This window comes from Rhineura floridana, chromosome 7, assembly GCF_030035675.1.
Source record: "Rhineura floridana isolate rRhiFlo1 chromosome 7, rRhiFlo1.hap2, whole genome shotgun sequence".
Taxonomy (NCBI): Eukaryota; Metazoa; Chordata; class Lepidosauria; order Squamata; family Rhineuridae; genus Rhineura; species Rhineura floridana.
The window spans coordinates 20652442-20724530 of record NC_084486.1 but is presented as its reverse complement, the minus strand read 5'-3'; the positions used below and the strand labels follow the sequence as shown (position 1 = coordinate 20724530).

Genomic DNA, 72089 nt, shown 5'->3' with positions numbered 1-72089 from the left:
GCAGGATAGCCTTGGAGGCGAACAGCACCCCGATCTTGATGTCGTTGTTCTCGACCGGATAGCGGGGGCTCATGGCATTACTGATCCAACCCCCGCCGCCGCTGCCGTTGGCGGCGGCGGACCCGGCCTGTTGCTGCTGCTCCCCCTGCTGGTGTCCCGCGGTGCTGTTCATGGCGCCGATGATGTACGGGATGATGGGCACGATCACCATGTACAGCATGTTGTCCAGCAGCAGCGCCACGCACACGATCACCATCAGGAGGCGCCGCTGGCGGTGAGCCTCCTGCAGGGCGCTGCTCAGGGCTTTCGTGCGCTGGCCCACCGCCTCCGACAGCTTCTCCACCGCCGAGCGGGGACCCGCCGAGCCGGCTGCCTCCGCCTCCATTCCTGCCAAGTCGCTCGAAGCCCCGAAAGTAGCAGCAGAGGGCGTTAGCTGGGCATGGGGCGGGAGGGTAGCAGGCAAGCCCAGGGGGGGGGCAAGAGCAGGCTCGCCTGCCCCCACCAATCTCTTTGCCTTTCTTTCTTTCTTTCTTTCTTTCTTTCTTTCTTTCTTTCTTTCTTTCTTTCTTTCTTTCTTTCTTTTTCACTTCTCTGCTCTTTTCCCGCCCCCCTCTCTCCAGACCAGACTTCCCAGGGTCTAACTCAATCTCATCTCCGGCTTATTCACAGCCAGCGGGATGCTCTGCCACCTCCTTTGCCGCCTCGCCTTTCCCCCGCCTTAAACCTCCTCCAACTCTCCTTTCCACCGGAGGCGGTGCTCGGCCCTCCTCCCTCTCGGCCTCTCCGTCGCCCCCTCCCTTCCGAGGCACCCTAACCCTACCCAGCCGTTCCGACAGACTCCTCTCCGTCGGGTCTTCCCCGCTGCCCTTCCAAGCGAGAGACGCGCCTCCGTCGCCCTGGTCCAACTCCCCCTCTCCTCTCCTCTCCTCTCGTCTCTCCTCTCCCCTCTCCTCCTCGCCTTCTCCTCGCCTGGCTCCCGGTCTTCCCTCGCTCCCAGCCTCTCGCCTTTCTGGCTCTCGGGGCTGCTTGCTCTCCGCCTCACAAGCCGCGCTCGGAGACCTGCTCCTTGGCCCTGGGCAGGCTTCTTCTTCTTCCTCAGGAGGGCTCGGAGGGCGGGTCCTCCTCCTCCGCCTCCGCCTCCGCCTCCTGCCTTCCCCTTTCCCCCCAAGGCTCGGTGAGGCGGCAGGCACCGAGGGCTGCCCATCAATCAGTCCCAGCAGGAGGGCCGGGATCTCTCTCTCTCGTCCCACCCCTTTGCCTCTCCTTCCAGCTCAGAGGATCTTGGAGCGCTCACATCCTCGCTTCCTCAGCTTCATCCTTGGCTGCCTCCAAGCTTGGCTTGACGGAGAAGCCTGCCTCTTTGGTGCCATTGAGGCTGATGGACTTGCACCCGCTTACTTTTTCTTCCCCCTCCGCCCCCCCTCCAAAAAGCTCTTTCTGTCTCTCTTTCACGCGCCCCCCCCCCACAGTCGTGACGCACAGTTAAGCTTCTGTACCCAAGTGGTTCCTTTGCCAGCTGCGTCTCTTTATGCGAATTTTACACATGGAGGAGTCTTAGCCAATTGCGAAGAGGGGACTCTGCACCTCGGAGTAGCCCCCTCGGACGGAAGGAGGGAGAGAATGGACTGATTCTCTCTTTGTGTTGATGCAAGAGCTGCTGCTGTGCGCATCAGAGAGCGCAAAGGCACCCGCTGCTGAAGCTGGAAAGGATTTTTAAGAAGAGGCAGAAGCCGCTCAGCCTGCCTCCGAAGTGTACGGGCAAGCATAGGGCCGAAAGAAGACCCCACCAGTCACCCTCGTGAAGTGGATCCTCCATGGTCAGAAGCAGTATACCACTGAGTACTGGTGGGGATTAACCAAAGGAGAGGGGGGCTGCAGTTTTACTTTGAGTACATTGGACCGGGTGCTGTTGGGAAGGAATGCAGGGCGAGGTGAAGCCCTGGTCTGAGCCACCAAGACATCTCTGTCCTTATCTCTGTGTCCTTTAACATAAACAGGACTGTCTGAAAAGGACTGTATAACGTGAGAATCTTATAATTCCCTTTTACGCAGCGTGATGTGAGCATGGTGCCCTGGGCACCTACTGGGAGGAAAAGCAGGATATAAATAAATAAATAAATGTGCAGAGAGCTTTTCCACTTACCACCGGGTACAATTCCCAGCTCATGCCTGTGAATAATGAAAGGCCTTCCTGGGTGGTGGATGTCATTTACAGGCAGGCTTAAGTTCAAACTCTGGGACTCCTAGTTTTAGATACCAAGCCTTGCAAAGCATCCAGATAAAACAACCTGCATTCTCTTCTATTCCACCCCCCCCACAACATTTACTTTAGAATTCAAATGCTGTGGTTGCATAAAATGCCTTTTCATTGTGATGGAAATAAACGGGACTTATTTCTGGCTAAATTTAGGATTGTGTTGGAAAAGTGCTATATGAACAATGACCAGTGCCCCCACTGACTTCTGTCCCACTTACTAGCCCAAAACGAGTCTCCTGGCTAACAAGACAATAAAATTGCAATAGTGATTTCCACAGGTGGACGGCTGCTTCAGAGATGGACTTGATTTCTTTCACCTGTATGAAGGTTGGGCATGGCAGGGAACACCACTTCCTCTGATGATCTCAGGGGAGCAACAGGGTGGAGTATATTTATTAGGAGGTTTTATATTTAATACCTTGGATCCAAGCTATTAAAAGCATGAGTGGTCAATAATAAATATGGAATAAAGGGCTAATAACTGTTGGAATTTACGAGGTTCAACTCCAACTTGGTGGGTTGAGGCTGCATGGGGTTAATAAGGGTAGCTAGAGAGCTAGACCTCTTGCTGGTTGAGGCTATACTTATCCCCTTGATCCTCTGCCGTCTCTCCCCTTCCTGTTAGGCTGATAAGCAAAGGAATGTTGATCCCAGTTCCTTCCCGCCTTTCTCAGTGTTCTCTTTCTCTCGAGAGGGGAGCAGACATCTTCTCTTTGTCTCTCCCTCTCAACCAGCATGAGAGCTACACTGGGACCAGTGCAGACTGCTCCAACATAGTTAGTTAGCTAGATGTAAGGACTGTTTCCTATCAAGCATGTACTTCCAGAATAAAGTAGTTGTTTCTTATTTTACAGCTTAAAGTCTCTGTCTGACTAATTTGCAGGGAAGGTAAAATCTTAGCAAAGATTCAAACACACACATGTAAGCTCGCTCAATACTTTGCTACGCATCTCAATAGAGAGAAATTCCGACAATAACATTGCAAACTAAGGATCAAGTATCCAAATGCTTGTCAAATCACCCCAGTATCTTTGCACTCATTGGATAGAACGCCCTAATGCAGGGCCAATTTTTACTGAGCATTTAGGCAGAATAATGACAGTATGTTTTCCTTTATATTTCTATAAGTAAAAGGCTTATATTCATTTATTTTCTTTTAAAAAATTTTTTCTTTTTAAAACCGAAAGCTGAAAATCCAGGGAAAGGCCCTGAAAGGTGCTTTCAAAGATGGGATTGTTCTGTGCCAAGGCTAAGACAGGCAGAACTGCTGCTGACATCAGCAAGGGAAGAGGGCAACTCTGGCAAGCCCCCTCCTGTGAGGATGTTCAATTGCTATCGAGTTAGATGTCTGAGGGAAAAACTGTGATAGGAGCAGCCCACGGAGAATGACCTCTCCTGGCTACCCTCCCAGCCTCTGAGGATGACAGAACTACCAAGAGGGCCTCCCTCTGCTGTCGTTAGCATCTGAGAAGGTCTGTAGGGAAGGACGTGATCTTTCTGATATTTGGGGCCTAAGCCATTTAGGGCTTTAAACGCTAATGTGAACACCTTGAACTGGGCCTGGAAATGAACTGGCAACCAGGACAACTGTTTGAGAATGGGGATTGGGCGAGTTCTAAATGGAACCCCAGCCAGTAATCTGGATGCTGCATTTTGGACCTGCTGAAGCTTCTGAGTCATCTTCAAGGGCAGCCCCACGTGCAGCGCATGGAGTACCATGTCCAAGTCACCTCTACCCCAAAAGGGGCTATAGCTGGAAATATTAGCTCAACAGGTATCATTTTCATTTTTGTAAGGTTTACAATGGCAGAAGTTCACTATACCCACTATAACAAACAGGGCACCCCCATGCCCCTGTAATAACTACATTCTAAGAATGATAACCTGAAGAACTGATGCCTGAGCTCACTTTCCCTCCCTCCTCCCTCTCCCTCCCCTTTTCCTCACGTGTCCTGTCTTTTTGATTGCGAGTCTGAAGACAGGGACTCCCAAGGAGCCATTTTGGCTAATGTGCTGGACTTATTGAAGCCCCAGAGGTCCCGTCACAAATGATTATCTTCCTCTTTGATGTGCTGACTATTGGATCCCATTATTGGATCCCATTAGAAGTGCCTTTGGGGTGACGAGTAATTTCACATTGGAAACCCAGTAGTAGCATTGCTGCTGTTTCCCTAGACAGGGCTGGGGTGGGAAAGTGGCGAGGTTGGGGATGTGCAGGTGCACCAGTGGGAGTACTGGATTGGTAGTGGCAGCCCTGCTGGTGCGCCCACACAGCCTCAATCTTGCTACTGCCATCCCCCCATCATCCAGACAAGCACCCCCGGTGTTGGGAAGGAAGCTGCATGGCACTGCCACACCACACATGCTGCTGCTGTGGAGATCTCCTTGCCCCCATTATTTGGAGCTTACCACTGGGCCATGGACTTAGAAGGGTCACCATGTGTACGGAAGGGATAGCTGAGCACATGGTACCCTAGGGATGGACAGAGAATTGCTCGACAGAAAAAGAGCTGAACGATTTGTCGGAATTCTATTGAGTTGCATAGCAGAATGGAGAGTATTGAGCGAGCTTACGTGAGTGTATTTGAATCTTTGCTAAGATTCTACCTTCCCTGCAAATTAGTCAGACAGAGACTTTAAACTGTAAAATAAGAAACAACTACTTTATTCTGGAAGTACATGCTTGATAGGAAAGAGTCCTATATCTAGCTAACTAACTATGTTGGAGCAGTCTGCACTGGTCCCAGAGTAGCTCTCATGCTGGTTGAGAGGAAGAGACAAAGAGAAGATGTCTGCTCCCCTCTCGAGAGAAAGAGAACACTGAGAAAGGCAGGAAGGAACTGGGATCAACACTCCTTTGCTTATCAGCCTAACAGGAAGGGGAGAGACGGCAGAGGATCAAAGGGATAGGGATAGCCTCAAACAGCAAGAGGTCTAGCTCTCTAGCTACCCTTATTAACCCCATGCAGCCTCAACCCACCAAGTTGGAGCTGAACCTCATACATTCCAACATGATTTGTACTTCTTGTCCCTATTTGAGCTGGCTGTGTATCAACATAAGCACAAAAACAATGAACAGGACGACATTCGTGAACACTTTTCTTAACACTTATGCTGAGTAATCATCGGTTTAGTGAATAGTTTGTTCTTCCGTTTGATGTGCCTGAAATTCCACAACCCACCTCCTTTTCCATCCTTCCCTCCCTTGCATTGTTTCTTCCCTTTTTTGAATATTTTATTTGTAAACAACTCTTTCCCCTTTTCTTTATTTGTGATTAATTGAAAAACCGCAATTAAACCCTCCCTCCCCTCAATAGGAACATTATTTTGCAATGGAGTAGTCCTGATAAAAATGTTATTTTATTACTTCTGCTGGGAGTTTTTCTGATGGACCCAAAGAATTACTTGTGCTTTATTTCACCTCCCAGCTGTTTCTTGTGTGTTTTCCCATCATAACTGGGTCATAAAGGTTTTGCACTGAGCCTATATGAATATGTACCAAAAGTAAAACCTCTTTTGAAGGAAAATGGTAATTATAACATTATGATCTGAAAAAAACAGCAGCCTCCTCTTCGACTGTGTGTATGATGGGATGTTTTTAACATACTGTGGATTTTTAGAAATTATATACTTAGAGAATAAGTTTTAGGATCTTAGGTTTTAAGGACACCTGAACTAATGGAAATGCTTCAGAAATCTCCGAGGTGTGTGTGTGTTTAAAAAATTGGCTATGTATAAAAAATATTGTTAAGCTACTGTCAAGTATTTAAAGTTATGGTTTCCAGATTATATTTTGTGGACCTCCAGAGTTCCTCAGAAGCAGATCAGGGGTTCTTTGACTAAAACTTAGCAATGACGGATGGAGACAAAATATTTAGACTCAAGTTAGTTGTGCCTATGAATGCCCCCCCCCATACCTTGGGCTCAATAAAATTACTTCTGAGCACCTCGATGATTCTTCCGTCCCCCAAATTTGGTGCAGTACCATTTTTTCCCTATTTCTGGAATATTTTATCACAATACAAAACGGACAATATTTGACACTCATCCCAACCCACCATGCTATCAAGAGGCCGAACGCTGTTTCATTGGAAAGTGCTTCAATTTAATCCCTGGCAAAGCATTATGCTTGACACCTGAGCATAAATGGATATTGGCAAATATTTGCCAAAATTCCACTTTTCATCTTTCCATAGTTTGACTATGAAAGTCCATATCTGAAATTTGAATCCAAACTTTGCATTGAACAGTTTGCCGTACATTTTTTAGTGCATTAGACTTATTTGCATCTTTGACTGCTTTGATCTTGGGTAGGTATCAAATGCAAAATCTCAGTCACCAGTCAAATGCTTTTGATTACTTTTGAATGTTTTTTTAATTAGATAGCTAGCCAGTTCTATTAGGCTCCATGATATTGAAAAATATAAGATCTTAACAATGTAATTCTATATATAAATAGTCAGATGTAAGTCTCACTGAATTCAGTAGGACCTACTCCCAAGTAACTATGCATAGGATTGGAGCCTTACACAGCAACTCTATACATGTCTATGCAAAAGTAAGCACTGTCTATGCAAAAGTAAGTGCTAGGGCTTACTACCAGGTAAATGGATATGACTACAGACTTAATCTGTAAAATCTGGGGGGAAATCTCCCATTTATTGTTCAGTGCAAATATTTGTCAATGGATTGGTAGATGAGAATACAAAATGCAATCTATTGCTACCATAATTTATTAGAGCAACTTCTGTTAGCATTGGAGTATGAAGCTTTCAAGTTACACAAAATGCTTAATTAATTAGAATGGAAACAAGATTAATTTTCAGCAGCGGAGTGTGCAAGCTTTTGAGTTACACAAAACTCTTCATCAAGCAGAATGCAAATGTGATTCTCTATAATAATAAAGCAAAATTGGGCTAAGGACAATATTTTTTAAAAAAACTGAAAGGCAGCAGAATACAATTATCACTTCTCATACAAAGTCAAACTTTCATTCATTTTTTCTTTACTCCACAGTGGTCTCCTGCCAAAAATGATTTTGCAGGTTTCTGAAGTGCTACAAACCCCTGTGAGATCTATTCCAACAGAGACTACCAGTGCTAACCAAAGCATGTTTACTCAGAAGCAAGTCCCACTGAAGTAGATCAGATTAGTTTATTTGTATCTGTTGTCATCAGACCAGCACAAAGCAAACTTTTAACAAGGTAACATCAACAGAAGTTAACTCACACTCAAATGAAACTGCATACAAGTTTCTCTGTGTTCCTTGGAACTTGCTCCCAGGAAAGTGGGCATGGAACTTGCAGCCTAAGGATCTTACACTGAGAAGAAATGTAAGACTAAGGATCCCGTGCTCTAAAGTAAGGCCACCGAAGTTGCCATCTGTATGCTAACAACAGTAAATACTGTAATAATGCCTTGATGATGCAGATTTATGACTAGGCTAATTGAAGGAAATACTTTGACAAATGCTGTTGAAACTAATTAGCCCTACCATTGAATGATACATATTTGTTTCGTTAGCATGGTGTCCAGACCATCTTTATTTACTTGCATTGACAGTTTGCTGAGGCCAACAGGAAAGTAATTGGTTCAGTTGGCAGGAGTAGCTTGCTACATTAGAAATAAAACTGTCTCCAGCTAGGGTGGCCAATGTTTGCCTTCCCAGCAAGCTGCTGGTATATTTCAATGGCAGAATATACATTTTGTCAGAAGACCTGATCTTCTTTTGGACAATTGGATTTGAGTTGTGTAGCACATGTGCGTAGCCCGGCCTGGAATGTCACATACACAATCCAAAAGGAGACCCCTGATTGAACCCCTGTTGAAAATTTGATAAGGTTGCTGTGGGCCAAATAAAACTACTGGCTTACAAGTCACTAATTTATCATGGCCTAGCCATGTGGTGCAGTTCCTGCTGGATGGTATCACATCCGATTGTAGGCAAGAGATTGCAAGGCTGAATGGTTTCCTCATATCAAGAGCTTCTTGAAGACCAGACATCAGGAAGAAGCAAGTATTCTAGCTTGGCAAGCTAGTTCTCTGTCAGCAAAGACTGTGTTGTGTGAGCATTCAAATATGTGCTCCCTGTAGTTGAAGTGGAACAATCTAGGAACATTTCCATTATGTGATCAGACTATTACTATGACATAAGTGCATGAAGGAATGTCTGATCCAATATGAACTTGCCCACTAAGAGTTCCTGTCCTTTAGAGGTTCTGTCCAGAGGTTACATGGGAGGTGGTCGTTGAAGGGAGCCTTTTCTCTAGTGGCACCCCAGGTACAGAATAGAGATGTCTGCTTGATGCCTACTTTGCTGAGTTTTAGACTCCAGGTTAAAAACAGTTTTATTTCATAGTTTTAATGAACAAGAAGGTTGTTTTTATTGCTACTATTGTCATTTTGTTGCTGTTTCTATCTGCCATTTTACTGTTATTTTAATATAATTATGCCTTTATCTTTGTTTTATGATTGGCAGCTGCCTTATGAATTCTTTGAAATGAAAGTCAAAGTATAAATAAATGCATATCAAAAAAAGAACTCATTAGATCCATCCTCCATGAATTTGTCTAACACAAAATAAACAAGTTAATGCCCATCACTGCATCTTGTGAATTCCATCCGTTTTTTATTTCTTTACAAACGCGGTTAGTGCTCATGATGACAAAGAAGGAGCTCTGGTTGTCATATATCTTATTTATTTATTACATTTATATACTGCCGAAGCTCTAAACTAGGGATGGGGAACCTGTGGCCCTCTGGATGCTATTGGATTCCAACTCCGATAAGCCACAGACAGCTTGGCCAATGGGCAGGGATGACGGGAGCTATAATCCAGCAACATTTGGAGGGCCACAGGTTCCCCATCCATCAATAGACCAATACTTATAGGTCTTAGAGGGATGCATTAAGTTACCATGGGGTTTTTAAAAAGAGGTCCTCTGGAGGCTCTTCTGAGGAAGAAACCAAGTGTGTTTTACAAAGAAACATAGCTGAAGGGCACCCTCCTTTATTTAAGATGCAGGTCATATCTACCATGTGTGGTAATGGGTTTTGCAGCTGCAGCAGGAAGGGGAACATTGACTTTGTCTTATTGCTCTTCCACAGAGTATTGGAATCTTGGCCCTTGCTTGACGATGCACTCTATTTGATTAGTCTCTCTTTTAATCAAAGATAAAGCCATTTCCCATCACGAAAATGGAATCTGTCCGAGCTGGGAGGCAGGGTGGAAGAGGACGGGGTCATCTCTGGAAAATGCAGAGGCTTCTTCTCTTGTCTCAAGGGAACCAAAATGACATTTATTATTATTATTATTAGCATGGAGAAGCTGGGATTACATCTGCTAAGAGGTGCATAATAAATTTAGCCTTACTAAATCAAATCAGCCGAATTGGTTATAGCTACAATGTATGAGTCATTCTTATGTGGACTTCAATGAGTGGGCAGAACAAAGGGTACCTTTGCAGTGTGACTGTCCTTGAAGGCACCATTGCAGTACTTGGTGAAGTTGGCATATGGCTAAAATTCTCATTTTAACCAGGGCAGCTAGCTAACTGGAGGAAAAAAGCATTCCCAATATGACGTTGTGGAACTCAGCAACTGAGAATAGGGGAATAGGAAACAGAGAATTTGGATCTTTGTTAATTTTAAAAAAATATTATCATTTTTGCAAGTAAAACTGTAAAAATGACTGGCCAATATTTTAAAAAAACCTAGCCTTTACATTCTGCATTTTTCATTTGAAGTGTAAAGACAAAAAATAAAACCAGGGGTGCTTCCATTCCAGACATGGATGATTTAGCAGCACCATATCATGGCTGTTGCTGATGAGGGCTGGAATTGGAATAGCAACTCTGTTTCCCCATTTCTATCACTCAGTAGCCAAGTGGGCAGTTCCCTTTTCCCCACCCCAAATGTTGAGAGGGGGTGATTTGATTGGGATCATTATGTATGTAAAAGGGTTAAATCTCACTAAACTCCTGATTATAACAATTCCCCCCACTTGAAATTGGGGAGATATAAAGGCAATGCCATTTGGATAGGGAAGGGATAAAGTGATAAAGTAGATTTCTAAAGGAGAGATGGACCATACAGAAGGAAATGGCTAGAGCGCAATCTGAGGGGAATGGCAATTCTTGGGAGATTGTACTGCTATTCCTATGAACAAAGTTGATGATTCTGAGCTCGGAGGGGGAAGGAAGCTGAACAGGGAAAAAGTGAGAGGAGGATATCTTGTTCATGACATTGCGCAGTTGCTCTGTAAAACTTGGCTAAAGAAAGTGTGGTGGTTCCACAGAAAATTGCAAGTGTGACAGCAAAAGAACTTAAGAGGAATAGCACTGGTAGATCAGGCCAAATACCCATCTAGTCCAGTATCCTGTTCTCAGGCTGTGAGCACACTTGTCGCCTACACTAGAGTATTCCCATTGGCCACACCTGGAGGGGAAACAGGTAGATCATGCAGATCAGTTGAGAAATCTCTTTAAAGCGAATTAAAAAAAACATGCTCTTGAGCTGATCCCACCAGGTTTTAAGTAAAAAGGAGCAGGGTTTGACTAGTGTCGTGGGCTCCCATTTTCCAAAAAGAGAGGTGGAACTAGCAGAACAGTAAGTGTGTCTCTACCCTCACCACGGCCAACCAGATGCCGGTAGGGAGTCTGCAAGCAGGATTTGAGTACAACTGTGCTCTCCCCACTCTGCAGGCAAAGGTTTTAAAAAATGAGCCAACTTTTATGAATCCTCCTTGCCTGTGACTCCTAGCTGCCAGCCACAGGAATGGCTGTTCGCAAGTATCTGTTACAGATCTGAGTCAAAATTTTGTGAACGTCAGTTTTTGCAAACTTCATTTTTTTGTGCCAAAATCTGCATGTTTTCTAGAAGGTCGACATTTGTCACGAGTTTCTTTACTTTATCTCCAAGTCCTGGGAACTAATCTCAACTCAAAATTGTAAAAAAAAAAGCCTCCCCCCCTTTCCTGCCCCACATGCACAGGTTATTACATAGTCTCTGAGCTGGTTCTCTCCCTAGCCCTTGTGCCTAGTTGGAGGTGGATGCAGGCCAGAGCAAGTGCTGAGGTTGTCTGATGTAAAAGTAGACAGGAACTCCTGCAGCTTTAATAACTGCATAGAAAAAGGAATTTCAGCAGGCGTGCCTTCCATAACAAGCTGAAATGTCCTCTTCTACACAACTGTGAAAGGTGCAGGATCCCAGTCCTCTTTTTACTTGACTGCCCTAGCTATGGTAGATATCATTCAAGGCATATAGACTGGGGGAAGGTTGCACCACAGCGTAGCTAAGCCTGGGCTTGGATTTGCATTTGATACCAGCAAAGCCATTAAAGACATCAGCTTGATTTAGGTCTAACAAAATATTTATTAAAGGCAGGTTTAAGAAACACCAGATATTTACAGGCCTCGGTCACTGTTAGGACATCTGTTAACAGTGGTGCCAGTCTCCTGTGGGTCTAGTTGACCATGCTCTCTAGGCCCTCCTGGACCGATGTCTAAATGCCCTGTGTTCTGTATCGGGCTTTTATAGTAAAGAAATGACTGGCCAATAAGAAGATAATGCCTGTACTCAGGCTTACAGTCTAAAAATCACAATGCAAAGGGGGAAAGGATGGACAGGGAGCAAGAAAAAAAAGCAAACTTATAGAATCATGGAATCACAGAGCTGGAAGGGGCCTATAAGGCCAAGGGTCCAACCCCTTGCTCAATGCAGAAATCCAGACTTGGGATGGAACCCCCCCTTCCCTTTCAGACATTTCAGAAGGACAGCAACAATGAAAGTGAATATGAAATTAAAAAGACTTTTGGCTCATTGCTAATATTGGTAATAGAAGAATGCTACAGAAATAATTAAATAGATAGGGCAATCGTATGACTCCATCATGGCAGCAGCCAGCCACTAATTGTAGGAGTAAAGTAATCAGGATCTGATGTACTCCCATCAGCAAAATGTCCCTATTGTAAATCACAGATAATGTAGCAACACCAACAGACATCCCTTCAATGTCCAGAACACCAACACCAAAACACATCAATCACAGCATGCTGGGATAACCTCGCCCCTGTAGGAAGCAAGCATGGAATATATAATAGAAGCACAGAGTTGGAATGACCTGAAAGGTCACCTAGATCAAGCCTTTTTCAATGGTGGAGCAGGTCATCATGATAGCCCCCGTAGCCATGTCCTCAGGCAGGCTCCATAGCCACATCCCCACAGACAGTCCAAAAATATTGATAGTCATGAAAACCCTATTCATAGAGTAGCCACAAGTCGGGATCGACTTGAAGGCAGTCCATTTCCATGTATATACACAACATACACACTATGAGCATGTGCAAACTACAAGATTTGACTTGTATCTGTGGGTTTGGAAAGCAGCCTATTTTGTTTTGGAGCACTCTGCCTTTCCAGTTACCCCTTATATACTCAGCTGAGCACTATGCTCTGCTGGTGAGAGCCTCCTTCAGATACCATCTTATCAGGAGGTCTGTTCCCCACAACATGTTGTGGCATTGACCCTTTGGAATTCCCTCCCCTTAAATATTAGACAGGCACCATCTCTGCTATCTTTTTGGCTCCTGCTGAAGACCTTTCTCTTTCAACAAGCCTTTTAAGTAGAGACCTTATGCCAGTCTGCGTCTGTGCTAGACTTGCTTGTTAAGATGTTTTTAAAGCTGTTTTTTAAAAATATGTTTTAAGATGTTTTCTTTTAATATGTTTTAAAAATGTTTTGTTTTAATATGTTTTAAAGTCTTATGCTTTAAATATGTTTTAGAGTGCTTTTAGTGATTTGTTTGCCACCTTGGGCTCCTTCTGGGAGGAAGGGTGGGATATAAATCTAATAAATAATTCAACTTGATATTTGGGACTGAATTAGATCTGTTGAAAGTGAAGCTCTGTTTTCTCCTTATTTGCGATGTGTCTTTTCTTCTTGGTTATCAAAGTAACCAGTGACAGAATAACTTTTCTAGTGATTGCCATTAACATGAGGACCATGATAAGAACAACATGTGAAGAGCCTGCTGGATCAGGCCAGTGGCCCATCTAGTCCAGCATCCTGTTCTCACATTCTGTGGCCATCAATGCTGCTGCTGTCTGAGTATGTAATTGTATACTTTTAAATATTTAACTTAGTTTGCAAATTTATCTGCTTAGTTGTGTTTACATATGTTTGTACTTCGGGCACAAATTGCAATAGCTGGTGTTTTTAATTTAGTTTGGTAATTTTATCTGTTCACTTGTGTTTGTTTGTTCTTTTGTATGCAAATTGCAACAACTAGTGCATGATACAAATATCGCTTCCCCCCACCCCCTGGAAATCTAAAAATATACATTTTCCCCCCTTTTCACAGAAGTGATGACATTTGCAGGCACAGTATCCCCTCTAGAGTAGATAAAGCTTGAAAATTATAGGCAGATATATCCAGGGTTTTTTGTGCAGGATACCTTTAAAGTTTGGGTGTTTTTTTTAAAAAAAAGAAAGGCTCTTTTCCCCCCAGAAGTTGGATGCACTTTTCAGGCATCATCACCTTTTTTAAGGCAACAAAGCCTGCCAAATTTCAGAATGACAGCTGCAGCGGTTCTCCTGGGAAAAAAGAGCATGAGTCCCCAGGAAAGTCTCAGGTGGGGTTGTAGGAATTTTAGTTTATATTTTAGTTTATAATGTTTAATTGAAATACATAGATAAACAGAAAACAAGCTTATGCAAATACATTTCTCAATCATGTGTCAGTTGCGTTCATACTGAAGTACAAAAAGGAAAAAGCAATAGCTACATCACTACAAAGTCCATAAATGATGAGATTTTTTTATGATGGAACCCCAACACTCTTCAATAGGATCCTACTACCCTGCTTGAAGATGGAAACCTAGAGCTCATTGGAGTCTGCTCACCTTCTGAACCAAGCAGTCACAGATCAGTGCAGCTTGCCCAGGAGCCAGTTGCAAATTTGCTAAGGCTTTTTCTTGCACAGTAGAAGGGAAAAAAGTTTTGGTGTAAGGACACTTAATGTTTCTTCAGGTTAAGGTCACAGAGATCTTTCAAAATGCTCATTTTCTTAATGGCTCCTGTAAATGCCTTTAATAAAGATTTCATCCTTTTAAGTATCTGGCAATACATTTTGGCATTCATCTCTGAGCTCACTTGTTCTTTCTCACTGGGATCTGAATCTCTTTTTCTTTACACAGGGGAGGAGGAGGAAGGTCATCGTCAGCAGCAGCAGCAGCAGTAGGAGCACCAGCACCTCCTCTCTTATTTAAATGATTGTACCAGATCCTCTTGGACAGGTGAATGGGAAAACTGCAGAAGTAAGGCAGAGATGTGCGGTACCGTGTAATTCTGGGCATGTTTGTTTGTTTGCTTGTTTGTTTTATTAAATTTATATCTTGCCCTTCTTCCCCAAAAAAGAGCCCAGGGTGGCAAACAGGCGATAAAACCCTTAAAAAAATCTATAAAACATCTTTAAAAATACTCTCCTAAAGTGCTGGCATCATTCACAGTAGTTTTATGAAACTCACCTCCTGTGTCCCATCTCGAGGCAAAATATTGCTAAGTGGCTGGTTCACACATACATATTCAGCACTTGATGACTTTAGCAGTCATCACTTTGAAGAAATCCCCCACCCAATGGCACATCACTTGATGTGACCTCAAAACACTGTTTTGAAAAGCAGTCAGTTCCCACATTCAGCTGCCGTGTGCTGAGCAATCCAACCATGAACAAGAAAGTGACATCCAGGTGTGTATGAACTAGTCCAGTGGTTCCCAAACATTTTCTCTCTCCATACGGACCCCTTGACAACAGCTGATGATCTTGATGGACCACTTAATTATTTTTCTCCCTGTGCTAGCAATTGTAATGCACTATGTTATATGCTGTATGAGTTTAGATAGTATTTTTAGCGCTTCTTTTTTTATATTGTATTACAATTTGCATTCCATAGAATGCAATGCAATATAAGAAAATGCAATGTAAGAAATAAAGGAAGCAATAAAAATGCAATTAAAAATCGATATGAATATTTAATGGAGACATGCTGTGGACCAACTGAATGAAGCTCACAGGCCACTGGTGGTCCATGGAACATTGTTTGGGAACTGCTGAACAAGCCCATAGTCTTGAACATGACTGTTGCATTCCTGTTTGACCTGGTAAGGTCTGTAAGCTGATTTTACTTTTACATACAGGGTTTAATATTTACATGCACATGCAAGTGGTGGCAGCTGGCATTGCACATGATTATATATTTGTGTGTGTATATGTGCATGTACACCTACAATGTTTGATTTTGCCTACTTGTTACTGCAATCCTAAGCATGTGCAATCTCGAGCTTTATCATCTTATACACTGGTAAGTGTGTTTAAGTCTGAAGCCTTAATTTTATTAGCAATGTGGTTCCCCCAAACCCAAACCAATTCTTAACCCATCTTTAAAAATGGCACAATAAGCACATTTTTAGTTGCTAGCCTTTCTTGTTTTGTCCAAAAAGATGCTGCTGAATTGTTGATTGATTACAATATAGATTTCCAAGAGAAGATTATTTTTTTGGGAAATATAAACCATTTGCCTTATACACCAAGGGCCCAATCCAAGAGAGAGCACTTGTAGCAGCTGGGAGTAGCACCCAGAAGAAGAAGCTGGAATCCCACCACTTGGCTGAATCCAGCCCCCTTCTCCTTCTGCTGAACATCTGATCAATGAGATTCCTGATCTCCCCCCATTGCATGGGCAGCCCCAATTTCTGTTGGCTGTGGAAATCACATGTGCAGCACCCAGTTGCACAGTTCCCAATCCAGCTAGGGTTATTCACATGAAGGCCTACTTACACACACGCACGCACGCACGCACGCGCACACACACACACACACACAGAAATTAGCTGGATTGGGGCCCAAATTGGTAAGCTTTTCCATGGTTGCTATATTGAGACATCTATAAAACCATTCCTAGAGTGGCTTAATATTTTTCCTATGCCTGACCATAATGATTTTAGCAGCCATGAAAGATGCCAAAGCTCTGCTCACGGACAGAGTTCGATTCCAGCGATAGGAGGAAGTTGAATGTCCGGTAAAAGGGGTCGAGGCATATGCTCGGGGGTAAAGAAAGGCCGGGGATGGAACTGGCAATCCCACCCCATATATACAGTCTGCCTAGTAAACGTTGCAAGACGTCACCCTAAGAGTCAGAAACGACTCGCACTACAAGTGCGGGGACACCTTTACCTTTTTTTGAGAAAGAAAGTTTGATTTAAATCTATTCAAGAGAATAATCATTGGAACATACGGTGGCTTACAGCTTGTGAAAAGGATTGTCCCTAAACATTTCTAATTTCCATGCAGTCCCACCAAAGATGAAATGAAGTCCATGACAGCATGCTGACATGCCCACCATTTCTTATAAATTCTGTCTGACTTCTTTACAGTAAGATACCACTGATAATTTAATAGGGATGAATTCAGAGGCAAGGTCCGCTCTCAAAAGTTTTGGCAAAAGGGAAAACGAATGCTTTGCTGAAATCCTGGAATGGATGGTGGCATCTGGAATCGATCCTGCAACTGTTTCTTGGCATATGCCAAGAGACCTAGAGGGGCTTGGCCTCCTTAAGCTTGCTCCAAGGTCTCCAGTGGGCAGAGGGGCTGGTGACATCACTGCCCTCCTTTGTTCACCAGAAATTTTGGTGTGAACATCTCCCCATCCCTAATAATTAGTCTTTCATATTAGCTGTGTAAATAGCATTTAACTGTTAGTCTCAGTACTAAAAATACATCAGCTAGCCTATGCATGTCTCTGTGAAATCTTGTCAGTCAGGCCAAAAGGATCACATGTACTTTCATATCCTGTGCTAACTTACAGCTCACCTCTGTTTTCTCTTTTGCTTCCTGTTGCCGACAAGATCAAAGCCTCTCTTGCTAAGAAGTGGTCTTTTCTTCATTGTGATGAAGCTGTTTTCATCCACCTGTGCTCTCTGAGGGGAAGGAAATAGACACGAACCTTCCGCCTTCATGCATGTTATATATGCCTGTATTTATATGGCCACACCTACTATCTCTTTACTCTTAAATGTTGCTTTGAAATGCCAGCAGCCTTTTCAGCCGACTGAAGCTTTACGCTGACAATCAGGTTTCCTGATTAGCTTGCCAAGTGATGTATTTCAGCATTGTGGGCATTCTGATCACACTCCGCACGCAGGACCAGTGTCATAAACGGGCAACCTGGACATTCATGTTAAGCAATCCACAAAATGACTGGTAGGTCTCATGGTCCAAAACCACACACAAACACACACTGTTCTGACTGGTTTTGACATTCAGAGTGAAGGGAGGAGGTGAAGGTTAAAGAGATTGTGGGACACACTGTATCATGACCGCAATCTTAGGACAGTTCCATTTGGCACAAGCACCTTCTGGTTTAAAAGGCTGGCAGTAGATGGGTGCAGTCGGATGGAGCCACTGATGCAAGAAATTGCACTGATACGCACCTGGGGCATATGAGTCATTTTCATCACAGCATTCTCCAGTACCAACCCAATTTTAAATAAACAAATAAATTAATCAATCCACATTGTAGTCTGAAATGTTGAATGTTCAAAGAATTTCCCATACATTAGCTCAGTCATCCTTACAGTCCTGTAAGGTAGGTGTGGTGGTACATGCTTAAATAACAACTGCAACTCTTGCATATATTAATACATGCGGTCTTTGCCCCTTTATCAGAGAGGAAAGAGCCACATGAACTGGGAACACAGGAAGCTGCCTTTTAAAAGTCAAACGACTGGTTCATTTAGCTCAGTGTACACTGAGTGGCAGCAGCTCTCCATGGTTTCAGACAGGGAACAAAATATAAAACAGAACTGCTAAAATGTCTTCTTAAAACTTCATTGGACTCAAGGGATGTCAGAAAGACCTTCTGTAATGCCTCCAACATAATGCTTTTCAGTGGAGACAGTTTGCACAATTCAGCTGCCAGTCATTGAGTGTAGGGACTGGCGAGAAGTGACTGGCAAGAAATCTGGTGAAGTGCATGCATGTGAAGCTGGCAACGTGCCCATTCAGAACCCCTGCTCCACTGGAATGACTTTTCTTGGTGAGACTGGTGCCGATGGCTTGATGCACATACCAGCTATGGGTGGGACCATAGAAAAGACATCTATGGTCCTGATCAGACCTCATCCCTCACAGCTGCTATTTACTAGCCTAGTGCCCTCTAGATTTGAACTACAACTCCCATCGGCCCCAACCAACACCAAGGATGATGGGAGTTATAGTCCAATAACATCTGGAGGCCACAGGTTTGGGAAGGCTGTTTGAAACTTTCAGTCACACAATTGCTATCAATTATCAATAACATCATGGGTCATTTGGCCCTGAAGGTGTAAGGCTTCCAAAGCCTGAGGTTCCTTTCTTGAGCAGAACAAAAAAGCTGAAAGGTTTACTCTCACCTACTGATTAGTCTTTGTGACACCTAATGGCTGAAAAATATACAGCTTTTGTGCGGAGTGTGGAAAATTGTTTTGCTTTAGAAAAAGGATCTGCTTTTAGTTAACTAGGAAAATAATAATAATAATAATAATAATAATAATAATAAATGATTTGGTCTCTTTAATTGCCAAGTGCACATTCAATTTTAAAGGTAGGTTTGGTGAGTCTGTAGGTTGTCTTGGCAGGTGCCAAAAGGTCAGGTGTCCACGCTGATTCCTTTAGAAGGATCAAAGCAATCTTTGATACAATGAGGGATGACCGAGTGCATGATTCATAATTAATACATTTGCTCAAGGAATTGAGATGCTCCTGATTATGAATTGATCTCTGAATGATCTGCGCTTGTATCTCATTCATCATCTAAAATTTCACAGATTGCTGTGAGTTTACAGTTGGCTGTCTTAACAGGTGACTGGGGAAAATATATCGCAGTATTTGATACTGAAACTTATACTGTATGGCACAGCCTTTCATCAGATAAAGGTTACAAATCAAATGAAGCAATTCTAAAAAGGCTTGCTGGAGAGTTAAGTCCCATTGCATAGAGTGAGACTTGCTTCCGAGGGTGGTGTACATGGTTCTCCTCCCTCTCCATCTAGATGATGTAATGACACCTGATGGATCTGCATGACAGAATTACCTGGCCATAGTGGATGCAATTCCAGAGCAACACATTATGGAGACACAAAATAGCCACCCTCCTCTCTGAGCTGGTGTTTTTGGCTTGTTGGGGCCTTTCATTACTGAACTGATCTATTTCTCATAGCACACAAGCAGTTCTTTTGTACCACCGTGGTAGACAGTTTGAGAATTACTGTGATATGAATTTAATATTTATTACATTTACATTTATTACATTTATATACCACTTAAGGTAATGTACATGGTTCTCTGCCTCCCCATTTTATCCTCACAACCACCCTGTGAGCTAAGTTAGGCTAAAGTGACAGTGACTGACCTAAGGTCACCCAGGGAGCTTCCAGAATGAGAGGGGATTATGAATTTTGGTCTCGAAGGTCCTAGTCCAATATTTTAACCTCTATATCGCACTGGCAGCTTAGACTTTATGTGCCTGTTGGTCTTTATCTCCTCTTTTCTTCTCTGAGCTATGAACCCTTTCTGCTGTTCTTGGCACCAAACCTGTGGGAAACCTCTTCCTGTCTGACCTCTTTCTCTTATGGAGAGCTCATAAATGGATTCCAGTGCTTTGATTAACATCTTGAGGACAGTCATAAATCAAACTGTGTATACTTAAGCAGTCTGTGCCAATCTAATGGGGAACTATGTGCAGGGACAATTAAAAGAATTAACCCAGGGAAGTGTGGATCAATGCAATCGTAATGTTCTGATCAGTGCACTAAGATGGGGATCACTGGAAACTATTTCAAATCCTTAAAAAAAAATCCAGAGATATCTGACAGTGGCCCCTTGGGTTTTCAAAGGCTAATTGTTTGCAAAGACTGAATTGGTTTTGGCTGGTGAATTAATTTATGTATACTGCTCTGATGAAACATGCTCTCAGTAGCAAAGAATGAACTTTATAGGATCTTACCAGCACTACAAATCAGAGTGGAAATATTTTTTTGCTGCTGATCAGATATTTACTGAGGATTTGAATATTTGCTAAAGTTTACTCAGTGTTTTCATATCTGCATCTGGGAGCTAAAGATATTTGATGATTCATTCCAAGATTGGATTCATGACTATGTTTAATTTCAAGATTTAATGTTTGTTTCTTTTCAGTTCTTCTCATCAGTTTACCAAAAGAAATGCAGTTATGCATTATATAGCATTATATGCATTATATAGCATGTGCTTCGTATATTCCATTGTGGTACCCTAATATAATAATTGGATTGTATTCCACAAAGTTGTGCAAGGACTTCTACTTATGTAATGGAACTTCCCCTCCTTCTCGAACTCTGTGCCCACCCAATATGTTCTGGTCCCCCCAACCCTCCAGAGCAAATTTGGTGGTGGGTGTGAGGAGAAAGAAAAGAAGTTCTGTGACCCAAATGGAAGTCCTTGAACTCACAGGATGATTCAATGGATACAATCCAATACATTACAATTTGATAGAGGCCTGATGTTCACAATTAACATTCTAGAACTTCAGGAACTGTTTCCGTCTGTCTGCAAATCTATTCAATAGTTGTCATTCTAACACCCTTAACCAAACAAGGGCTGAACCAGATAATACAAGCAACATGCATCTGCCCTTGGCAATAGCAGCGCAGTGTCATCTCCACTCCTTTTATGTCTTGGAAAACTAGTAGTGTCCACTCCTGGTAATAGCTTGCAAAACAAAATGCATGGGGTGACATCACCAGTTTTCCTGTCCCTGTCTCCCCATATGGTAAGTGGGCAGATGGGGCAGTTTTGCATCCAGTGGGGGATGAGCCGTAGGCAACAGACAGCTATACAAGTTTTGTGCCACCTGGTTAATAGGAAAGAACAGCTCCGATTGTTATAAAACATAGGTGGGGAAAATGTGGTCCTCTAGAAGCTGTTGGACTATAGCTCTCATCATCCCTAGCCACTGGCCAAAGCGGCTGAGACTGATGGGATCTGGCGTTCAACATCATCCAGAAGGCCACAGGGTCCCCAGGGCTAGTAGGTTCAGAGGAGCAAGGAATGGAGTCCCCTTGGAGTGTGCCTGCTTTGCCCACCCAAGGTGGTGACTTAGACAAGCCTCTTGTAACACATCACAGGGTGAGGAACCTGAAAGTGTTGGGTCAAATTGTCTTGGGCTTGAAGCAGAGATGGAATGACCTGTCAATTTCAGTTTTCTCTCAGTTTCTCATTTTTCCAGTCTTAAATTTGATTCTCCACATTTCTGCAATAATTCATGATTTTTTAAAGAAAAATGCTCATGAAAATTCTCCAGCATTTTAGTGAGAATTTCTCAGACTGAACACATTTTTGTATGCAGTTTTGACTAATGTACATAGTTTTGCATGTAATTTCTCATCTTATAATACAGTTTTTGTATATTATTTTCACTAATATTTTCATTTTTATGCATGTTTTCCCCTAATATATGCATTGTTGCAGACATTGTATAGTTGGAGTACTGTATCACAAAATTTGGATAAATGCAAATTTTGTAGGATGGCTGTGTTTCAGTTCTCATGTTGCTTTGGAAAGTGTGAATATGATAAATTTGGCTTTAAATGCAAACTGAATCAAATTTCTCCCCCATCTCTAACTTGAAGTCTGGACAAGAGCACACTTAAGTTGTGGATGTGAGGTGAGAGGAGAATTGACACTCACAGTCTCAACCCAGAAGGCTACGGTCACTGGCGGAAGTTTAGTTACAGTTAAAGCACAGGAATATTCTGTTGTACATCCTTTAGGCTACAGTTGCATATTTACTTACCTCAGAGTAAGTCCTGTTGAAGCCAATGTAGTTTCCTTCTGAGTGGACATACATAGGTTTAATAAAGATGTGGTGATGGTCACTAGCCTGGTTTTTTTAAAAATTATTATTATTATTATTTCTTCTGCTTCTGCTTCTTGTTATTATTGTTTGTTCTTGTTCTTTAAAGTTAAATGCATGGAGAATAGATCTATTGACAGCTGTTAGCTGTGAAAGTGTAATGGATCCTCCATGTTCAGAGGCAGTATATCTCTGAAACCTAGATGCAGGGGGACAGGCAATATGGGTAGACTCTAGTCATTATGAACTGCTTGTTGACTTTCAGGAAGCACCCGACTGTCCACTGTTGGGAAAGCAGGATGCTGGACCTTGAATGATCAAGCAGGGATGATAATAATAATAATAATAATAATAATAATAAATAATGCCTTTCCTCCCAGAGGAGCTTACCCGGGATGCATATGTCTATACATGCCCACTCTTAGGAAGCTCACTTACTGAAGCCACTGGGAATAGCTCTTCTCCTTAGCTACCTTTGGGAAAGTTCTGCTGAGTGACCTCTTCACCTATCCCATCCCTCTAGGTGAAAAGTTATGTTTAGCACACTAGTAGCGTGTCAAGAAACAAACAACCTGTCTCATCCAACATCTGCTGAGGTCTGCTCATTCCCCAGGGGTCTCCCCAGTATGGTTGTCAGAGGGATGGAGATCATTCTGCTCCCACCTGACATGATCACCCTTGTTTAAAGATGACTTTGCACAGCCTTCTCGCTCTGTCATGTTTGTGATGGAATATCATTTCTTTTATTCTAGGGTATGAATGCACCTTTGTCCCAGCAAGCCTCTGCTTAGAAGAAAGAATGTTAGCCTCAGAAACAGAGATAGGACCCTCAAGTTCTGAAACAGCCTCAGCCTGGAGATGAGCAAAACTGGCCTAATGCAAGTCTAGACAGGGCTATTTTATTGTCAAAGAGCATCTTCTCCATTTATGAATGCCTTTTAAGATTGGCAACAGATGCCCATTAGGAAAAATTTTCTGGATCAGATCCCATTAATAACTAAGAATCCATTTTTATGTGTTTCCTTGTTCTCAATGAATTCAAATAATACTTGTTTTAAAAACAAACATAATATTTGAGAATAAAACCACAAGGCCTAGACATATTTTTCCCCTTTGTACAAGGAAACCTGAAACATTTAGAAATAGAATATGCACGAGAGGGGAAAAGGCAAGGCAGGGAGGCTGTGATGGAGCCTTGTCCTCTGACAGATCAAGGTATGAGCAGCTTGATACTGAAATCAAGGGGAGCATTTCCTGTGTATTACGGATGAAATGATAAGATGCTGGGTGGTGGTAAGAGTACATGAAACCAAATTCTGTATCAGATACAAGAGTCTGCACTTGCAGAAGGACCTTGCAGAAATGAATGCACCTATTATTTCCTAATTTGCCCCTTTCTCCGTTGCCCTCCCCTCAGGGCTAGACCAACATTTTGCAGCCTACAGTGGAGCAACCAACAGTGCCAACCCCTCCCCAGCCAAACCATGTTACACAGTATATAAATCTAGCCAAATTATTTTAGTACCTGAGGCAGAAAGTCCCACAAGGGTGTCTCCCCTTCCCTGGCAGTAAAAATACATTAAAAAATACATTACACACATGACAATTTGCTGCCCTTTCATGCAGCTCAAAACCAGCTGCCTGTGTTAGTTGCCTCACTCTGTCTAATGCTTTCTATGTTGTCTCCATGGTGACTGTTTTTACATTGTAAGCTGCTTGGGGCAAGGGCCAGTCTTCTCATTTTTTTTAAAGGACCATGTAAAGAGATTAATAATAATAATAATAATAATAATAATAATAATAATAATAAGCAGCGAAAAATCCAAAAGTCTACAAGAACTGAATGGTTCTGTTGAAATGGCAAGACAAGAGCTCTGTGCTTGTGTTATTCATGTATAGGGCATACCTGAGTACTACAGACCAGAGTGGGACGGCACTTTCAGTCCCACCCCTGATTCCAAGTCTTGTTAAAACAAGCCATGAGTTGCATGCAGCTGCCTGATCTGCTCCTGGCATGTAGGGCTCTGCACTACTGGGACACCTGCATGACCTGGCATCCCAATCGCCTGGAGCTCCTGTGCATGAAGAGGAGCTCATACATTGACCTTTCAATACAGACAGCCAGGTGCAACACACAGTTGCTAAAAAAGAAGCCCTGACGTCAGGAGTGGGGCTAAAAGTGCTGCCCTGCCCTAATCTATCCTCCTCTTTACCCTGCACATGAGAAACACCTGCACAGGACTGTGCTTTCTGTATCCACTCTATTATTTTGCAATCCTACGGATTCCCCTTTCATTCTTGTTATGTATGTTGCTTCTTTCACCATTCCTCTGTTTTGCTGGCATTCAACACAGGGGTGGGGGAATCCCAGGCCTAGAGGCTGAATGTGGCCCTTCAGATCTTCCAAGGGCCAAACTTTTCCCAGGCTACATGTCCTCTTCCCAGCTAGCCCTGTAGCCAGTTTTCCTTGTTAAGTGGGGCAGATACATTTCTAGGTGGGGGCATTGTTTTTTTGTGGGGTGTGTGTGCATAGCGCTAGCCAATCTCCCCCCCCCAAACACTAGTGGAGAGGATGTGAGGATGGCAGGGGAAGGGAAAGGCAGTGAAGTGACCTTCCTCCTCACTCCTCCATCCAGAAAGTGTGTTAACTTCTATAATGGGCTGTTAACAGATAATTTAGTATGAACACCAGGAATTAAATGAATGGCATATTTTTGTTTCATAAGAAAAGATATTAATGATACAATGAACAAAGCGATACCAAAAGGTGTAAAAAAAACCCAAAATAATTTGTTATAACTAAGAAGTTAAAAACAAGTGTAGAGCTTGCTTTCTAAAATAAATAAACAAATTGGTTTTAACAAACAAACAAACCAGATTTAGAAACAGCACATTACAATGTAACCATAGCCAAGCATTTAGGGAGAGCGGTGCAGAGAACAATACGCGTGACTTTCTTGTTGAAGTCAATGAGACTGTGTCCTTAACTTTATAAAATACTTATTACATAACAAACATACTTTCGTAAACTTATAAAAATGCTTGATAAATATGCAAGAAAGCTTTCTGAATGGTAGGTTTACAATACATGTGTTCAGACAGAACATAAGTACTTTCGGGTGTGTTTTGCAGAGCTTGGAAAAGTTACTTTTTTGAACTACAACTACAAATGTTTTGCTAACTCCTCTTTGAGGGTATCCCCTTCTGGTCTTATTCCTGACCTTCAGATTTTCCTTCTTGTTTGACAATCAAGGAAAAACTTGAGAAAATCAGTGACTGGAAACTAATTGTGGGAAGCCATTGGATTTGGTGTCCATATTCTTGTAAAATATTTACTGCATAATAACTTCCTTTTGTAAATTTATAAAAATGCTTGATAAACATGCAAGAAAGCTTTCTGAATTGTAGGCTCACAATACACCTTTTCAGGGAGAGAGAGAAATGCATAGCACCTAAAAACAATACTTCAGAACACTTGCAGCTTTGGGTTTTTTTCCTAAAAGTAATGTAAAAATTTATCAAAATTAAGGTTATCTATCCCTTTTGCATAGAAAATGCAAAATAAATGCAAGAAAACCAAATTTGCTAAAAACTTGTGAGTCACTGAACCCTGAAAAGGTCTCATGCTAAGCTGCACACATTGGGAAAATCAGAAATTAGACCTGAGTTACAGCCTAGGTGCCCTGCTTGCTAGCTAACTGTAGAGTGCACAGTAGTGTTTCTGTTCCTCTAGGGCTGTTTTCATCCTTTGCTGTCAAGTACTCAAGAAAAAGAAGAAAAAGCCACTATTATGATTGTGAGTATAGCGAGTATACTATAAACCCTTTAAAAGAGGAACGGGTTACTTAGGGTAGATATCCTTTCAGATTAATTTAAGGTATTTCTTTATTTCACTTTTTAGCAATGAGCACTCAATCATAATAACTGCAGAATAAACAAATGCTTACTTCTTACTGAAGACACACCCATTTGCCCTACCCTGGCTACAGGGATGTCTCAGGCCACCCCCCCTCTCTGGCCCTGCTCTCAGCTATCCATGAGTTCATTTGCCTGATCAAATGTGCCCTTGAACTATGATAATGTCTCTTCCTTACATGAAGGAACGACAGAGAGACATGTGTGAGTGTGTAGAAAACTCTAATCTTTGCATGGCTGGAATGTAGCTTAACGTACAAAGGTAAGAGTCACATCCATGGTTCCACTCACTTTTGCTTCAGGCCATGCCCATTGCAGGAATGTACATAAAGTTGCAAATATAGAAAACATTCAATCCCGTCCATCCATCCATCCATCCATCCATCCATCCGTCCGTCTATCCGTCCGTCTGTCCGTCCGTCTGTCTGTCTATCAGAATATTGTAGTGGAGTGTAGAAATATCTGGTCTGTTAAGACTCATATTTGAATGAATAAAGAAATGTAAGGTTTATTATTACTACAAAGACGTAAAGTCATACATGTTGAAAGAACCATGCATCCTGCACTCAGGGAGCCATTACTAACTAATTGAGAACAGAGACAAGAAGAGAGGGGAGGAAGAGGAGGAGCAAAGCCTGCAAAACAACAAACACTTTAGAGAAGGAACCAATAGAGGGAAAAATAGATTGCCTTTCAGTCTAGTGCCCCTCACTTGTTCAGGTAATATGTGTTGGTGCTTTACTCCCAACACTACCCATTAATCATGTACCTCACCTTTGCCTATCTCAGATTAGCTCTGGATCCTGTACCAAAAAACACCTTCCAACTCAAATACCTTTGGTGTAAGTTTTATCTCATGGAGTCTCAATAGCATTTTGTGTTATGGTGCAGGGGAAGATTTGTTTGCTGTTTAAACAAGAAGAAGCAACCTCCAAAGTTCATATAAGCCCATGGACTTACTTGGGTTGCTCTGTGGATACCAGCCACTGAATTGCAGAGAAATTACTTATGTTCCTGAATATCTAGCAGACTATAGGCACCCTATGCTTCATTTGGGCATTACACTTCTTGGGGGGGGGGAGATGGCATTAATATATTATAATGATCAGCATCCATTACATTCTCTGGCTGGGAGAAAGAACTGCATACCTAGCCCCAGACACACCCAAGGTGGATTTGGGGTGGTGTTTTTCAAAAGGCAACCTGGGCTTGCCATGTCGCCAATTGCATTTGAACAGCGGGGACTGACTTTCAAAGCAGTTTGCAATATGGAATGTGCCGGGTGCATGTTGATGTTCTATGGCTGATTTTTCTTCAAAATAGAAGTGACCCTTTTAAGCACATGTTAAAGCACACACAGATGTAAATAATGTAAAGGGTAATCTAGGTCTGTGTTGTGGGGGAAAGGGAGGGATGATAGCTCAGTGGTGGAAAATTTCAGGTTCAATACCTGGCTTCTCCCCTTCAAATGATCAGGTAGCAGGTGAGGTAGAAGACCTCTGCCTGAGATCTTGGAGATCTACCTCCAGCCAGACTAGACAACCCCCCCTCCATTTTCTTTAAAGTCTGGGAAGGAAGACTAGCAGGGGGCTGCGTCCAGATGCTGTTGCTGTGTCACTGAAGGTGTTGCAAAGCCAGATTTTTTTTTAACAAAAAAGGAGGGGGAATATAAGAATAAAACACCCCCCCGAGTTGTAATCTCTTCCTCAAAAAACCATTTTGGTCCCCATTCTGAATCATTGTATTTAATTTCTCTGCTGGGTTTTGGACAAAATACTTCCCCCCTCCCACAATTCCACCAAAGTGGAATGAAAGGAGACCAGCTAGACTAGGTGGAGAGGCTGACTGGCATAAAGCAACTTCCTAAAGGCAGGATATAAATTCTCTTATACCCTCTCTGTATCATTCCAATTTTAGTATATGTGCTCTTAAAGTGAGTAAATATGCATATCTTATAAATTAATACTTTAATTGAATAGCTTTGGCAAGTAGTTCCTCAGTTCTCTCTCTCCCTCTCTCCCTCTGTCTCTAAATATGCAGACAAATGATGCCACAGTTTGATTCACAGTTTGATTCCCTAGCCAACATTGTGCTTTCTGGATGGAGGATATACAGGACATTTAGTTCTCAATTGGAACAAATGACTTGTAAAATAATGCTCAAGATTCTACAACAAAGGCTTTTACCATATATGGAGCAATAAATGGCAGGGGTCCACGCTGGATTTAGAAAAGGAAGAGGTACCAGAGATCATATTGCAAACATACATTGGATAATGGAACGGACCAAGGAATTTCAGAAGGAATCACCCTGTGTTTTATAGATTACAGCAAAGCCTTTGTTTGTATAGATCATGAAAAACTATGGAATGCTTTAAAAGAGATGGGGGTGCCATAGCATCTGATTGTCCTGATGCACAACCTATACTCTGGACAAGAGGCTACTGTAAGGATAGAATATGGCAAAACTGATTGGTTCCCCATTGGAAAGGGTGTGAGACAGGGGTGTATTTTATCACCTTACTTGTTTGATCTATACGTAGAACATATATGGAAAGTGGAATTGGACCAGGATGAAGGAGGTGTGAAAACTGGAGGGAGAAATATCAATAATTTAAGATATGCAGATGATACCATACTCTTAGCAGAAACCAGTAACGATTTGGAACGAATGCTGATGAAAGTTAAAGCGGAAAGCACAAAAGCAGGACTACAGCTGAACATCAAGAAGACTAAGGTAATGACAACAGAAGATTCATGTAACTTTACAGTTGACAATGAACTTGTCAAGGATTATCAATACCTTGGCACAGTCACTAACCAAAATGGAGACAATAGTCAAGAAATCAGAAGAAGGCTAGGACTGGGGAGGGTAGCTATGAGAGAACTAGAAAGGTCCTCAAACGCAAAGATGTATCACTGAACACTAAAGTCAGGATCATTTAGGTCATGGTATTCCTGATCTCTGTGTATGGATGTGAAAGTTGGACAATAAAAAAGCTGATTAGAGAAAAATCAACTCCTTTGAAATGTGGTGTTGGAGGAGAGCTTTGCGCATACCATGGACTGTGAAAAAGACAAATAATTGAGTGTTAGAACAAATTAAACCAGAACTCTCACTAGAAGCTAAAATGATGAAACTGAGGTTATTATACTTGGGGAACATAACGAGAAGACAGGATTCAGTAGAAAAGACAATAATGCTGGGAAAAACAGAAGGGAGTAGAAAAAGAGGAAGGCTAAACAAGAGATGGATTGATTCCATAAAGGAAGCCACAGACCTGAACTTACAAGATCTGAACAGGGTGGTTCACGACAGATGCTCTTGGAGGTCACTGATTCATAGGGTCGCCATAAGTCGTAATCGACTTGAAGGCACATAACAACAACATAAATGGGAATGTCATTGGTCATGTGAGAGGATCCTATGCTCCATCTGACTTGCAGGCACCCACAAGAGACATTAACAGTCAATATTTTACTATTAAAACTTCATATATGATGCCAGTTGTGCAGTATAAATCATCTTGAAAGATAGAATGACTTTGGCCTTTTCAGTTGAAGCAATGTTTATTGTTACATTTTAGAGTAGGGCTCATTTTACATTGCACCTGTAATATGTGAATGAGATAAATGTGTTGGCAAAAAAAGTTTATCCTACAGGTATGCCCACCAGAGAGCCAGGATTGGCTATAAATGCCTGTTATGAGTGTACTACTACCACTGCTACTGCTACTACTATTACTACTACTACTACTACTATTCTGTGTCAAAGCCAATTTTTTTCTCCGTAATTTGAGGAATAATCATTAGACGCAGAATAGTGCATCAGTTTTGCTCACATGAAAATCACCCCATTTCAGCACCAAGGATGACGGACAGCGCATTACACAAAGAGCCTAAAAGTATATTTGGGTATTTACTGCCACCTGGTGTTTGAAAAATATAATTGCATTTAAGACCCTGTTACTGTGTTTGGTAAACTGAGTTAACAACATATAAGTTTTAAAAACATGTATTTTCTTTAAAACACGGCTCTCATAAACATCCTTGAACCAGGCAGTGTGTATTATTAGCACATAATTCATGCCTCTTTCCCACTGAAGTATTTAAAGACGTCCATTTTGCTAAAATGTAATATACTTTTCATATCGTTAAAAACAAAGTCTTTGCCATCACCACAAAAGAGCATGATTATGATGACCTTTTGGGCTCTTGCAGAAAGGAAGGCATTTAGTTTTCCCCATAATTTGTTAATTGCATATAGCGCTAGGCAATAAGGCTAATGGAAAATGAAGTTAAGTGCAACTCCTGTCAGAAATAATGATGATGATGATGTAGCCCTTTGATTATTTTGCAGACATTGTTAATACATTGGGCTATTTTTGATGTATCTTTCTAACTCCCTGGAGCAGCTCTTGGAATTTTTATCATGTATACAATGTTTACTAGACATAAAAATGTTGATTTGGTTTTATGTAACTTTTGTTTGATGACCCTGTGACCTGAAGATGGATTTCAGGATAGATCTGGAGAGCAGTCATTTCCAAGATGATGGTTTGTTTGTGTTTTGGTATCTGAACACACAAGAATCCTGTGGAGACAAAACATGACATTCCAGCTGAATTACAGTTCCTAATGAACAGAGAATGTTTATGCAATGGGGTGATGTTGGGGAACATTTCATCCATACCTCTTATCTGTTGGAAGTGGGGTAAGAGCAACTCCTGTTTGGGCTCTTTTGTTTGTATTCCAGAAGGAAGACAGAGTTAGGATCCTCCAGCTGGCTAGGCTTGCCTACCTTCACCTGTGCTGTTCTCTTCCTAACTGCCTTCTGTTGTAAACTGATATGCTCAGGGAAGCTTATCTGCCCCTCCGTCCTTTGTTCCTCTTCTTCGACTGTCCAAGGAGAGAGGAGACATCTTTGTCTTTGCTCTCTCTCCTGAGCCATGAGGGCAATACCCATGTCTGGGCATTATGCCTCCAACTTAGTCAATTAGTTACAACTAGGTATGCTTTTCCTATCTACTATGTATTTCTATAAAGTAGCTTTTCTTATTTTACTCTTAAGTCTCAGTGATCTAAATGCAGGGTAAAAACCTGCTACTTAGGTAAATACACACACTGGCACACATGCATCTCAGTCTGCTGATGATCTCTGCATATACAAATTTCCACAACATTATCATGGACTCTCCTTTGCTTTTGCCTTTAGTGAATTTTTTTAGCATGAAAAAGAGCTAAAGAAGTATCACCAAAGAATGCTGATTAGATAAAACCATGCCCAAGTTGATACAGATGTTTCCTAATTCAGAGCAGACTTTGTCAACATGGTGCCATCCAGATGTTTTGGACTACCACTCTCATCCATCCCAGCTAGCACAGCCAAATGATGCTGGTTGGTGAAGGCTGATTCAAATGATCTAAACCAGAAAGAACTCCTTCCCCCCCTTAAATTCAGCACACATTTTCTGTTGATCGCTAATGTTGTATGGTGGTTACAGAATGAACAGGATGCCAGAATGTTCCTGGTTCAATTCTTACCTTCAGCCATTTGTTCATAGGCAGCCTTTTTTCAGCTTGAGTGCCTTATATGAAGTAGATATTAATACTGATCTACTCTGCAGGGTTGTTGTGAGGGTTACTGAGATAATGTTTGTAAAGTGCTTTATTCATTTTAAAGCTATGAGTGACATCCCATGGTGTCAACCTGCTTGTGCAATAGACTTCTGCTTGTGCAATGGGACGTTCCTTTCCTCTCCTCCCCTTGCAGGCCCCATGCACCCCCTCAAATAGGCATGGGGCCTGCAAGGGGACCTCCAGAGTAGATTGGGGAGTCACGGGGGGTGCAGGAGTGAGGAATGGAAGGTAAAGTCATCACTTCTACCTGCATGACATTAGATATCACCCTTAGCGGTATTATTTTATAACAATGGTGGGGGACATTTTTGGTTCCATAGGCAAGATCCTTATCAGGATTGGCCTTGCGGGACAAATTTGACAGGTGGGTCACAATGCCATCAGGTACTTTGGTGTCTTGAAGTCCTGAAGCACCTGTTTAAAATGGAGGAAAAAGCTTTCAGCAGGGATTTCTTGATCACAAGGGGTTTGCATGAAACCCCTGCTAAAATGAATGCTTTCCCCTTGACTTTAGCAAGAGTCTCAATGCAGACCCTTTCCCAAGGTAGATGCTCTACCACTGAACTTTGGCCCTTCCCTAAATTCTGCCACCTTGTTCTGTTTTATGGGCAGGCCAGACCTGAGACAAGGAACTTTTACCTAATTTTGCCCAAGTTTTTGGAAAATGCAAGACAAATTAGATGTTGCGACATGGTAAAGAAAATGTGGAGGCAATCAAGATATATTTGTGGAACATGCACCACAAAGTACAGTTCAGCAGCTATTCCAGCCACTTTGGATGAATGATAGGAATCTACAACAGCGAAGTGATTAACAACCTGGGAGGAGGGACACAAACACCACAAACATTTTCAGCATTTAACTGTGCAAACATAATAAGAATGAAAAATTACAACCAAAGAACACTGTGTGCTTTTGATGATTTAAATGAGAGGTTTTCAAAAAATGCCAGTCAACTTTCCTTTTAGCTTTTCACTCCAGACTCTTTCAAACTTTCCAGATGTTTGTGTTCTATTTAGAAGCAGAAAAAGTATCTTAAGCAACCTCTGGGGCAACAATGAGCACAAAGGGCCATTTCCCCAAAGTGCTTGCTCAGTATGACCTACCCACATGATCATGCAAAGCACACCTCCGCACATGTTTTTCCCCTTTGTGTGATAATTCCAGAAGTATCTTTCGGTGCAATATCTTGCCCAAATAGAACAAGATATTGGAAGTGATCACACTGTATATTTCAGAATCTGCCTATACCTCAGAGTGGGGAACTTGAGTGGCCGTCCAAAGTTGCTGGACTGCAACTCCCATCATGCCTGACCAGCAATTCCCAGCATCCCCAATCAGAATGGTCAATGGTCAGGGATGGTGGGAATTGTGCTCCACAACATTTGGAGGGTGTCACATCGGCTTCCCGATGTAGCCCATAACTGCCTACACTGATGGACAGCGGCTCTCCAGGGTCTTAGGCGCAGGCCTTTCACATAGCTGCTACCTGATCCTTTTACCCAGAGGTACCAAAAGACTGAGGCTGAGGCCTTCTGTAAGGCAAAGCATGACCTCTGTCTCCCCTATTAAGCAAGGCTCTGGTTCCCAGACATTTTGGCCGGGCTGTTCCATTCACAAATGTTGGCAATGTATGTCACACAGGATAATTAAGGGAAGGCAGGGCCCCTACCCCTATTTCAGAACACATGTGACTATCTGTCAGGGACAGCCATTTCTGTGGTTACTATGTGGCTGTGCAGATGCATGCTCTGAACAGATCCAGAAGTCGAATAGGAGCCTGGAGCATTGGAGAACAGGGGGAGGATGGTCAACCGCTTTGCTCTCCCTATGCCTTTGGCAGCAGTTCCCAGGAGCAAATAGTCACAGAAGGAAGCCCTGCCCTGCGAAGGACTAAACCAGGGATGGGGAAACTTTTCCTGCCTGAGGGCCACTTTCCCTCATGGAGAACCTTTGAGGGCGTCATGCCAGTGGTGGGCAGGACCAGAAGCAAAAGTATGTGAGGCCAGGGGCAAAAGTGAGCTGCACAATGGTTTATTTTATTTATTTTCTTATAAAAGGTATAACACACCCTTCCACCCAGTACAGTAGGCTACCTTCGAGTTGTGCAAATGGTAGTGGTTTCTACATACAGCTCACTCCCCTGCTATACCTCGCCATCCTTCATCCAGCCAAACAAGAGGCATTGTTAACAGTTCAGGGACACATTTCAGTCAAGCCAAAGCACTCGAGGAGAGCATAGGGAGGGCAGGGTGTGAAGGGTGTGGCCGGGGGTAGAGAGCTGAGGGCAGGATACAGAAGCCTGGAGGGGCCCACTTGGCTCCCAGCCCAATTTTTCTTTCATCCTTTTTTTGTTTTCCAGATCTATCTTTATTCTCCTTTCTCATAGACTCCTGAGTTTCTTTCAGCTCCTGTCTCATTTCATGAAATTCAGTTCTCCACGCTTGTCTATTATTTCTCAGTTCTTGTTTTATTGAGTTAATCCCATCCATTATTTTCTGAAGCATGTCTAGAAATAAAGTCCCTTCTTGTACATCCATGATCTTCTTAATTGCCATTCTTAAAACCAAAAGAACAAAACTCCTTCAATTTTCAATGTCCCAAGCAAAGAGCAGTTTATTTCTTTATCCAGTTACAAAGGAGTTAATCTTTCCAACCAACTAACGTCACACGCTAGACAGTCCTTATCTCTTAAATGTCCAGAAGTGCAAAAACAGCTTTTAGTTCACAGCGTTCAAATAACTAGTAGCAGAGAGAATGAGCAGATTCGTCAACAACAATAACAAAAAAGTAGATCAGAAAAAATAGTCCCTTATATATATTACACAAAAGTCTTGTAAATCAAAACGATTTCTTATCTCTCCCAATCAGAAAGCTCTCATCCGTTGTAATCTTTAAAACACAATTTTCCATGTCAGCTTTTTGCAATAAAAAAAAAAAGATAAGCTATTTATATTTTCTTCCCCCTTAGTTCCGTAAATAAAGAAGGAAAGTCTTACCTCATCTAGGTTATCTTAATTGCTGTTACTTTGACAAATCTCTTTAGCTATATAGATAAGAAAATGATAAATGTAGACAGGAGGTTTGCCTGCTAGTCCGTTAAAAAAAAACGGGTCACTTATCCAGCTGAGCTAGCATAAAATCCTCGCTCTGTCTGAACTGCTGGAAGACAGACAATTCTGACGAATTCCAGGCTCCAACAATCAAAACAAAACTATGTGGCAGATCTTACGCTTCTTCCTTATCTGGAAGAAATCATCCCCAGTCAGAAAAAACCCTTCTGACTGAATTTAAAACTGGATAAGTTTCATCCAAGACAGGAGCCCGTCTCAGAGGCAGCACAGGCGGAGGGATCCTCCTGGGAAGTCAGTCCACATTTTCCATAATATACACATTGTTGTAAGCAATCTCCCATAATATAATGCACTCTTGTATATTATTTTCAATAGTATAAGCATTTTTATGCACATAAGCATTTTTATACATGAAAGCATAAGTATATATACACTTCCCTATGTTTATGTGCCTAAAAATACTGTAACTCGCTTGGAGATCCTCTTCGTGTAACAAGTGTCTAACAAGTTCAGTAAATAATAATTATTTCTGGAAAGACCTGTTCAACGTTCTCTGTTGACAAAAGTTATTCATCACTGCTTACTGATGATCTTCCAGAAGCATCAATCAATAGAAAGGGTCTTATAATTAAAATCAAATGAATACATATGTGGCTTTCTGGGTAACATTGCTTACTTAAGTTCATTAGGACATAATCCCTTCCCTGCTATTATTTTTGGATACAAAGACAAATTCAGATCCAGGATCCACAGTTGGTTGGTCTCTGTTCATAATCTCATGTTGTATTCTTGTTTTGAATGGGCTGCCATGTGTCCACTGAAGGATTCTGTGCATTGCCCTCACAACAGAGTACAGTCCTCCTAATTCTTTGCTGAATATATAAGGGGCTTAAAGTATAGTGAACTATAAAGCAAGAATTTGTTTTACACTAAGCTCTGGCTGTGTTGTTTCAGTTGCATTTCCATTTACACAAATTCCACATCCGCCACGGAGATTTTTCATGCATTGGGACATAGCAATCATGGGCTGTTATTGCTCTCGCCCCCCCCCAATACTCAAGGAAATAACAGAGTCCCAAGTGGATTAGTTCCCCTCCATTTTCTGCTGTTCAACCGAAAGCAAAAGCAGCATTCATTAGGCTTCTCATGACCTCTGTTTATGGTAACTCCACCCTACTTCTTACTGAGATTGTAAGCCTGTGTGTGTGCGATATAAAGACCCCCTCCCTTCATATAGAAATCTAGTATGTCAAGGGGAAGTCTAGTCTGGAACTAGGGATAGCCCATTAGGCAAGGCAACCCCTTGCCTCAGATGGAAAGATGCAGGAAAGCGGTAGCCTCTTAGCCTGTTTGCAGAGCCATCCACTGCCTGTTGCTGTTTTGAAGGGCTGACTGGCAGACAGAGGGGAGACATCCAGGGACTCAGGGGGGCTTAGATCCCTTACATCATGGGGAGCAGGGACCCAGCAGTATCCCTATGTCTCCAGCATCCTATGAGCCAATCCTCATGAAAGGGGAGTGTGTTAGCCACTGAGAAGAGTCTTCTATCATGCTTCCTTGTCCTTTCTTGCTGATCAGAGCCAATCAGAGTGATAGGAAGTGAGTCAGCCACTGAGAAGAGTTTTCTTAGTAGCTAACACTCTTCCCTTTCATGCTTATTGACACCTAGGGATGTCTGTTGTTGTGGGAAAAAGCATTAACAAGGATCTCATTCTCAACCCAGCAGCAAAGAAAGAGCTTTGATTATTGTGAAAGGACCTTGCGCTTCTGAATTTGCCACTACGCTACTTCTGGCAGATTGCTGTTGCCACCACTGGTGCTGTGGCCAGCCAGTCACCCCCTCCAGCTGATTGGCTGCTACCTGGGATAATTAAATATAATTTCCTGTTTCAAGTGAAACATGGAACTGTGACTTAACAAGCCAGGACATGAACCCAACTTCAAAACATGGCTTCATATCTTGACTTGTTCTGAAGCAATTAACCATTGTTTCCCAGTTTGGATGTTAATGGGAGACTTCCTGATTTGTTCACTTGTGTGAAGGAAAGCACAAAATGGTTGTGTGCAGGGGCACAAAGCTCATTCATACCTCAGCTTTGTCCTGAAGCAGCCACGTTGTTCAGACATCATGTCAAACCATGATTTGTGCAAATGGTAATTAAGAATGCACATAATGACTTCAGCTTCCAAATGTACAACAGCAAACCACGGTTTAGAGCTGCTTGTCTGCTTTCATTTTCTATCTGTTCTGCACTCTGCTTGAAACTTTCACTCCTGTCTCTGATGTACTGCAGTTGCCTCTTGATGCAGAGCAATGGCCCTAACTATGGCCTGGGACTTCAGACACAACAGCAAACCACAGTTATTGCAAACCAGCTTTCAACCATTGTTTGATATCTGCTTGGGCAGATATCACAGACCATGGTTTGTCAGCTGGTGCAGAGTCAGACATAATGCCAACCCATGGTTTGGCATTAGATTTGAATGCAGCCACTTTGTGTTAAGCATTGCAGAGGAGAGGAGAAGGAGAAGCAGCAGAAGAAAGGCTATTTTTTTTTTTACGACAGTCACATACATCTCACAACAGCTCCAGGCCTGAAGGCATAAAGACTAAATAAAACAACAGTGGCACAGTACACAGTCAAAACTCATTAATATAGCCATGCAGAATTTGCCAGGCAGACTGCTAAGATGAGAAGCATTAAATCTGCACAACGCATTACATAATTAACACTGATTTGGCAGGGTTGACTGATGAAAGATCCAGTCACGCATCCCTCAGTCAGATGTTGGTTTTAAATAAATGGTACTCATGAATGAATAAGAATTTTAGAAACATTTCCCTGCTTTTGCAAATGCCCATTTTATGCAAATAGAAAAATACACACACACATATGGCATAAATACTGGATACTGCTTTAATCTCTCAATAACTCAGAAATACCGTATGTACAAACTCAGTGGAGATCCTTTCCACAAGGTCTCAATGGATGCCCATGATGCTTTCCTGTTTTGTTTCCTGAAGTTCCATCTTGCAACAACAACAACAAGAATTTCACAGCTTGCAATTCATTGGAGTGACATGGAAGAGGAGAGTGATGTTGACCCACAGAGGGTCCAGGCAGCTTGTGTGACAAGCAGCACACGGCAGATTGAGGGACAAGTTCAACAATTAAATTGGCATGACATCCTTTCAAGAATAATTGGCGGCAGACAATGTGAAACATTTTCAATCTGGGATCGCAGTCAATTTATTCATAGTAAATATACATGGTTTCTGCTACTGGGTGCCTTCAGCTATGTCTGCTTCTGTTTAGGGCCGTTTCACACATTACACAGCAAGAAACCTGACACCAAGTTGTACATTCAACAGGAAGCTGCAGCCAAACCTGGCTCTGTCATGAGCATACCTGTATGATATATGTTTCAAACACCTATTTGTCACATTCACATTTCATATTTCAAGGGCACGCTTCAAAAACCCAAGGCAGGTGTACATTAAAAGAATGTCGTGTGTGAAGAGGCCCTTGCTTAATGCCCCGACACTTTATTTCATTTTGTTATGAACTTCAGCTTTCTCAATCTTCTGTCCTGTAAGGAACTGCCATATCCCCTCTCGGTAGTTTTCATTCCCCAGAGCGTAGACTAAAGCATTCACAGCTGGCGAGGTCTTGGCCATAACAGCAGGAATCTGTTATGAAGCATAGCATTTAAGAGCATTAGATTAGGATGGGGCCATGCTGACACACAGTTTTCCCACAATTAAATGCATTAGGTTTGGGTGGTTCCTTGATCAGCAGCTATTTTTTTTAACAGGGGCTATATTTTTAACTAAGCATGGGCCAATGGGCCAAACACACTGGCTCCGCTCACTCCCCCCCATCATGGGTGGAATCACAGGCAAAGGGCTCTAATTCCCTCACTTTCACTGTGGACAACATCCCTTTCTTTAGGCACCTCTGTAATGACAGTGATGAAGAACCTAGTCAAATACCTGTTGATTTGGAGAACATTCTCCTAAACATCCTGAACTTCACCATTCAGAGATTTGTTGCATTTTGTTTGCAGGAAATATTGTTGATTGTTTGCCTGTAAGAGAGACTCAGATACTCTGGACCACAATGAGAGCGCACATTCTCCTCTCTGGGAAGGATGATCGATTCCAAACAGTAAAAGACCACCTGAAGTTAATGGGCATGACTAACTTAGCTTGATTAATTTCATTGGGTCTGTTCTGAGCAGGCCTTAGTTGAAGACAACCCAAGGTAAATAAACAGTAGCCTGACCATAACACCAGACTCCCTAGTCCCCTACTCTTCCACTCTCTCTCCCTTTCCAAGTTCTGCCCCCACTCCCTTTGGGCTTCTTAAATCTTGGCCCCACACAGTCATTCCAGGCTCTGCCAGTGGAGCAAGGAACTATACTTTTCCTCCTGAATGTGGCACATTGCCCAGGATCTCAGACCTGCTCCTCTTTGGCTGGACCAAAGAGAAAGACAATCAAAGGATGAGGATACTTATTTAGCCAGGACCATTCGCGTATATGGTGCTTTACAGTTACACCAACAAAAAGATTAGTTGCCGGTTCCTAAGGATGTTACAGTCTAAAATGGATTGTATTAGGGCAGCCTTTCCCAACTAGTGGGCCACCAGATGTTGTTGGACCACAACTCCCATCAGCCTCAGCCATCATTGCCAATGGTCAGGAAAGATGGGAATTTGTGGTCCAACAACATCTGGTGGCCCACTAGTTGGGAAACGCTGTATTAGGGGACGACAAGAAAGGGCATGGATGGAGAGGAAAGGGTAGGAAGAGAGGAATGTAAGCATGGGAACCAAGGCAGCTGCCTTATATCAAGGCAGACTATTGATCCATCTAGCTTAGCATTGCCAACGCTGACTGGCAGCAGCTCCCCAGGATCTCAGAGAGGAGAGATGCCCAGCCCTATCTGGAGAGACCAGGAATTGAACCTTTTGCATGCAAAGCATATGTTCTACCACTGAGTTGCATGTGCTAATTTCCTTGCCTCTGCCCACTGGGTCCTCTTCCTCACGGTCTTCCACTGAAATCAAGTGTTTAGGATTGTCTGGTTGTATACAAGACTATGTCCTCAGGCTATTTTTACGTACCATTCGAATTTTGGGTGAGATGAAAGTCACATTTTCAACTGCAGCATAGAAATATAAAAGCGAGTAGGGACACCAACAGATGATCAAAGATTTCACTGGCAACCCAGTATTAAACTAGAAAAAGTAAGACCACGAATGTGGCATTAAATTCATATAATCCATATACAAAGTTAAGACCGATATAGCCAAAAAAGCACTTTTGGTACAACATTAGCAAATAATTTCCAGGAAAAAGAAATGTACCCAGTACTTAGCTACAAATATTTTTCTTTCTTTTCTTTTTGGGTGATATATAATTATTACAGTTTTCTAATTGTTATGATTTAAAAAAACACACAGATATTACCAAGCGCAAAATTCTTTTAGAATTTGGAATTGTCATTGTTATAGCACCCAAGGGCTTTTTATCTTACAGTGCCACAAACCTTTCCTTTCACTTCTCCAAATCATGATGGCAATCTGGCTACAAGAAATGTAGTGAAGCTCACCGGAAGTGTTGCCTTTTTTGACAATATAGTACAGATATGAGAAACCTTTGGCCCTCCAAATTACATCTCCCATCATCCTTCATGCTTGAGCATGCTTGCTGGGACTGATGGGAAGTGTAGCTTAGCAATATCTGGAAGGCCAAGGGCTTCCCACAGCTCATATAGTGGAACCAATGAATACTGTACATTATGGCGGTCTGACTCAGTAAAAGGCAGTTACATATAGTCAACAATGATGCATTATAACAGGGATAGGGAACCTGTGACTCTCCTGATGGTGTTAGAATCCAACTCCCATTAGTGCCAGCAATCATGACCAAAGGTCAGGGATGATGGGAGTTTTAGTTCAGCAACATCAGAAGGGCCACAGGTTCCCCACACCCAAGTTACGGACTTCTATGGATGGAATTCCAATTCTGAATGTCCAGTTAAGTTCTTCTCTAATTCAAGCTGCCTGGGTAAAAATAAATGCTATTGCCCTTACTCTAGTTCTTGTTGTGTGTTCCCTTCTCGAAGGCTTTCATCCACAGTTCCTTTACCCTGCTGAATAAGAGAATGCAGTGAAACGGAGGGAGCTGCAGTCGAGAAAACCAGGACATGCCCGATCTGTTGGATATGTTCTTGTTCTAGATTTCCTGCGTAAGGGGCTGGACTACATGACCTACAAGCCCCCCGCAATTGTATGATTCTATCATAGTGTCCATACTGTTTGGGACTATGTCCCAATGTTCTAAAGTGCAGGTATTATTCTTGTCCTTTGAGAGCTTTCTAGAGTAGCCTGGTGCTTCTTGAATTCTGCCACTTCACCTGCCCTGCCAATTGGGCTGGTTCAGCTACCTCCCAAGTCCAGAATTTCCCTACTAGCTGGGGTCTGGAGCAGAACCCCAGAGGGCCTGTTTCCCTCAGTTTCAATTCATGTTGACCCCAGGCCAAGTGTATTTTCTAAAAGTGAAGCAAGCTGAAAGACTGTTTCTTCAGTGTGACAGATTACACACCCAAGCTACAGGAGATTGTTTATAGAGAAGGAAGGAAGCCGTGTCCAAAGCTTTACATGCTGGGATATTTTCTTACCTTGAACTGTCCAGTTTTCTTGAATTTCTGATCTAGCGATTGGTAGGCGGTTAGCATGATGAACGCTGGGATCACAAAATTGAAAAGGGCCAGAGGAATAAGATATGTAATATAATTCCTGGGGGCAGGGGGAGAGATACAGAGTTCTGTTATTCTGTTTACAATGTTATTTATTTGATGTTAAAAACATGTAATCACAGAAATAATATATTCCATTTAATTTAGCAAAATATCTTAGGGGGCATCTATCTATGTTAATACTAGATCTTTAGGAGGACTCCCTCTGCTGGGCTGCCTGATTTTTTGGGGAGGCACAGAAAGACTAGTGAAAGTGTGTGTGCGCCGGGGGGGGGGCAGGATAGGCATAAGGATGGGCGAATCTGTCCGCTTCATTTTCTCTCAGCGCCTCACTTACGCAAAAAAATCAGCTTTCCACATTTCCAGATCAGTTTGCACACTTGTTTTTAAAATTCATGAATTCATTGTTTTAGTGCAAATCTAAAATATTTTAATGCAATTTTGCCTAATATATACATTTTTGCAAAGCAACTTTCCCTAACACATTTTCCATGTTATTTTCATTAATGTATGTATTTTTATCCTCTCTATCCTCATATCTTCATTTTTGCACACATTACTTGGCAGGAGAACTGCACTGCAAAATTCAGAGAAGTGCAAATTTCAAAGGATGGCTTTGGTTCACATATTGTTTCGGAAAGTGTGAATAGGTAGGTTCGTGTTAAATGCAAGCGGCATCAAATTTCTCTGTCACCCCTAGTTGGGAAACATTGCAATACTGCAATGTGCCACAATGCAGATGACAGGTATTACAAGCAACATGGAAAGGATCCATGTAGATGTTGGCTTTGTGCAGAATGCACTGCAGGGTCATGATCATTTGCAAGTAAAAGTACTTTAGTATCTAGAGCCCCTATGGAAGGGCTTGCCATAGAGGGACTGGGGATGGTTTTGACTCACCGATAGCCGATTGATTTGGGCTATGTACTACCAACAATAAGCTAAGAGCTGTGTAAGCACAATGTTGTACTTACTTACCAAAACTGCCTCTGTTATGCCCACCTCTATGATGATGTTTCCATATAAATGTGACTCTGGGCTGATTCACACATGCACTTGATCGTCCAGTGGTGACCTGCATGTGTGAATGAGCCATCACATTTTCAGTGGAGTCAGCCCCCACATGCAGCTGCAAGCCATTACGTTTTGAATCACCAAGTGATGTTGATGCCCGTGTGAACCCACCGTGCACATCATTAAAATGTGTACTACAACCATCTCTGTTATGGAACCATAAGTTAGACCATGGTCTAGCTTCTCCAGCAGAATTGTTGATGGACAGTATAGTGTTTAGACACACTAGCTAAAGCAGCACAAGGGTGGGATTCTGCCAGGTACTCTTTCACTGCCTTGTATATGTTGGTCTCTAAAATTCATTTTGACTGGTTGTGCCTCCTTTTACAAAAAGCCACAAGCACATGCTAATGCATCAGTAACACTTAACATCTAACATACCTGTCTCCTTTGGTATAGTCCAACGTACAACATGTTCTTAGAGGCTCATAGTCATATTTGCCCCATCCTAGAAGCGGCATCATGGACCAAAAGGCAGCAAAAAGCCACACAAATATCACCATGGAAATCACTGAGCCCCACTGGAGCTTACTTGCTGCAAAGGAGAGAAAATCAGGCTCATAAACATGGAATGGCATTAAAAATAGCAACTCCTCCAAGTGACCTTTCCGGCCTGATTCAGGTGAATGGGGATTTCCAGTGAGAGAGTAGGTAGTGGTTAGAGTAGGGAGTGAGGAAGTTGTGCTGCAATAGGGAGTTTCTTCTTTAAGTCACTGCATGGTATAAGAAAAAATGAAGCCAACATTTATGAAGTGCATCTTATGTTGGCTGTGTCTAATACTTTTTCTCTATACCCCAATGAAGGCTGCTTTAGAATAACTCAAGCCTGAATACTTTGGACAAGACCGTTTAAAAAATCTGTCTTTAGTTGTTCATGGTTCAGTTGAACCCATTTGAATGTGCAGACAATATACACTGTCTCCCTACAGGTGCATCGGATTATGATGATGCCCCTAATAATAATATCCCAGCATGAGCCTTGTTCTATGGGAAATTTATTATCATGCCCCAGAGTGGCCTTGGACTGGTGACATGGCAGAAGGAACAGATGTTCCTCACATTTCCTGTTCTCTGGCAGCCATAACTGAATTACATCTCCCCTACCCTGGAGATGTGCAAGCTCTGGAATTATCTTACATTGCCTCCCAAACCAGCTCCATTCACAAATTCAGGTTCTACTTGAAGTGTGATCTGCTGGGGCTGAAATCAGGGTCTTTGCAGATGTCCAAAGCTGTGGAATGATCTCTCCTCTGAGAGATGTGTAGCTCTCCTCTCTTTTCAGAGGATGTGTAAAACACACATCTTTCAGCAGCAGCTCTTGTTGCTGATGGAAAAGAATATTTTCTCTCTGCCACTGTTTTTAAGCTTAGTTTGTTTTTAATATGTTTGTAAGATGGCTTTAGCCTTGTCAATGTGGCTAGTAAATGTTTTGTAATATACAAATAAATGGCTCAATCCTGCTGAAGTTAAGCACTTTAAAAAGTCCCATTGATTTCAATAGGATATAAGCACATGTCAACTCTCCCATTAAAAAAATGGGACTTTCTAAAAAGTGCTAAAACTGGACTGTTGTAGCTCAGGGGTAGAGCACATGCTTTGTATGCAGAAAGTCCCAGGTTCAGTCTCCAGCATGTCCAAGTAGGGCTGAGAAAGACCCTTGTCTAAATCCTCGGAGAGCAGCTGCCAGCCTGGGTAGACAATATTGAGCCAATGGTCTGAAACAAGGCAGCTTCCCATGTCCCAAGGATTGTGCCCCAAGATTCCATGTTCTATTGTGAACCAGACAATTTTACATTCTTAAATATTTTATTAGTTGTTTCCATATCATTAAAAAAAAAAAACTTTTGCAGCAATTCTCATTTTTCAGAACAGGCTAAGTCTAATTTATAATTAATTATCTATAACTAGATGTGCCAGTACTCTGTACCGGTGAATACTGCCACAAAAAAAGCCCTGACTATATAAACACCAGGTAAGAGTACTTACTAGTGCAGTATTGATGATAACGGTCCCAGGCAACTGCAGCTGCAGAGCTAATACTAGTCAGTGCTGTTAAAAATCCTTGAAATCCATGCATCTGGCAACCATCAGAGCCATAGGGCCAGTATCTGAAAAGGAATAAATGAAAATGGCAGAACCCCCCAATGGGGGGGGCAATGATCTCAGGCACAACCTTGATAGGAAAGCAAAGTGGGCATCAAAGCCATTCATTAGCCATTCAAATGATGTTTATGTAATGCTTTCTTTTTGCTTTGGAATGATCAGGCATGTGTTCAAAGCGGTAGACTAGAAACAAAATACAAGTTCAGATATCAGCTTATGGGAGGTTTATGACAGAATGAGATGTCACAAGGAAACTACTGGGTTTCCATCACCTGCAGTTTTCCTCATAATGGATTCACAAGGGAGTACTTGCAGGGGAGAATCAGCAGGTAGGAGGGAACATTTAACCTCTTCCCTCACCTATAGAGTGTCCCCTGCAAATGCCTCCCCATGTCATTCCCCCCATTTTCCCCCCGAGATGGGTTCAGGTACTAGAAGTATGCCCAGCTGGAAGAAAGATGGCAATTCCAGGAAGCCTTGCAAATCAGGTGCAAGAGTTGTCTCCCACCTGCTGGTTCTCTCCTCCACATGACCCCTGGGCAGGGCCTCTGAGAGGAATTTTATCAGGGGGTACAAAGTTTCTTTTGGGCCCCTTCCCTTCTCCATTAGTCATTCTGTTTTTATCCACTATGGTTTTATGCCATGAGCTGTAGCCTGTAAGGTCAAAAAGGGTATGGAAGACGAGAGAGGGGTGGAGTGGAGCACTCTGTTAATTTTCTGCATTTAAGACCTTATGCTCTTATACTCCCTCCACGATAAATATAAATAAATACAAATAAAATAAAAGAGGATCAGGGATAAGAAAGCACATTTGATTTGAACATCTTTGTTTATGCTACAATACAGATAAGCAGAAAGAATTCATTGCAACAAGGTAGATAAACTTACTATTTACTTTAAAAAAAGAGCTTTCTTGGCCTTTTTTTGTGAAAAATTTCGAATCACAGCATGAAAATTAATTGTTCTGGCAATGTTTGATTCAATACTTAGCCTGGCCAAATCCACAAGACGTTCCTGAGACACTGTAGACCTTAAATAATTCTTAATTAGCTTAAGTTTGCTAAATGACCTCTCTCCAGAAGCTACTGTTGCTGGAATTGTTAATAGTATTCTTAAGCTAACACAAACATTTGGAAACAGGTCACCAAGTCTGTACTCTGTTAACAAGTTCAACAGATCTAATGGCTTTAACTGTGCATTTACAAAATTTGCTTTATGTACTGAGGGTAAATGTTGCATTTCTTTTCCAAAATCATCACCATTAAGGTCAGCAGGATATTGCTCTGATAAAGATAAAGCTTTTCTCTCCACATCACTTTCAGACATGGTGAGATATTTCCACAAGAAATCAAATTTTTCTGCCAACTGCTTAACAGCATTGAAGCAGACAGTTAATCCTGCTATAACATTGTCTACCAAAACGTAAAACACACACTTTCTGAAGTAGGCCTCTTCTGGAGTATCATCTGTGTCATTCATTTCTTCCAAGTTAGCATCAGGTGTGCTGCTGTCATGCGGCCTTGCCCTCTTGCACCTAACTCCATCACATCTACGGGACAGTTTTATTTCTATATTTAGGTTTGACGCAACCAATTTGGCTTCATTCCACATGCATTTCCAGTTCTTTCGAAGTTTTGTCAGCTCTCTGAGGAGAGTTTCTATGTTTGCTACTTCAACATCCAATGTGGCATCTCTAGCTTGGATGACCTTGTTGCAAACATCTATGCCAGCTAATATTTTGTACCACACGGCTGACATTAACACACAGGCAAATAAAACTCCATGGACTTCATTTCTTGTTTTGGCCGTCAAATTTAGTTCTAGGAGGTCTTCCAGTGCTAATTTAATGCCAGTCAAGTGAGCTGCAAAAGGCTTTACACATTCAACACGATCTGACCACCTTGTTTCAGACATACCATGAAGAGAACAACCAATACGGTTTTGTAGTAATTCCCACCGCTTAGCACTGGAACTGAACAGGTGGTACACAGTTTGAATTGTTCCAAAAAAGGTTATTGCTTCAGGTATGCATTCAGCATCATCATTTCCACAAAAGTTGAGTGTGTGACAACCGTAAGGTGAAAAAATTGCTGTTGAGCATTGTTCTTGTATTTTTGCTTGTGCGCCGTTGTATTTTCCGGCCACATTTGCCCCATTATCGTAGCCTTGAGCTCTACAATCACTGAGAGGAATAGCATGTTCTTTCAATGTATCAGTTATCAACTGAGCAATTTCTTCCCCTCTTTTGTTGCTACAATCTGCAAACTTGAGAAATCTTTCTTGAATCTCTTTGTTTTAAAAGAGATTTCTTTTAAAAGTACGTATCTCAAAAGAAATGTTGTTTGTTCAATATGGGAAGAATCTGGTGTGGAATCTACTATTATTGCAAAGTACTTTGCAGATTGCCTCTCAAGCAAAATGTGTTGTTTCACAAGATTTGAGCATTCTGCAATAAATTCATTTTGTGAGTCAGGGGACAGATAATGAACTTGAAGCTGCTCACTCCTTTTCTGTGACTCCTCTACACTTAGCACATGTTCCTGAAGGATGGGGTCCCACCTGGAGAGCAGTTCAATGAGTCCTAAAAAGTTTCCATTGTTTGAATCACCAATTCGATGGGATGAACCAGTAAACGCTAGACCACGTTCTTCCAAGAAGAGTACAACATCGATTATGTGCTTTAAAAGGTTGTAACATTTCACAGTGTCCCGTCCAGAGCCGGAACCACGAGTCTGAGACGCGGGTGCAATTAAATCTCATTTTATTAAAGTAATGGATACATCAAGGGCATTACGCTTCATAGAAAAACCTACACTAACTCACTTAGAGTCCCTAACTACACTCTAGACATGCTCTGCGGCGAATGAAGGAAGTTGAGCTGCTAGCTTAAGTAGGGAACGTTTTTGATCGTAATCTCTGACTCCTTTGCAAGTCCTGCCTCTGCCCTGTCTGTTTCTTGCGGTGGCGGAAGCGAGGTGACGGGGGGGGCGTGTTTCTAATGGCTCATTGGAGGACACCTGCTCCTGAGTAGCAGGCTCGAGGTCAGGAGGCTGCGTCACGCTGGTGGTATCCTGAGAACCGCTTGGCGAGGAAGGAGCTGGCACATTCTCCGGAGCTTCCCCCAACGGCTCCTCTGCAACAACTGGGGGCGGCGTGCTCTCCTCTTCAGAGCTTGCACCATCTGTGGGAATTGGCTCGAGTTCAGGCTCGTTTTCCCCCCAAGGTCCTGCTCAGACTCAACAACTCCTGGGTCTTCCGCACCTTCTGGCAGCTGAGGCGCCTGCAAGTCATGCCTCCCCCCTCCCCGCTCTTCCAGGGAGAGCTGAGGCTCAACACACAGCTTCAGTTTTGATTGACACTTCTAAGATGATGTCAACTCCTGTCCCAGACAGCAGGTGCCTTTCTAGTTCTCACCAAGCTAGGTAACATTCTCTGTGACTATTGCCTTTTTCATGTTTTGGGATCCTATAGGAAAGTTTTCGCCACTTCCCATTAGAATCCCAGCCTCCAGCAGATACCAGTGCAGACTTAGACACAGAAGTGCTAGTCTTGACTGTCTTATGCCAAAATAATCGACATGGAAAGCAATATAAAGCTTGTTTCTGTTGACTCCAGACAAGCCAGTCTCTTACATGTAGTTCTCCATTAGTGCTTTGAAATTTCAGTATGCTTTCTGGGAACACTTGATTGCAGATGTCTTTTGGGAATGTTTTAGGCGGAGGGATGTGACCATTCATAACATACTTTTCTATTTCCTTTTGAGATGGAAACTCAGTTGTGATACATCCAATGTCAAGGCCTACATTATGATTACTCCTCTCATCTTCCAAATTCACTTCCACATGTGTCTGTATGTCTGTTGCTTTCTGTTTTCCATTTCCATTTTCTGCATCTGCCCCTTCATTAAAATACTGTGCATGATTACCCAAATCAACTGCTCCTTGTTTGGGGATGAGGTTTCCAACAGTTTCTTCTTGCTCCAATTCTGTAGGTGAGTTCAATGAAATTTTTTTTGAAGCTGCACTTAATCCAAATTGAAAAAGTGTTTGTTGACCCCTTTTTTCATTTTCCTCTCGTTCTTTCTTGTCTTTTCTTTTCTGGGCTCCTGATTTGTGAGAATACATTTTGGAGAGATGATTTTCTCATTGGTTTAAAGGTTCACACTGCTTACCTTATATGAGCCCTCAAACCACATTTTTCCTTTCATACTAAAGGGGAAAGGTTAATCTAGCTTCCTAATGACCACACCCTCTTAAGGTCAAAGTATCTCTTCTTCTTGTTACCTTGGCCACCGAGCACGCTCAGTTTCTTCCAGAGTAAGTTTCATAAAAAATGAAAAAAAATCCTCAAGTTTGATTATTTGTATTTTCAGAATCCAACAGAAATACAAATATTTGTTTGAACAATGTTATGCTTTTTTGCACAAGTTAGGGGGGAAAGAAAAAAAAAGCTCAATTTGTAGCAGGCTTGCAGAATGGGAGCCAGCAGGAAATGACATAACAAAGGGAGGAAAAGGGAGCTCCTCTCCTTTGGCTCCCAGGCATCCATTTTGACCCTGGGCCCAGGTAAGATGTACCTCTGCACCCCCCTCTCATGGGCCCTGCCCCTGGGATTAATCTGACAAGCACAGAAATGGGAACATGAGTTTGCCAAGATAACATATAGTTTTGCTCTTAGCAAAGTCAGCAGACCTGGCAGAGTGGTTGCTTTGCATCTTCGCATTGTCCCTGTGTTTGCAGCCTAAACCAATAAAACACATTTAGCCACTGAATACTGCCAGTTGAGGAGGGAAAAGGAGAAAAAAAGTGCAGCACTAAGCACAAAAAGCCCCTTCCAATGTTGGGAAGGGCAAGGGCCATGCCTCAGTGGCAGAGTACTGCTTTGTGTGACAAAGGTCCCAGGCTGAAGGGACTATTAGTCTGACTCATCAGAAGGCAGCTTCCTGTGATCCAAAGAGACTACAGGTTGTATTAAACTAAATCCTACTCAGAGTAGACCCACTGAAATCAATGAACCTAAGTTAGTTATGTCTATTAATTTCAACGGGTCCACTTTAATAGGACTAGCATCGAACTCCACCCAAAGCCTCAAAATGGTACAGGCTGAATTTTTAGAAACTGGGAAAATATCTTTACAAATAGATACACTCAGATGCCCAAGACTTCCATTTTCCTATTAAGGCAATTCACCAAGTACTTTAAGGCAATTTCCCCCCCAGATCGTATTCATCATTCCTCAAACCTATTGATCCATGGTACATTAGCTCTGTAATCTTCCTTGTTAGCTAGGACAGCCATTTTGCTAGATGGGGCATTTGGGAGGGGAGTGCATAGTGTCATGAAATTGTAAATTTCTGTGCATTTGTTAACGTGGATTTTGTATCATGGTTCAATTACAAGGAACTATGGGAGTTACATCTTGGCAGGAGACAGGCCTCTGTGAGAGGAAAATTTTAAGTTTTGTTTCCAGCTGCAAGCAGTTGGGAGGCCTGAACAGAAACACCTGTTTATCTCTGCTAATCTGCTAGGAGCCTGGTGCTCAAGGTCGTGCAGGCCTGAGAAGGTTGAGATCAGAGATGGGAGGGGGGCCTGCAAGGCGCAAAAAAGTGAAGAAGCTTCAGGAAGAGGATTACATCAGAAAGCCCCTGATTGGTTAATTCATCCTGGACCGTTAGGTTTTTTTTCCCTTAAGTATATGGTCTGAGACCCATAGCCTTTGTTCTCCCTGGACGTTCTCCTCCTGGATGTTCCTTTGAATGTTCCCCTGGGTTTCCATCTTGATGGGTGATTACCTATGTGGGGTTCCACTGCTTCTTGTGATCCTGATACTATTCTCTCTGAGGAGAGAAGAGACTTATCAACAACTATCTCTAAGTAAGTAGATGAGGTTAGATAGTTTATTATTTTTTGTTGTGTGTGTGAACTCTCTTATGTTATACCTGAACCCCTGGTTGGGTGTGTGGTTTTGAGGAATTGTTTTGCTGCTATATATTAATGTGCACTTATATTTTTAATAAAGCTACTTCTTATTAACCTGGTGTGTTCATTGAGGGGTAAGGTGGTTCTGAATCCAGCACCTTGACCATTTCACCACAAAACTACCAAGGAGTTAAGCAGAAGTATATTTTGGTTTTACCACAGATTTCTGGACAAGGAGTGTCTGTTTGGCTCTTGTTTATTTGAACCTTGGTTTACCTATTTCTGGGCTCTGAGTTCCCTTAGCTCAGAGTTGAACCAGTGAAGGGGTGGTGGCAGTCTATCTTCTACCTTGCAGGGTTGGTGTTGGTTTGCACAGCCTTGGCAAGGAGAATTTGGTGATTGGGTTCCAGATCAATTGCCCTAAGTGTGGAAATTGGGTCTGAAGCATGCAACTCTTGGCCCTTGGGAGCAAGAGCTCATGACACATAGCACCAGCCAATGTCCTCCTTCTTCTCACTGGTGGAGAGGACATGAGGGCCAGGGCAGGTGAAGGAAAAGGCAATGACCTCCCCCTTCCTCCTCCTCCATGCAGAGAGTTAACTTAACATATTGGGCTATGTAAAGGTTAAGCTAATAGACAATTTCATATGAATATCAGAAATTAAATGATGGGCATATTTTTTGTTGCATAAGAAAAAAAGGATGTAGTCAACAAGGGGATACCAAAAGGTGTAAAACAAATAAAATAGTTTATGCTATAACTAAGAAATTAAAAAACCAGCGTGGAGCTTAGAATACTGTAACCATTCATATTTCTGGAACCATTCTTGTCAGAAATTACAGTCCTCACTGTTTTTCGGGTATGAATGAAGTTCAATTTGTTGAATTGTCTTACCCTTTTTTGAGAGATCCCTAGGAGTACCAGACTCAAAAGATTTGACTTATAGCTACAGCCCTATTTCACCTGCAGCCTCATTCACCTGTGGCCTGTCCCCGTGTACTGATTCTTCATGAAATGAACTATTTTGGTAATGAGAGTGAGCGCCTGAGTTTGGTTTTGATGCTGAATTAGGCATCTCAGTTTTAGATTCCATCTGAAAAACAAACTTGTCCATACTACAAGTATAGGAAAGGGCAGAGAGAAAATAAACACTTTAGTGTGTGTTTGTCAACTCCTCCTTGGGGGTCCCTGTGAGGCGTCCTTCCCTGGCTCTCCCTGTCAGGTTCCTACCTGCTCGTGGTTACTGCCTGTCTCTAGGCACCACCAGGGACTCCACCAGTCCGGACCGCTCTCTCTTATCGTTTACCTCCCCGCTCTAGCACAGATCTCATCAGATCCCCCTGCTAGGCAACCACCAGTAACGTCCCAATACTAGTATTCCCAAAAACTCTGAATACTGGTATTGTTATTCTCTTCACCGCTGCCACCATTTGTTACAGTTCCCCTTCAGCCTTGGTCATTACCTTACCCTCCCTTCTGGTCTGTGAAACCCCAGCCAAGGATCAGGCCTTTGGTAAACCAAATTAAGTATTTATTACAGATAACAAAGCTAACAAGATTAACAATATTTCTTCTTAAGGCACATAAGCCTATGGTTTCACTCAATACTAATCTGAACTCCACCTCCCTCCTTCTCCACGCTCTCCTGGCAAACAACTCTCTCAAACCCCACCAAGCAATCCACTCTTTCTCTTCTCCCCCCCAGATTCCACTCTCACTCTTCCTTTTATACATTCAGCCATTTTAAACAGCCAATCATCTCGCATTCTACTGCCCATTCACTCCCCCTCCTCTTTCACTCCACTTACCATGTATCTTCTAAAACAACAACACTTACCATATATACATTAATATAGGAACATCACAGTCCCTCCTTCTATTATTGTTTCTGACTTTTAGATTTTCCTTCCTTTTGGACAATCAAGGAAAAATGTTTTCACTACTTGTTATATAAAGGACTAACTAAGTGACTGGAAACTAATTGATTTTTCAGCCCAGAAACTGTGAAAAGGCCTTATGCTCAGCAACACACATTGGGAAAATTAGGACTGTGTTACAGCCTAGGTGGCCAGTCAGCCAGGTATCTGTAGTGTGCGCAGCCTCTAGAATTGTTTTCATTCTTTGCTATCAAGTACTCAAGGAAAAGAAGCAACATTAGCCAATATGACTGTGAGTATAGTGAGTGCTTAAAAGAGTAAAGGGTAACTTAGGGTAGATATCTTTTCTCATCATTTTAAGTTAACTCTTTATTTCACCCTATAGCAATAAGCATCCAATCCTGCTCTATTTATCATAACAACTGCAGAATAACAAGCTCTTACTCCTTACTGCAGGCAAACAAACATGCTTGTTTATTGGTGGCTGGGTAGACAGCACAACTGAAAATGAAAATGAAAAACAGAGCAGAGAAAAGTCCAAGGGGTAGAGTCTAACTCTAGCCCATAATACAATGTTCTAATATTTAACTCTGCAAGAGTCATGTTACTATACAGGCTGTTGTTTTCAGGAACACTTAAGTAATTATAGAGTGATTGTAATCATGGAAAATCCACCCTTGGTCAGGGAAAATCTTGAGTGAGCAGATTTATGGGGGCTCTTCCAGATGAGGCTTTTGTTGTGCATTCACTCTACTTTAATTACTGAATTTTTCAGGGGGTCCTGTTCTTAAATTACTCCTGTTCTTAAAACAAGCTGTCATTCTTTAAATGGAAGCTGTCAATTATCTGTCATGTCACAAACAAAATGCACAGCTCTGGGGAGGGGGCAGTGCATCCATTTGTCCCACCCTGGCTACAGGGCTGCACTACATCCTCCTTGAGGGGTGTGTGCATGCACCCCCATTGTGTCTTGGCCACTTGAAGCCTGCAGGGACATGAAAAAGGGATGTGACGAAGTCTACACATATGGGGAGAAGGCAGCAAAGGATAGTGAAGAGAGAAGAGCAGTTATCAAACAAATGATTTGCAAATCACAACCTGCAGAACCACTATAAGTGCACCAACAACTGCCAGGGCCAAACGGAGCCTTTATACACTGGTACAGGCTCCAATATTTGAAGCAAGCCCCACCCTTCTTTGGTGAGGAGTGGCTTCTTAAAGGAGGTACACTCTAGCCCAGAGCCTAGCACACATTTGGCAATTTCTAGTTTCTTTGGAGGCCTTCCAGCACTTCAGGCAAGGAGAACTGGATAACAGGAAGGCAGTTAGTGCTTCTTCAGGGAGTTCCAGTTGCCTGCTCAGACAGCCCAGGCTACTAATGCCTGGGTCTGTGTCCAGTAATGCCATCCCCCCCGGCCTGCTTCTCCAGACTGATTTACAGGTTCACAATGGCTAGGTCAGCCCTCTAATATGGCCTCTTCCATATATTTGGGTATATGCTGGGGACCAGGTGTGATATTGCCTCCTCCTCCATGGAGTCAGTAAGTGATTCCTAGGGGTCCCTGACTGCCATCTTGGGTGTCCAGGCTGCTGGCCCCTAGGCCTGACAGTGTTTCTCCTCAGACTGGGTTGCAGTTCACCAAGGCTATGTGGATCCTTTAATGTTGTGTCCCTTGGGTTAGTATCTGGATCTGTTCTGGGGACTCGATATAGTATATTAGCCCATCATCTGAGTTAGTGCTTGACTCAGTGGACACTGACAGTTCATAATCAGAGCCATTCCGAGGCATAGAAATGCTCAGTTTAACAGCACTGGGAACTTCTGCTATGTAGTTTGACTTTTGGATATCTAGATATCATAGTATCCTAACTGATTTTACGAAGTATCATATATATCATGCATTTGAAACAGGTTTTTATTTTAACCATTAATAAAATAATAAGAATGCATAAAACACCAATTGTGGTTAGCCACTTTGAGCACTATTTCTTTTAGTGGAAAGGCAGGATATAAAGTATTTTTATAAATAAATGAATAAATAAAATCTACCTTAAGAAGCTAGAGAAAGCTGCAATGAATGCATTGATGCAGATTCCGCAGTCAGACAATGCTAGGTTGAAAACCAGAAAGTTACTAGGCATTCGGAGTTCTTTGATCTTCCAGAAAGAGATGATGGTCAACACATTCAGAGAGAATCCAAGCAATGCTGAAAGCAAGCACATGTTTATTTTATAGTGGTTCAAAGTCAGGGGTTCCCAAACTATGATTCCTGAACCACCAGTGATCTGCACGCTTCATTCAGTTGGTCTGTGACATGTTTGCATTAAATACTCATCTTGATTTTTAATTGTGTTTTTATTGCTTCTTTTATGTCTTGTATTGCATTTGTATTCCATATTCAAATTGTAACACAATTAAAATAACATAAGAAATAAGCAATAGAAATACAATTAAAAACCATACAACTTCTAGCACAGCACGTTACAATTGCTACAACAGGTAGAAAAATCATGAAGTGGTCTGCCAAGACCATCAGCAATTTTCAAGTGGTCTGTGGGAAAAAAAAGTTTGGGAACCACTTTGCTTGTAGAGACCCATCTGAAATCCTGGAGAGCCACTGCTAGTCCACGTAGAGAATACTGAGTTAGATGAACCGATCGTCTGACTCAGTATAAGGCCACTTCCTATGTCCCTAATATGTTTAGATGGGCCTGAAGTGAAAACAGATGTTTTTGGCCATAGAGTTAAATGTAATTTAATGGGACTTCCCCACCCTTCCTTCCCCTAGCAGCCCCTTAACTCCAAACAGACTCACTAACAGGGACCCTACTGAATGGGGTGGGCTGTGGCATGGGGGTAAAGTGGAAAATTCCACCTCTGAGGGTCATTGGTATTAGTATGTAGATAAGGTGGAAGGGGATGGATGTTACGACAGGACAGGGCAGACAAAAGAAGAGTATGTGTGTTCTTACTTCCTAATAATGGAGAATTACCTGACGAATCACAGGGCCAGGTGGCAGCGGGAAACAGGTAAAGCCCCTTATTGGGTACCTTGGGGACACATGACTGTACCTTGTATAAACCTATAAAAGACCCTTGACATGGGGAAGAAGGCAGTCTCCCGCCATAGCACACGCTGGCCGGGACTCCTTGCAGTTGTAAGTATAATAAACAGCTGTAAGCTTCAACCTGCCTCAGTGTCGTTTCCTGGACAAGGACTCCATTAAGGAGAAAATTCCACAACAGGGGGTCCCTGAAAGTGGGGCCAAGGCACCCTCTGCTACTATCTGGTGCTCTAATTTGTTAATTTGAATAAATACTCTTGTGTGGTCACAGCTTAGGTGCATGAGGTAGGGTAGTATTGTGGGGAAGACAGCTAGTCAGACATCCAGATTGGGATCTCAGGATTTCTGGGGTGGGGACTTGAGACAGAAGAAGGAAAATATGTAAGAAGAAAATAACCACTAGACACTGAATGGCATCTGGATTCTGACTCAAGGGCCAAATATATTTATTTTTTAAAAATGGTCTATCTATAGCCGGGGTGGTGAACACTGGCCCTCCAGATGTTGTTGGGCCCCACCTCCCCTCAGCTCCAGCCAGTGTGGCAAACAGTCAGGGATGATGGGAGCCACAGTACAATGACATCTGGAGGGCCAAAGGCTCAGGAAGCCTGGCTGAAATAAATCATCCAATGCTACAAATATATAGCGTTTCCAATAGTCATCTTCTCATGTAATGTCCCTCTCTGCATACAGTGAAGGGTGGAGGAGGGAGCAGAATCATGCCTGACAACTCCGCCCTGACCTCCATGTGTCCACTGCGTCTGCTGGCCCCGCTCTTGACTTCCATGCTTTCAATTTAAGGTGAAATTGCCTTGGGCCCTATGTACATAAACTGTTCCCATGATCAGGAACCCTTCAGCAAGTAGGTCCACTGTATGCAATGATATTACATCACAGGAGGGCGACCTTGCTGATTCCTTCCTGAGCTTTAATATACCAGAAATACTTTAATATACCAGTAGCTTTGTGTATTGTTAAAGGTAATGTCTTGGAACATAAAAGCTTCTTTTATGGTGCATTGTAAAATGGGCTATATAGCCTTAGAAGTCCTATATCATTTGGCCTTCCCTGTTGATAAAGACTAAATGGCACATAAAATTTCATCAGCCGCTTTACTGCCTAGATAACAATTCACTTTGACCATCATTTACAGCTGATATATCCTGAAGCTTATTCGAATCAGTAGTATTATCTTCCTTCTAAGAGTCTTCATAAAAATGCTTGACATTCCTTTACAATGGCTTCCAAAGAGTTCTTTCTTTTAGAAGAATTTATGCTGTCTACCTTGCTGGGATGTCACAGGATATGCTGGCACTGGATCCCCAACATTCCCACCCAGTCTCCACCTCCTGGCAATCTATTGGCAAGAACTGCTGTTTATATATTTCCAATATGAATAGTTATTTCGAATCCACAGTCTTGATTTAAGATATATTTATTTAATAGATTTTAAACCTGTCTTTCAGAGTTCTTGCCCTCACAAGGCATTTTGCAACAGTTATAAATAGTTCAAAAACCATAATCATACAATTATTAAATAACATTTAAACATTAAAATAACATTAAAAAGATAGGAACAGATAAAACTTGTGCAGCTTGACTGAACCAACTCTCAGCCTAACCTATCTCAAAGGGTTGTTGCAAAGATAAAAGGGGGAAGGAAGGACTCAAGAAAAAAAGCGAGGTACATATTCACAAACTATGCAGTGAGGGGAAAAACATATACAAAGACAGCCCCACTCCAATTGCTTTAACCACAACATTCCACAGTCCTGATATTTTACATTATTTGATAGGTAAAATTTATAATATGCTTTTCTTTGTTTTGGCAAATAATTAACCACCCCCCCAACATGTACACTTTTATTAGTCATCACTGAATTGTTAACTGTGAATGCCTACCAAGATCCTGTTGTCCTGTTTTGTTGTTTTTTATCTTCTGGATCTTGTGCTGGATGTGCACAGACAGTGAAAAGTAGACAGTCAGGCACATGTGCTGCCGCTGAAAGCTATAAGCTTACTCAACTCAAGTGATGTGGACATGCACACCATCAACCAATATACAGAGATAAGCAGGAAAAGGCAGCTGTTTTCAACATTTTCAAGAGTTTCTAGCTGTTGCCTGGTGTTCAACAAATCCCTTATCAATCACATCTCTGAATTCACTCATTGGCTAAAACCTGAAAGGGTGGGGATTGGAGCAGCCAGCTAGCTCATTTCACAGAAATTGCAGGAGGGGGGCAGTTCACATTTTGGTGTATATTTTTTTTTCTAGAGCACTTAGAAAATAATGTTGTAGCTGCCCTGAGTGCCCTATTGTTGGGTAGAAGGGCGGGATAGAAATAAATAAATAAATAATAAATTAATTAATTAAAAAAATGAAAGTTAAGAGTCTGGGTCCCCTGCTGGCCCTGGGCCTGGTAGAAATGGACCCTTTTTACCCATCTGTCAGCGGCCCCTCTATTTCTATGTTGCTATACGTGAAATGCCATTTTCTAGCTTTCACTCTAGATTCCCAGGAGTGCCGCATACGTATTGAGAAAGGAGACCCTCCACTTTTTGTGAATATAGTAAGTTTGTCATACCTAATCTTCAGTAATTAATTTCAAGGATTGGTATTAAGATCACAAGCATAGTTTGGAGTAACACTGTAATCATTCTAAATCCACAAGGTCTCCCTTGCTGTATCACTTTATAGGAATAAAAGGATAAATATTCCTAAAAGTGAACTTTTAAAGACCAATGAAGAAGCACTGCCCTCCAGCATGAGCAGAATTTCATGTTTAACTTTTCAAATTTTCATTAAAAAATACTGAGTTTCCAGTTATTTCTTGAACGTTACCAGAAGCAAAACAGATCAGTTTTAGGATCTGAAATTGTCAAGAAATCAATGCCATGCGCAGCACAGTTTGCCTGATCAAAACTGCATTAACTAAGAAGTCTAAATGTAGATTAAACCACAGAGATACACCAATAATCTCTCCCTGTTGTGTTTGTACATCTCCAGATATCATAAGGCCTGTGCCCTCACTCAGGAATTTGTTTTCCTCCCATAAAGATAATCACAAGAAGGACAGTGGGGGCACCCTGGCAAGTAGGGAAGGGCAAATCTGTCCACTTTGGTTTCTCTCAGTGTCTCGTTTTTCCATTCTTAAGTTAGTTCTTCACATTTCCACATCTGTTTCTTTTCTTTTTTTTAAAGTCCTCATGAAATCATTTTACTGTGGATTTCTCCTAATAGACACGTTTGTGTGCAAATATGCTACGTATACAAATGTTTGCAAAGCAATTTCCCCTGATACAGTGCTTTTTCAGGTTTCACTTATATGCATTTTTATGCACGCTTTACCCTAATATATACATTTTTCTACACTAGATGACAGCTGGGTTTTGGTTTGTGTATTCTTTCAGAAAGTATATATTAGGTAGGCTCGTCTTGAACCATGAAATGAATCAAATCCCCCCCATCTCTATGAGTAAGCTACACCCCCTCCAGTGCACCATCTTCCCTTTCTTTTCAACTCTGCTCCACAATTTTCTTATGGACCCAAATCCTTGCTATTTTCACTTGAGAGGAAACTCCCTTACAAAATGACCTCCTAACCCAATCTTTATGTAAGTTTCCTATAGTGGGATTGAGGGTGGGGCTATAGGTTATAGTAGGCCAGTGGTAGAACACATGCTTTGCACAAAGAAAATCCCAGCTCAAATCCCCAGTATCTCCAGGAAAAATAAATCAAATAGCATGAGAAAGAAAAGGGTTGCTGTCCCTCAGAATTGACAATTCTGGACTAGATACTCAGTATTATACAGTAAATATATGTATACTACTGCATTGAAAAATCTGCCTAGATTCTTTTTGATGCATTTAAAAGCTTTGATTGCTTATTGGGGCCTCTTAGACCCTTAATTTCCTACATAACAAATTTGCAAGTAGGCATACATCAAAATAATCATGATTGGAAGAAAATTTCGATCCCACTATAGCCACACAGCAACCTTGTGATGTATCCTATGCTGAGAGTTAGTGATGGACCACTGCTCTTCATGCCTAAGCAGAGGTGTCTGTCAGCTTGGCTTTCCTTTTCTAAAGCTAGCATTCTAGTATACTGCATGACATTTCACAAATTCAATCCAGCCCAATCCATGTTCCATGGAAAGTATTCCTAAGTACATGCATAGAGGACTGTAGCTGTTAGGGCCTCATCCCATAAATAAGGGGTTGCTAATGTGGTAGACTCCAAATATTGTTGGACTACAACTCCCATCAGTCCTGGTCACTGGCCATGCTGGATGGATGGGAACTGTAGTCCAACAACATAGATTCTTAATGGTACCAACTGGCTATCCCTGCTATACATGTATATTCAGAACTGAGGTCCAGTTAGTAAGTTCAAGGAAGCATGCATAGTATTGAGTTTAGAAACATTCCAGCTACTTTTATTACATTTATATCCCACCTTTCCTCCAAGGAGCCCAAGGTGGTGTACATGGTTCTTCTCCCTCTCCATTTTATCCTCGCAACAATCCTGTGAGGTAGGTTAGGTTGAGAGACTGTGACTGGTCCAAGATCACCCAGCAAGCTTCATGGCTGAGTAGATTTGAACCCTGGTGACCCAGATCTTAATCCAACTCTCTAACCCCTACAACCCAATGGCTCTCCATTATATCTATTATACTGATGGATAGTTATAATCAAGGACATGATGCACCCAACGTTAAGCAATTTTAAGTCCTACTGATTTAAACAGAGTTAAATGCATGTCCTTAATTTTCTCCTATGGAAATCAATGGAACAGACTGGATTGTGCCCCTTCAGTAGTAGACATTCAACATACATTGTTGTTTCTCCCAGCGGGGCGATCCTTTGAATAACTACCATCACCAGTCTGTGGCTGCAACCCTATACACCAACCTTGGAGTAAGTCCCATTGAAAGTGGGGCTTACTACTGGTAGACATTTGCAGATTTACATGGTAAAAGTATCAGTCATCAAGACAATTTCCTTGTGGAACCAAGGTGAAGTTACTTTTTACAATGTAAATATGACCAAAATATCTCAGCAGAAATAAAATCATTTTTTGGCTTGACTGGGACACAAGTCACCATCAGATTTCACATGCATAAAATAATCACAACCAAGCATAATCCAGCAACAAAGTTAAGCACTTTTCTTAATGTCACTGGGACATTCTTTGCATTTTTCATTCAATGTGAGAGTGTTTAACTTTGACCAGATTGTGCTATTTTGAAAATGTAAATGTACTGCCTTCAAGTCAATTCCGATTTATGGCGACCCTATGAATAGATTTTTCATGGTAAGCGGAATTCAGAGGTGGTTTACCATTGCCTTCCTATTTTATGTAGTTTATTTTATGTAGTTTAAAAAGTCAGCAGACAATCAATGATCTGTGGGGTTTTGTTGTTGTTGTTGTTATATGCCTTCAAGTCAATTACAATTTATGGTGACCCTATGAATCCACGACCTCCTGGTCTGTCATGAACCACCCTGTTCAGATCTTGTAAGTTCAGGTCTGTGGCTTCCTTTATGGAATCAATCCATCTCTTGTTTGGTTTTCCTCTTTTTTTATTCCCTTCTGTTTTCCCCAGCATTGTTGTCTTTTCTAGTGAATCATGTCTTCTCATTGTGTGTCTGTCCAAAGACACAGTAAAAGATGAGCAAGTTTCAGCTGAAGTATGAAAACAAAACAATACATATAGAAAAGGATCAGTGTTCCCAACTAGGCTGACTGCTAAGTTATTACTAACTTAACTTGTTTGTGAAGCTGGGACATTCAACTACTTTATTACTAAAGCAAATGCATTTGCAAAGTATGTTGGAATTCTTACAACATGTGGACACTGAGGGCTTGCCAAGGTATGTGAAAAAATGAAATAAAATAGAGGAACAGACCATTTAGCTGGATTTTTCAGATAGATTTTTTTTCGTAAGACAGACAGCCGTAAAATCCAGTGCTGTTGTATGATGAGTGCCCGTGTCTATTTTGGGCATCTCTGTCCAAATTAAAAGCATTCTGTTATATAACCTGTACATTTGTTTGGGAAAAAAAATTGGGCACAAACAGAAACCAATGACTTGTAGAATAAGTAGCAAGATATGAACTAGCTGTATGAATCCTCCACCCCAAATGCAAAATCACTGTTTAAGTCCATATGGAATAAAAACAATGAAGATCTTTATTCCCTGCATCCTTCAACTTAACTTTTACTCCCAACAGTCTAGTTACGTAACATAACTTCCAAGCAACCTCAGCCCTGTTTTATAGAAAAAACAAAGGTATAGTCATAGCAACAAGATTTACTGTGAAGCCTATACTGTTCTATTGCAAAGGTTGTGGGGTTTTTTCATGTTGTCAGATGTTCGGAATTTCTTCTTCTTCAAACCACAGTTTTGCTTGAGCAACAAAACAACAAGGAGAAAATCTGATCCGACATCTGATTTCTCTGACCTCCCCATTCCCCACCCCAGCTTACCTTCTGCCATCATCAAAGTGCCAAAGGCAAGCACTTCAACTTCAGTGAAATCTGCAGGGACAGGGTGTGATGTTGCCATCTTTTAACAGTAAGGCCAGACTAGCCTAGGCTCTGCCTCCTCTACTAGCAAACTCCCAGTGACAATCTCTCTCCCCCCCTTTTTTTGGCTAGATGTTCTGACTCTTCTAAAAGCCTAAGGCAGCTTCCTTCTTAAAGGGCCAGTTCATTCATGAGCATGGACCAATTATGATAAGAAATAAGCTCTCGCTGTACTTCAAAAATTCCCTTCATAAAATAAATGACAGCAGCCATCTGCCATAAATTTTGCAAACTGTATCATTCATGGGCAGAAAAAATGAAACACGAAAGTGTTTTTGGTCTTTACTGTAATATGCAATGAAATCAATCCATTCCTGGTTTATGCTTACATGGATTTAGAATGACCATGATTTCATTAAAGTATTCCTTTCATTTATACCCCCTGCACGTTTCCTATGACCATTCACACAGGCATTCTCCTAAATCGATCTCAGATAACTTTGGAATTCAACCCACCAACCATCAGTTGGCCATGCCTGTCATACAGAGCTCTCTTAATGAGCAACGTGCTAGAAGTCTGCCCAATCCGGATTTGGTATTGAATTTTCCATTAATTATCTTATTCACTATCATTGCGGATTGGATTTTTTATGTAGTGATTTTTGGCAGCTATATTTAGAAATTGATTTTTTTTTAAAAAAATGCATTAAATACTGATATTAAAATTGATATTTTCATGGATATTTCCTTCAATTTATCAATATTTCCTTTCAAAATATCTATATTAATGTCAATATCTTCCAAGGGTGAAAAAAAATGGATCGGTAAAAGCAGGTGTGTAAAACAAAGAATGAACTCGAATTGATACTACTTGTTAGGTTGATAGAATGCTTTTGAATTGGCACTGGCCAATGGATCCCATCCTAACAATGTCTACTCTGAAGTAAATCCTATAGAACTGAATAAAGTTTGCTCCCAGATAAGCGGGATTAGGATTGCAGCCTTAGACTGAAAACCAAATAAACTACTGAAGTCAACAGCTATTTGAAGTAAGATAATTGTTGCAGAGCTCTTGGTTAATGTGACACATAACCACAACTTATGATCTTTCATTTAATAAATGGCCTTTCCTGAGCCTCTTTGCACAATCACTGGGAAAATAAACAGTAACAATAATAAAATATATCTATATCTATAAATAAAAAAGTAAGCTGTTATGCCACTACGCCGTCATGCAGCGTAATGTTGAGGGTAAGGGAACTGCACTTTTCCATGGACTTCTGCCAACTAGGCAAAGGGTGGGGGTGGTGAGGGGGGTAGGGGAAACCCACCAAGTACTTGCCTGGCCACCTGTTTCCCATCCAGGCTGATTAGAACTGCCAGAGCAGGTCTGTCTATCCGGGCCTTGGGCATCGTTCATACTTCACTGAGGAATGGTGTGGCGTCTTCATCCCTGAAAGAACCTGCAGTGCAGTTCCCTTCTGGGGAAAAAAAAATCAAATCTGGCCCCAGGCAATATAAAAATGTGGAGACCATTTGGGCAAAGTACTTGAGGTGGGGGGCATTTCAATCCCAGGTGTTCCTGGTATTATTTAGATCCATTCCAGTCCAGTTTCCAGCCCAGTTTTGGAACAGAAATTGAGTTGGTCATCCTGATACATCATCTGCATTGGGAGATGGGCAGGGACAGTGTGCAGCGTTGATTCTCCTGGACCTCTCAGCAGCTTTTGCTGTCATCAGCCCTGGATGGGGTTATGGGAGCCTGTTCTTCAGTAACTCTGATAATTTCTGGAAAGCTCATCCCAGAAGGTGCTGCTGACAGACGGCTGTTTCACTCTGGTTGTGGAATGCCATAGGGGCTCTCTCTTGCCTCTCATGCTCTTTAACATTTACATGAAGCCATAGGTGGAGATCATCCAGAGTATAGTATAGTACAGTTGATAGTAATAATATAGCAGAGTTCAAGTAAGATTTATGTCCTCTGTGACATTACCAATGGTTAGATAAGATTTTAACAAAAAATATCCTGATATGAAAAACATATAAAAGCCTTTGGAGAAGATCAAATGGCATGTTAGAAGTCTAGTACAATGGCAGACCGCATTCTAAGCGCCACTTAAAAACATGATATAATTTCTTCCGGCATAGAGATGTGAAGGCCCAGAAAAAAACCAGAAAAAATGGAAAACAACGACGACGACGTTTCAGGTGTTTTTCATCCCCCCGTTTTGTCCCAATTTTTCTAGAAAAAAATGAAAAGAAAATCCCCCCCATTTTTTCCAGTTTTTTTCTGGGCTGTCACATCTCTATTCTAGCATCCATAGTAGCTGTTATTCTGTGAGAACTATGCTAAAAGCGTGAGAGCTGGAGTGGCCGTCTCATCTGATCTATGAAGTCTTAAGCAAAGCACCATCTCTCAATTTCAGCCCCCCCACCACACTAACAACCTTACAGGGTTGTTTTATGGATAATGTAATGTTTTAATAATAATATAATATAAGGTGCTTTGAGCTTTTGAAGTGAAAAATAAATGCTAAATGTTTTTATAATTAAGGATGCTCACTATATGGTTCAACTCTGTCTCATGCAGAGTTTCCATGAGTGATGCACATTCTAGGCATGAAGACTTTATATGCAGCTAGGCTGAACAGAGTGGTGAGCAGATGTCAGATGTTTGGCCTCCTGCATGTTGCTACCACCATGATGGCATCCATGTTGGGATGTGGGTCTCATCTGTGAAGTGACTCATACATTCCATTGACATCAATGGGTCTTACGTCCAAGGAAAGTATGATACATGAAAGATCATGGTATAAAAAGAATGATCAAGAAAGTATTGATGCTCACCTGTACCAGTCTGAGATAGTACTAACTGCTGCAAGCCTATTTCTTGACCTATTATCTGTGGTTCTAGAAAAGAAATCCTTCCATGGTAAGTGGTAGCAGCATGTTAGAAAAGAGGTTATTATCATTAGTTCTGTTCAACACTGGCTTTCTTTTATAAAGGAGGCCATATCTGCACTGCATTCAGCCTCCATCCCATTTCTAGTTCAGCTAAAATGAAGATGTAGCCATGGTAACAATAATGACCCTGCACACAATAGTTTTCCATTGCAAGCAGTCCCATTACTTCAAACCTTCCAACATTTTCCAGTTGAACAATTGGGACACTTTGGAAACACTCAATATTCTTACTAAGAATCTTCTCCATTACACACTTCAGTTCTTCATATACTTTACATTAGTTACTCTGGAATAGCCTGGCCTCTGCAAACTGACCATTAGCCTGTCCTAAAAATGTTTAGCAGTGAATCTGGCAGTGGTGCTATCAGGGCAGGACTTTGGGGCAGACGTCCAGTAATCCACTCAGCAGAATGAGCAGGAGGGCCCCCAAATGCAACAAGGCTGGCTTATCACATTTGGAAGTAAATGAAACCATAAACATCACCATCAACAGAGCGTCTCCCCTCCACCCTTCAACAAGCCCATTCAGTTCAGAGTCTAAAATTATCTACTTCAGCCTTTGGGTCCCCAGATGTTGCTGGACCAGAGCTTGGAAAAGTTACTTTTTTGAACTACAACTCCCATCAGCCCAATCCACTGGCCACGCTGGCTGGGGCTGATGGGAGTTGTAGTTCAAAAAGGTAACTTTTCCAAGCTCTGTCCTGGACTACATGGGCCCCAGGCGGCATGGCCAACGGTCAGGAGTTATGAGAACTGTGGTCCAGCAACATCTGGGGACCCAAAGTTTGAGAAAGGCTAATCTGCCTGCAACACTTGTGTTACTATACAGTAGCTGCAATTCAAATACACTTGGCAACATTTGTGATCAGTAATGGGATGGAAGGGAAGAAAGGAAGGAAATTCAGGGGCATTTTAAGTCTTTGTTTGCACATTAATATGTACGTATTCTAGTGCAGGGGTTCCTAAACTGTGGTCCACAGACCACTGGTGGTTTGTGAGTTTCATTAAGATGGTCTGCAGATTTGTGGTTGAAAATGACTTATCCATCAGATTAAGTATTCATATTGATTTTTAACTTTATTTTAATTGCTTCTTTTATTTCTTATGTTGTATCACAATTTGAATTCTAGGCAATTCAGTAAAATACAATAAAGAAGCAATAAAACAAAAGAAGAAATAAAAATACAATTAAAAATCGTACTACTTCTAACACAGCACATTACAATTGCTACAACAGGCAGAAAAATCATTAAGTGGTCCACTATGACTCTCAGCAATTTTCAATTTTCAAGGGGTCTGTGGTGGGGAACAAAAGTTAGGGAACCACTGTGCTAGAGTAAGATGCAATCCACCTCCCATTGAGATATGTATCTTCCAGAGACCCAGGGAAAGGACACAAGTGTACAATGTGTTAACAAGATTTTTAACAGCCATCCCCAACATCTTCCACAAAAGCAAAACTGATTTACCAACACTAGATTGCAAAAAACACACAAAGTAAATAAATAAATGGTCTGTCCATGGTGAATAGGGATGGTTAAAGTATATATGAGACCCAGGGCCTGCAGGAAGAGAACATCGCCGCCCAGGGAAGGAGAGTCTGCTGCTGCTGCTGCTGCTGCTGTGGGATCACCACCTCCACCACCCTTCCCTGTGGGACTTCTGCCTGGCAGACCTGCATCCTGCAGGACCAGCCCCAGGTACCCAGCCAGCTGGGACTGACTGCTACCACCTGTCCCTCTTTGGAGGGATACATAAGCCGGCTGGCTGGGGTGGCCTGGGTGTTTGTTTGTTTTTTGTGTGCTGCTTTTTTTTGTGTGTGTGGGATTAAGGAGGATTAATTTTATGATGTTTTAATTGGAAATTGGTTTTAAATTGTTTAGGACTGTGGTTTGTTTTTGTATATGTATATTATGTATAGCTTTTTGTTATTGTAAGTCGCCTAGAGTGTCCACTAACCTGGACAGATAGGCAACCAATAAATAAATTATTATTATTATTATTATTATTAATGTGATTTCTATTTCTGACTCCACTTTTATTCTGATCTACCAATGCTTACCTTCTACCAGCAGAGTGGTGCTAATGCTAAACACCTCTAATTCGGTGAAGCCTTCGGGAACAGGATATGTTGAAATAACCATATCTGCAGTAAAAATGCCCCCTATTTTGTGCTCTCTACCACAGCCAGCTGACTAATCCAATATTTTCACTGAGTTTTCTAGTTGTTTAAGACCCCTTTCCTTCTTAAAGGGCCAATCCACGTGCAGACACATGAAAGCTGTTATATAAAAGCTTTGGAGCTTTAATTCCGACGCAGCAATCCCTGCAAGAATGCCATTAATGAGTCGGAAAGACTCCCCATCCACCAACCACGACTGCAAATCTCATTTGTGAATTGTGGCAAAAAAAAAGCATTCACCAAATTTACAACAAGGCCTTTATAGAGACAAGATTAGGACCGCTCACCGGTTAATGCTGCAACTCTGGGAACAATTAAAGGATGCTGGAATGGCAAGTGGGAGTGGAGGAGGAATATATAATTGGGGAGTGACCTAAAAAACAGGCAAACATTATTTAATGTCTAATTAGGGGAAAGGGGACAAAAGGAATTTTTGATGCACATTATTTCTTTATGAAAGATATCAAATGGCTATTTTCCCAGCAGTTATTGTGAAACTGTTCTCCTCCTTTTGGGTCCTGTTTTGTAATTGGTTCTTATTAGCTTTATAGATGAGCAAACCAAAGTTACGTACTGGAGCTGCTGACTGAGACAAAGGTGGCCCCAAAGGCCCTGGCCTTTTCCAAGCTGGGACCCAGTGTTGCAGGCATAGGTTTAAGAAGTCCCACTAAAAGCTGATTTATGCAGGGTACTTTTCACACTTGGGAGCAACTAGGTGTTATGGGGAATGCTCAGCTTACCTACCCCGGAATGCTGCTACCATGTGTCAAGAGTCCTTTGTCCAGCTGAACCTATCTTGTGTTAAGTCATCACAATGTTTTCAATTTCTCCTGCTCTTACTATTGGCAGCCAACGATGTGGCGTGGTGGCAGGGATAAATGGAACGTCATGACATCAAGTTCTCACATATATTTCTGAGGGGAGCAGGGGAAGTAGACAAGCAGCTGCTTGCTGACTGTAGCATCTAGTTTGATCCTTAGGCATGTAAACATAACCTAAATGGTTAAATATGCATGCAGTACGGCCAATTGCGAACACACATGCCCATTTACAGGCTGGGTTTTCCCCTTAATAAAAATAGAAGCAGCAATCAGGAAAGGATACAGTTCACATGTTTGTGCTTGTCACAGGAAGAAAGTGTGGCTCACATATTTAGCTTTGGTACACCTACTACATTTGGGGCCTTCTGGTTATTTCAAATCCTCTGATCAGCCTCAAATCCTAGGAGGTTGGGAGACCAAGGAGTTAAGGCTAAAATGTTCAGAGGAGGGAGGGCACAGCTCAATGGGAGACTGTATGTTTTGCTTGCATATGGTCAGATAACTAGACAAACCAATAATTTAGCTCTGTATAAGGGAGTTTCACATGTTCATATGCTTCAGAGGGAACATGGGGAGCCCCATTCCATTTCAGGAACGGGAAGGGTGGCTCCAACTTTCCTTAGCCAATTTTTCCAGTTTCTTTTTCAATCAACACACATTGGTTTTTGTGGGGGATGTCATCCTGGGTTAGATCTGCACATGCTATTCTAGTCTTGTGAATAGCTTGAACTGTTCAGATGATAGGATGAGCCACATCCAGGGAGAAAAACAAACTCAAAAGTTCAGTTCTTAGTTTCATCAGAAGTTCATATGCTAGTTCTAGACCAGGAGCGGGGAAGCTGGGCCCTCCAGATGTTGCTGGACTCCAACTCCCATCACCCCCAGCCAGCATGGCCAATGGTCAGAAATGATGGGACCTAGAGTCCAGCAATGTATAGATTGTGATAGGTTTCCCACCTCTGCACTAGACAGCAGAGTATTTTTTATTGACATTGTTAAATGGGATGCCTCAAAAGATAAAGAAGCCTGATTGCTCCAAATCATCATGGCAGTTTGGATATCATGTTCCCAGCACTGGAAAAAATCAACATATTCCTATATTGGGGGGGGTGTATATTAAAGTATGGGCTAGAGCAGTCTTAAATAAATTAACCTGGCCCACTTAGGTTAGAAGAAGTGTATTAATAGGCTTGAAAGCAACTGAAAATGTTTTAAGTTTTATTGGAATGCCAGAAAACATGATAATTAGTAATAGTTTCCCATTATTTTTTGCATTATTTTCTGTTTGGCCAGAGATTGTATGACCTTGTTGTGACAAATAAAATCTAAAAAAAAAGTCCTATAGACAGAGCCTTTGTTCATTGTGTGCATTCACACAAAAAGGCCTACAGGCTTGATTTCTTTCTCCTGCACATCCAAGCAAAAGCATCAATCTGGACACTACAGCCTATTCAGTGCCATCCACTTACAAACCATTAAAATGGGATTATGAGCCTGTCCTGCTATAAAATCTCCCCCCCCCCCAGTGTCTCTGCTGTGGATTGTTAAAAAGGCCTTTCTATTATGATGTTCATGGAAAAAGAGAGCAGAGTGTTCTAGTAAGAGGACAGGGTTATTGCATAAATTCTCCTTTACAACGTCCCTCATGTGTTTTTTTGGGGAGGTCCAAGAGCCTCTGGTTTTGATTTCCCTCGAGGTCACACAGTCCAAACAGCATGGGTGCAATCTCTCAAGAACGCCTCGTGTTCTGTCCTTGTGCCTGTGCCTTTGTGCTCTTACATTGATTTCAAAGCAATCTCTGTTGGATAAGGTCATTTTTAGTTTTTGCTATTATTGATATGCCAATAAAGTCTGAACAAAGACAAAAAATAGACTTGCCAATATCACATACTATATCTGTGATTCCAAAACCTAAAATGCTCTATCCAGCAACTGGTGAGCCCGTAGAGGGGGCAGAAAAGGCTCAGAAAAGGGCAACCACAATGATCAAGGTGGTGCAGCAACTCCCTTATGAGGAAAGGTTACAACCTTTGTGGCTCTTTAGTTTAGAGAAAAGGTGACATGGCAGAAGTGTATAAAGTTATGCATGGCATGGAGAAAGTGGATAGAGAAAAGTTTTTTCTTCCTCTCTCATAACTAGGGATGGAAGGATCTGTCAATTTCAGCTTTCTCAGTTTCTCATTTTCCAGTCTTAAATGCAGTTCTCCACATTTCTGCAGGAATCGGAATTTTTTAAAAAAGAAGAAATCCTCATGAAGATTATTCAGCATTTTATTGCAAGTTACTCCCAATAAATACATTTTTGTATGCAGTTTTGACTAATGTACACATTTTTGCAAGCAATTTCTCCTAATATAATGTATTTGTGTATGTTATTTTCATCAATATATCAGTCATTTTATGCCCACTTTCTCCTAACGTATGCATTTTTGTAAACATTGTTTGGATGGAGAACTGCATTGCAAAATTCAGATCGGTGCAAATGGTCAAAGGATGGCTGTGATTCGGTTCTCATATTGTTTCGGCTTTAAATGCACACTGAATTGAATCTTTCCCCCATTCCTGCTCGTAACACTAGAACTTGTGGACATCCAATGAAGCTGAATGTTGGAAGGCTCAGGACAGACAAAAAGAAAGTACTTCTTCATGCAGCGCATAGTTAAACTATTGAATTCGCTCCCATAGGAGGCAGTGATGGCCACAAACTTCAATGGCTTTAAAAGAGGATTAGACAAACACGTGGAGGATAAGGCTGTCAATGGCTACTAGCCATGATGGCTATGCTCTAAGGCAGCATGCTCTTGCACTCAGGTCCTGCTTGGAGGTTTCCCACAGGAATCTGGTTGGCCACTGTGAGAACAGGATGCTGGACTTGATGGGCCATTGGCCTGACCCAGCAGGCTCTTCTTATGTTCTTAGAAGATATGCTGAACTGGGAAGACCTGAGCTTGCGTCACAACTCACCCACAAAGGCCACTGAGTCATCTTGGGCCTGTCACTTTTTCATCTTGTCCTAATTTAAAGGGTTGTTGTAGTGACAAATTAGGAGAATAACCACTAGTGTTCCTTAAGCGGAAGGGCAGGAGAGTAGTGGAAATTTTTTATCTGATATGTTTGGTAGGGATTGCTGCTTACCATACTGGGTTTTGCCAGGAAGTGTAGTTGGTGGGGAGCTATGGAGAGAGCCTTGTGCCACTTCTCGCTTGCCACAGTTCCTGGAATACCTTGAGACCAGCGTGTGTGACACAATGTGACGCCACGGCATCTCCCCCAAGGCATGCCAGGAAGTGCGGCTGACAAGAAGCTGCAGAGAGAGCCTCACTTTCTGTGAGCTGCATGAGACTGTTTTTAACGTTAAAAAGTAAGGTTAAATAAGAAAAATGGCAAACATCCCGCCCGTCAAAAATGTCAGATAAATGTCTTTGTGCACCCTTGAAGGTTTAGTTTTACTCCACCCAATGAATGGCCAAAAAAAGATTTTTTAAAAAAATAAGATTTCAGCAAGCATAGCACAAATCAAACGATTTGGTGATGGTGGGAGAAGGGGGGAATGTGGGGCTCGATAGTTTCATTCCATTATCTTTTTCTGAATGGATGATTGGCACTGCTGCTGTTATTCTGATTGGTGCTATGTATGCGGCTAAAGAGATGCAGATGAAGTCTGCTTCTGTGCATGTATGCTGGACGAAAGTGCAAGTCTCACAAGGTGAGAAGGGGAAAATTCAAGTTTACTATCTCACCCTCTCTTGCATGTTATGCAAACACAATTAGTCTATGTGGAGGGGGGGGGAATCAGGAAAAGATAATTGGATAGATAGATCAGTAATAAACAAGAACAAGGAAGATGTAAGGGCCAAACTAGATGTGATTCAGGAGATATCTTTCACGATTAGAATCTCCCATCTTTCCCTGCCCCAGGGTTAACAGCCACTTTGTGGAGGGTGTGTGTGGGGTGGAATTGAGCTTGGGGAA

General features: G+C 41.9%; 2 protein-coding genes across 3 annotated transcripts in view; both read right to left on the bottom strand.

The window, feature by feature from the left end:
- SLC18A3 (solute carrier family 18 member A3) overlaps positions 1–396 on the bottom strand; it is a 2408-nt gene extending 2012 nt beyond the window's left edge. Inside the window, exon 1 of the mRNA XM_061634319.1 lies at positions 1–396. This exon is cut by the window's left edge and continues 2012 nt beyond it. Coding sequence (XP_061490303.1) covers positions 1–385 — 385 coding nt within the window. The 5' untranslated portion in view covers positions 386–396.
- A 37328-nt stretch (positions 397–37724) lies between these two features.
- On the bottom strand, positions 37725–67287 carry RGR (retinal G protein coupled receptor). 2 transcript variants are annotated; one of them, XM_061634318.1, is made up of 8 exons: positions 67177–67287; positions 54601–54757; positions 44638–44759; positions 43033–43186; positions 41500–41617; positions 39941–40054; positions 38806–38900; positions 38421–38502 (listed from the first exon to the last, which is right to left on the bottom strand). In XM_061634318.1, the coding sequence occupies exons 1-7, from the start codon at positions 67256–67258 to the stop codon at positions 38829–38831; spliced, it is 819 nt and encodes a 272-aa protein (XP_061490302.1). In that variant the 5' UTR covers positions 67259–67287; the 3' UTR covers positions 38421–38502; positions 38806–38828. The 2 variants fall into 2 exon arrangements, with proteins under 2 accessions (XP_061490301.1, XP_061490302.1); XM_061634317.1 differs by lacking the exon at positions 38806–38900 and having other exon boundaries at positions 37725–38502.
- Between the last annotated feature and the right edge of the window lie 4802 nt (positions 67288–72089).

Bases quoted from the DNA above. Each gene is read 5' to 3' on its own strand.
- RGR (XM_061634317.1), bottom strand. From the start codon at position 67,258: ATGGTTATTTCAACATATCCTGTTCCCGAAGGCTTCACCGAATTAGAG. The intron at 41,618-43,032 runs GTATGTTAGATG...CCCTGCCCCCAG, and splicing joins GACTATACCAAAGGAGACAG to GAATTATATTACATATCTTA. The intron at 40,055-41,499 runs GTAAGAAAATAT...TACTTTTTCTAG, and splicing joins AGAAAACTGGACAGTTCAAG to TTTAATACTGGGTTGCCAGT.